Here is a 72,089-nt window from a genome sequence, read left to right as displayed (position 1 = left end):
ATTTTCACTTAAGTATACTGATATCCCATGTATCATAGCATGTAGTCAATAGTCACTTTATTGTCTCTAAGTAACCTAGAGTGTAGTCACTTTAAACGTTTATTTTGTACTGCATTTTACACAGTAGTTATTTTACTCACCAGAAGCAATCTATAGGAGAGTCTTTTTAGCTGACTATTTGAGGTACAAGTTAAAATAATTAGTAATGTAGATGATCAAGTAACCAGTTAGATAGCTAGTAAGGTGACTGACTCCATGTAACCGGAATGTGAATCCAATACGTTGACTACCTTGCACCAGTTATCACACAGTCTCATTGTAACCCAAAAGGGTCAATTGACCCCCTGCTTAGGACATGAAGATGTTAAAATAACTAGTCACGTAGCTAGTTATGTAACTAGTTGTCAGCCTAAATGATAGGTAAAATCACTAGTTCGGCACAGTCTGCTAGAACTGCTGGGATGTTTCTGATTTTGTCATATTTTGCCCAGTTTTATTTGTTGTTATTTGTTTGTTTTTTCGCACAACAACAAAAACATTGTTGGTGGGGCAACCGCAAAAATGTTTTCGCGGTAAACATTTATGAAGATTAATTGCCGCCTCGTGTAATTTTGAACGTGTGCACACGTTGTCACAACATTGTTTTGTGGGAATTTGTTTTTGGCTTTGGCCAAAAGCAATAAAAATACTTTTTTTTTAGCTTTGTTGTTCTTGTTTTTATTTTGGCAGATGTTCAGCATTGACAACATTAAATAATATATTTTGTTTTTTTTGCCATAACGCCAAATGCCTAGCTACTTGTATTACAAGAGGTAATGATAATGGGTGGAAAATACAAGAGGAGGTATGAGTTGGCAAAAAAAAAATATGCTGGTTTAAATTATTTAGAACAGAATTAAAATTTTTGCTAAAAACAAAACATATCCAAAAGACAACAATATAAAGTTTATGTACTTTTATAAATTAACATTTTCAGTGTTTGTCATGTGAAAACGCGTGTTAAATACCTCAACAAGATAAGACACGCTTTATATTAAATGTAAGTACATATTATAACACACTGTCGTCATCAAATATAAACAAACATTTATATACACATGCAAATAAATAAGTTATTGTGTAGTTGTAAGTATTTCTTAAACACTTCCGTTTCCTTCCTGCCTGTTTTGTGTTGGTTGTACAAAACCATTTTACAACACACCGATACACGGGCGAATATTAAACTACATACATTCATATACATATTTACATACATACTTATTGTTTACTTTAAGAGGTATATGTGATATGTATGATTCACATGATACCAACATTTTATGTTTCCTTTGCGAGAAAATAATAAAATCAAAGGACCTTTTCATCCTTTAATCCAACCTACTAGATATTGACGCCAGAACAAACATTTTGTATAACATATTCTTAGAATGAACTAAATTTTTATTTAACATTCACAACTTTTTTGGGAGACCCTAATATACATATATTGCACTTCCCAGCTGTTCTAGGAGACCGTCCCGAACTAGTGATTTTACCAATCATTTAGGGTGGGAACTATTTACTTCAACCGCTACATGACTAGGTTTTTTTAACACGTACATGTCCTAAGCAGAGCGTCAATTGACCCTTTTGGATTACAATGAGACTGTTTGATAACTGGTGCAAAGTAGTCAACTCATTGGATTCACATACCTACATAGAGTCAATTAACTTAGTAGCTACCAAACTGGTTACTTGATCAGACAGTTTGCTTATAAACAAACCTCGTCCGACAACCCTCCAATAGATTAAATCTGTTGACAATAATAACTACTTTCTGCTACTAGGTTACATAGAAATACTAAAGTGGCAATTGATTTTACACTAGGTTACATGAGATTCTTAAGCAAAAAGTAAATGAACTGTATGAGAATTATATCAACACAATTTATATAAAACCAATATGTATGTATTACTCACTAAACGTTTAAAATGACTAAACTCTAGATTACTTAGAGACACTTAAGTGTATATTGTCTTCACGCTAGATTACCTGGGATGTATAAAGTAACCAACTGACTTCCCTCTGCATTACAAATAGCACATACGTGACAAATGACTCCACGTGATCAGACATTAGTGACATTTAATGTCATACATTTACTACTTAACTGCTGGGTTACTAAATAAACTCATATATTTGCTCGATAAACATATTTGTGTGTTCCATACAACACTCCATCTACACTTAAAATAACGATAAGAAGATATTAGTACAGACAAGAGCGTTTTTAAGTACATCTTAAATATAAAACAAGTAAGAAAGTATGGTTGGTCAAGCCCGACACTAAGTAAAAGAGCAAACAAAATCTTTTTTCTTTTAAAATTTCAATAATTTATATTTTTGAGTGATTTTCGAAAGTGGGCCTATATGGGAGCTATGACCAATTATGGACCGATCACCATGAAATTAGGTCGTGTGATTTATGTCTCTGTGGAAGTTTACTATGTTGAATTTTGTGAGTATACCAACATTTTTAAGCGATTTATGCACGTTAAAGTGATTTTCGGAAGCGGGTCTATATGGGAGCTATGACTAATTATGGACCGATCGTAACAAAATTTGGTGACATGAATTTTGTATATATAAAACTTATATGGAGCAGAATTTGTGTAGATATCGATATAAATTAAACATTTATGACCGATAAAGTCCAATTTCGGGAGGACATTTGTATGGGGGCTAGGTGAAATAATGGACCGATTTCAGATATTTTATCGAAATATCTTCAAAATTGCGACCTGTGCTCTGTGCACAAGGTTTACATGGACAGCCAGCCAACCAGCCAGACGGACGGACATCATTTAATCGACTCAGAAAGTGATTCTAAGTCGATCGGAACATTAAGGTGGATGTTAGGCCAATATTTTTGGGCGGTCCACAAATGGCTGAGATATGAGGAAAAAACCAGGACAACCTCGATTTTTGACCTATTTTTCATAGATATTTCAAAGACCTTTGCAATGACGTATATAAAACCATAGTAAGTTGGACCTATAATGGATCAAAATCGGAAAAATATTTTTTAAAAAAAAATTGAAAAAACGAAAAAAAAAATTTAAATTAAAAAAAAAAATTTAAAAAACAATTCGAAAAATTAATTTTTCCAAAAAATTAAAAAACTGCAAAAAAAAATTTTTTGTTTACCTAAAAATATTTAAAATTTTTATTTTGAAGTATAATTTGGTGAAGGGTATACAAGATTCGGCGCAGCCGAATATAGCTCTCTTACTTGATTAGAAGTAGAGATTGATTAGCCGAGAAAAAAATGTAAAATATTTTGCTCTTTGCCTTTATGTTTTTTTCTATGTCGGAAAATTATCGGAAAATGCGTTGCCAAATAAAGAACTATGCGATAAGCCAAAAATATCGCCTGTTTTAGATAGCTTTAGACATCCCCTCTATAATATAAACAAATTAAAAGTGGTTAGTAAACACACTTGTATGACACAGGATCTTTTATGAGTTTCAAATTTAACTATTTTTTTCTATATCAAAGAAAATTATTTTGGCGTAAATTAAAGCGAATTTATAGTTTTTAATTTATTTAATTAAAATTATAAATTCTTTAGTGCTTGCAATTTTTGATTTATCTGAAACTGCTCCATTGTGGTAGTCCTGGAAGCATTACACATCGGTTATGCCACCGCACTGTGGACAACGAGGACGAGTTGATAGTTTTCCGATTAAATGATGATTCGATCATACGTAAGCCACATCTAGGTGGACAAAATTATGAAAATCGGTATCTTCAGAATTTGGAAAAACTAAGTTTTTTCGGAAGCTGACAATCTGCTCTCCTCCAATACAAATGGGTTTTTCAATTGGACATTTCATTTTCTCGACAGAAGCGCCAGAAGTTCAACAAATTTTGAATCATATTTTCGTTAATTTTTTTTTAATATTTTACTGCTTTACTAAATTACATATATCTCAATTTAAAAGGAAACATAACAAATCAAAAGTTTTAAAAATATTTTATTTTACTTTCCATAAAATAGATTTTTCGTAGAACCATTTTCAAACACTTTTTTCATAGGGTTGTCAATTATCTATCATATGCCTTTTAAATTTTTTGATTATCTCATTTGGTTCAAAATTTATGATTTTTGCACCGAAAAAAAACTCAAATGGCGCCACTGTGCGTCGTGCAAAAATTGCACATTGTCATACAATTCCTCATTGTCACTAATTGCATCGATTTAATCAGGTGATATTTTATTGACATCAATTCATCTGGTTCTCCATTTTATAATTAAACTAATAAGCTATTCAGTTCGAAACAATTTTCGTCGTTTTAACACCTGATTAAACTATGAGCCGCTTTTTAAGCTTTATATTTGAAGAATCGAATGGAATACTTCGATAAAAATATATATGAAATATTAATAAACTACATAAGTACTTAGATTTACCAAATGAGAAAGAATTTTCTCGAGAGAAAATACATATATTTTTGAATAGAAAACACGTTTGTATGTACTTAAGCTCATACAAAGTCTATTAGAAAAATACAATTGAATTTATTATCGTTGTATTGTATTTACAAATACACACACAAACCCAAATGTCTTCATGTATTAATATTTCTGTTGACGTTACCAACCTTTGCAATTATTTTCGAAAAGTAACACATGCCAGTTGCACACTTATTTCAACTTATTTTTGCCATAAAACAAACATAGATATTCAAAATTTTTAATAATTTATATGTACATGAGAGTGTATGTATGGATGTTGAGGTTATATTGTATAAATTCTATGTAATCAACAATGAAACAAACATTTTTGTTCGATTTATGCAATTGACAGCTGACGATAAGTAGAAAAAAGTCAAAAAACAAATGCAAACGAATATAAATTGTTTACAGTAGGGTTACGATTCGAATGAATTATTTCTTTGAAGGAAAGTTTTTAAAATCAGTTAGCATTTCAGATTCTTCTATAGTTATCATATTTTGGTTCTCATTCTGACAACTAGTTCTAGAATGGTTCTGTTCGAACAAATATCATTAATGGAAGAACTAGTTCTAAATCGGTTCTAAGGAAGTTGTATTTGCTCTGTAATGCTTGTACTAAAACTGATGTCGAAGATGATAATTTGGAATAAAAATCAGACATTTAAATTTAATTCCACAACCTAACTCTGCTAACTCTGATACCACACAATTGATATTCCACTGTCTTCTCCTACAGACCAACAAAAAAAAAAACAATTTCCATACAAATACAAAAGATTTTCATTTCAATACAGCCTGTTTTGGTTGTTTTAATTTTTTTCTTCCATTCCATTATTCCGTTTTCGTTTTTTTTTTTCCATTTTTGAATTTTGGAAAAACAGCAGAAACTGATTCAGAAGCAGAGTAGTGGCAGAGCAACAAAACACACATGTGGTGTATTGAACTTTAGCAGATTGTTTTGGCATGTTAATTTACTGATGAGGTCAAAAGGAATGAAATTGTTGTTATTGCTGTTGCTTGTGCTATTATTGTTGTTATTTCTATTATTATTATTAAATATTGTACATATGGCACCCAGTGGTGTTTTATGCGGTTAACAAATTTTTGCTAAAAGCTTTGAGGAGAGCAAGAGAGTGATAAGATAGAATATTATTTTCGGGAAAATGATTTGAAGTTTAGTTACTAAGGTATTTTGTTAAGAAAATAAATTATTTCTATTATGTAACCATGACCCACAACAAATGTTTTCTAAGTACTGGTGACATAGGGAAAATATTAGGCTTTGATTTCTAACATTAGGTTTTAAACTCTACTGCACAAAAAGACTTAATGAAAAACTAAAATATAGTCAGTTAAATACGAGGGCCAGTCACTAAGTGACTTTTAGAATTCCTACACTTAACTGATATGGCAACACTGCTCCTGTCAACAGGCATCTGTCAGTTGAATCCTGTCAAAACTTTAACAATAAAAAAGTGAATTTCGTGTTCTCATCAACATAATTCTCAATCCAAGGCTAAGCTTGATAAAAACTATGGGAACTCTGCACCATCAATTAGTTCTGGATGCACAGTTGAGGTCTCTACAACCAAAATAAATCGAAAAATTCGATATGGTGTTGGCCGATTTGAAATTGAAAGTACGAGAGTTTATGGAAGCCATAGACTTCTCACATGGGTTAGTGGTTTCAATTCTAAATGATCACTGGGGTATGAGAAAGCTTTCCGCAAGATGGGCGCCGCGTTAGTTTACAATCGACCACAAACGCATGAATTAGGCTACGAATTGCTGCCTCATCCGCCCTATTCTCCGTTTCCAAACCTGAAGAAATGGCTCGGAAGAAAGAGATTTGACCTATTTTGATGACCTTGGCAAATCTTATTGTTTGGATTGTATACAAAAAATTGAAGAAACTTTGGACAAAGTTTATAGAGCTCCAAAAACCTGTGTTTCATTCAAAAAGTCGCGAACTTATTGACACGCCCTCGTAAATTTAGTTAAATTGAGACTATTATTTTGTTTATTCACTAGAGAATTTTCTAAACCTAATGAGAAAATGTTTACTATTAATGGAAGCCTCAAGATGAGCTGTATAGAATAAACAAAATAATAAGAAGTCATGTTTCAAGTTTGAGGAGCTAAAAGTGGAACAAATCAAGACAGAATGGAGTAAGTTGGAGCTACCGACAGCAGGTAACAGCGCAGAATTGCAAAAGACGCTGATAGATGAATTCAAGCGACGTGATATTAAATTTTAGTACAAAGAAGAAATGGAGATCCGGGTATAGACCAGCAACAACAAGCAGCATAAATTTAAGCCCAATGTTTGCGGCTATGATGGAAAAACTTAAAATAAAATTCATTGAAGCCCACGAATCTTCTAGAACCAACAACAAGAAACGAATAACGAGAAACTTTTTGCTGAAGTTGAAGCTGTAGTTCAAGAAACTTCTAAATCCAACACCGATAAACTTCTTGGTTAAGTTCAAGAAACTTATAGAGTCAACAACATGAAACTATTAGTTGAAATGGACGAGAAATTGCAGACATCTACTAAAGCTACATACGAGAAACTTCAAGAAATTTTTGTGCAGAGTGGATTCCATTGACAAAAAGGCAAAAAAGGGCTACCTAGATATACAAGCCAAAGTTGTTAATGAAAAGTTGCCCGATTTAGAGAATGAAATAGCCAAAGTTGTCGATAATAAACTACATAATCTAGAAATAATGGTAAATAATCTGCAATGCCAAGACGGACCGATACGAATTATTCCAGAATCCTCTAGAAGAGCAAAAGCAGTACAACTCGGGGGCCCTATTTGATCGGAGAGCGATGAGTGATGAATCTGAGACGATGCAGATTAAAATAACCAACAACAAAATGAAAGCAAAATACGATCAAGCTGTGAATTCTGTATCCCAAGCTTCAAACCCATTGGGATGGATACATGGCAATTAAAAGAATAAACGACGTGGTATACAGAATACAGAAATATAAGAGCCCGAGATCTAAAATGAAGGTTGTACATCTAGAAGTATTATCTGCCTATAGTAAAGGTGAATCTATGCATATTCGGGGCGAACATGCTTAAGTAAAGGACAGTGTTACGAAATTGGACAGTTTTGTCCTTTAGACAATTCATGAAACTTCCTGAAGATGACACTGTGTATATAAATAGTAAGAGCAAGTTGCATCATAGGCGCTGTTAGAGTTAACATCAACTAGGTATTCTTGTAAATTATAAAGTGTCAGAGTGACTATTTAATTTGTTTTGTAAATTTAAATAGATTAAGAGTTGTTACAATAAACCACCGTTTTAAAATTGTAAAAACGTAACAATATACTTGGTATAGGAGATAACACTCCACTGTTTTGATCTCAACTATTTTTATATCATTTTTGTACAACTCTAAGAAAATCATGAAAATATAAGAAATTGATTTATCTTAAAGACTCTCGAAATTTCAATTTTCTTTTATTGTTCTCAAAATATTCAAAAATATTTAATCCAATCCGGCATATTTTTAACCAACTACATACGTACCATAGGTTAGGTTAGGTTATAAAGGCAGCTAGTTATCAACCAGCTCACTTGGGTCCATTAAATTGGTCCCTTTGTGTTACCCTAAGGATCATGCTCAGGGCTTCAAGAGGTCCTTCACATGTCAGAAATGGGTTCAATGCCGAACCAACCTGACGTACGAATGAACGAATCCAACCTCCTGACATCCAGAGTAGATAGATCCGCTAGGCCATGCAAAATGGACCACCTATTGTCGCAGTCCGCACCCCTGCTAGGGCAGGGCAAAGACAGAGGAGATGTTCAATCGTCTCATCCTCGTCTTCATCATGGCAACTCCTACAGAAGTCATTGTATGGAGTATTCAATCTCCTAGCATGCGCACCTATCAAGCAATGCCCGGTGAGTACTGAGCTGAGCAGACTCAAATAATTTACGCTGTATAGTTGACTTACAGCAAGATATCGGTAAACCGACCAAGTAATCGATCTCGTCAATATGTAGACGTGAGCCTCTTTTGGCCAGTTCATCCGCAATAGCACAGAGTGACCAGGCACCCAGAATAACTCCAGGTTAGAATGTCTCGCCATCTCATTAAGAGATACCCGGCATTCATGTACCAATCTGGATGTCGAGTAGACGCCAGAAAGGGATTTGATAGCAGGCTTACTGTCGGTACATATTCGGATATTCACACCAAATAGCCTATAGTACTTCATCCAGTGTACCGCCCTTTTGATCGCTGAAATCTCAGCTTGAATTACACTACATTGATCATGTAGCCTGAAACACACCCTCTTCTGAAGATGGGGAATATAAAAGCCTCCACCCACCCCATCCGCAGACTTAGAGCCATCTGTTTATATGACAAGCGTGTCCATAGAGAAAGGAGACTCGCCCGCCAATAACACAATAAAGGGTAAGGGAGTGCAGTAATCAATATTAACAGGGAGATAAGATATACTACCCAAAATAGACGCATGGCCAGTACATCTGGACTTCCATGCTCCAACATTACTTAACCTAACCGCCGAATTTATGGCCAATTGTTTGGCCATTAGATCAGCCGGTAGCCAGTGCATCATTACAAACAGAGCACGAGACGGAGTACTGCGCAGTGCATCCGTAATCATTAGTGCAGATATTCGCAGGATTCTCTCAATTATCCCACAGTAGGTGGATTTATTCCGAGCCTCGTACCAAACTAGTGCTCCATGTCGAAAAGCCATTTCGCATTCCTAAGGCTTATTCCCCAGGTACTCCCAATGGCCCTTCAGCAGGCATATATGGCGATAGTCGCCTTGGACGCTCTCGCATGAATATTCTGGCTCCAGGATAGCGTAGAGTCTAGAATAATTCCCAGATACTTAGCACTATCCGAGAGCTTAAGTTCCACTTCGTTAAGGTGCGGTAGTGGGAACGAGGGGATTTTGTACTTTCTGGAGAAAACCATAAGCTCCGTTTTCCCAGGATTCACACCCAGTTCACTAGCAGTGCTCCACTGGCTGAGAGTACTAAGTGAAGTTTGTAGGCATTGTGATAATGTGTCCAGGTGTTTCCCACAAACAGCTACGGCAACATCATCAGCATATGCAACAGTTTTACACTTCATGGAATCTAATTTCATGAGTAATGTATTAATGGCAAGATTCCACAAGAGTGGAGATAAAACCCCTCATGGTTTTCAAGAGGAAGGACGATATACTAATAGGCCTAAAGTCCTTTGGTCTAGTATGAGATGCCTTCCCTCCCTTGGGAATGAAGGCTATAGTACATCTGATCCACGACTCCGGAATATATGACAAAGTTAAGCAGGCCGAGTATATACGAGTCAACCAGGGAATGATTAAATCCTCATTCCGTTGCAAATCCGCCGGAATGATTCCATCAGGACCCGGAGATTTATATGGGTCAAAGCTACTCAGGGCCCATTTCAGTCTCACCTCATTTATGAGAATTATGACTTCAAAAGGCCCAGCAGAAGATACCGCAGTGTTACCCTCAGATAGGGGAACACTGCCAGGGAAATGAGCGTCCATCAAAACCTCTAGAGTTTCCTTTCCGCTAGTAGTCCAGCTGTCGCTCGATGTCTGTATGTAACTAGGGACAGCCACCATAGTAACAAAATAAATCCTTCAGAGCTCTACGGATTTCTCCAATACAGTTCAACAGATATTTGATAATATCCATTTTTTGAATGTAAGGTTAAATGTTCTTTAATAACAACCAGCCCATTTTCAGCCAAATTACATAAAATTACAAAATTAAAAATATTTCAGACTACTACTCGAATCTCGAACATTTTTATTCAAACTATGTAAATTGGTAAAAGAGGTTTTCGGACAAAGTTTAAAGAATCTTGCAATTATAATTCTCAAGATATTCTAGATTCTAGAGATATATTTGGTATCTCCTCATATCACATGAACTCCTTCAGTTGCTCTCTGGGAAGTGCCGAGTATACTCATCCACCACAGCTTGAAATTTAACCTGATCTTCCGCTTCGCGTTGATGGATTCTTCGCTGGATTCTTATCTATCTCGCCAATAATGAATAGCGATTTGTTTTCCTTTTCTTTCTTATACCCATCGATTGGTCAGACTTGACGGCCAGGTGTACTAGCATGTGAAAATTCACCTTTCTTAAATATAAATTACTTTTGTATGAGCAATCTTGTGTGAATATAGTGGGATATCCCTTTAACAATACATTTCCTGAGTTTAATGTAAAAGAAAGAATGAGTTTGACGAATTAAAATTTTCCATTGGCTCTGTTCAACGATAATTACGAACGAGAAAAGAGAGATCTCGACAACCTCTCGCCAGGTTTATAGTTTCGATTTACAGACAGATTTTTGAGCTCGTGAAAAATAATCCATAATAATTTCACCATCTTATGTACATTTAAAATACAAACTGCATTATTAAACAATTATTATTTTAATAATTTGTATATCCCTTCCTCCCTTCCACCCAAAAGAAATCTCTTCTTCCAACCACATACAGTTTTCTTAGAAAACAAGTTTGACAAATTAATTATCAGAAATGTTTTCAGCCACAGAACAAACAAATAAAAATGCAATAACAACAACTTTTGCATAGTCATACACCCTACAGGTAATTAAATGTTTTTATTGTATTGGAAATATTTTACACAATTTACATGTCATTTACAGGATTCAATACAATTAACAACTGTTTCGGCTGCTCTTCAAAAGGGAAATATGTACACACAAATACATGGGCTTTTATTTTGTCACATAATGTGTTTAGGAAGAAGAATAAACAAAAAATTAAATATTAACACAAACTTAAATATAAACACACACACACAGATACATATTCCCACACACATTCATACATATGTTTGTATGTTTGTATGTAAGTAAATAATGAAGGCTTTTTAAGTTTGATTGACAGAACTAATTTAGCATCACAGTCAAAAATGGCAGATCTGCTTTTGAATTTATGAATTTTATTGAAAATGTTCATGTATGTTTTGCATGTGTGTATGGATATGTATGTAAATTAATACACATTCGAGTACAAACACTCATTCATTTATATTTCACATATCATGGTGATTATAACACACAATACACATCAGTTTCTCTTAAGTGTCACAGAAATGTGTGTGGTTATTAACAAAAATTTCCCTAAATAGCTTTTTTCCACTTCTATTACATAAATATTTGTAAAATTAAATGCCTTTGTTTAATAACCTGTCACTGTGTGTGGCTTTTTAATATCCTCTTTTCGTTGAAAGGTTGTTGGACTTGCTAAGCTTGTTAGCTGGTGCACAAACCTAGATGATCATGTACTGAACACAGCCAGCTAATGAGAATTGGTGTTACCAGATTTATGAGAGGTAAAAAAGTGAATTTTTTACATTTTACCCGATTTTATTTTGAAATTAATAGAATATATAATATATCATACTACATTCTAAATATAAGCGCACATATAAATGTAGACATGATTTGACATGTGTCTCTACTTGCAAATCTATACTAATCTGTTTATGAGCGTCCAGGAAATAATCATTATACGACTGTTATTTCATATTAATATTAGAGAGAGTAATTATCAATAATCACTGAACACATTTTGTACCAACGAAGCCTCATAAGCGGAAATTTTTGCGTTTCAGTAGTGGTGATTTTGGCACGGAAGACAAATATCGCCCAGGTCAGCCAAAAAAGTTTGAAAACCAAGAATTGGTGGCATTAATCCATGAAGATAGTTGTCAAACACAACAAGAGCTTGCAAAATCATTAGGAGCTGTTCTATCAGCAATTTCAAAACGTTTGCGAGCAGCAGGATTAATTAAAAAGCAGAGAAATTGGGTATCACACGAGACCTCAAAAAACGATTTGTATATCTGAAATGCTTCTTGAATGCTATAAAATAATATCAGTTTTGCACCGAATCAGAACTTGAGATGAAAAATGGATCCATTACGATAACCCGAAGCGTAAGAGATTGTATGTAGAGCCTTGCTAACCAGACGAATCGACACCAAAGCCAAATATCCATGGCACTAAGGTAATGCTTTGTATTTGGTGGGACCAAAAGGGTCTTATCTATTATCAGCTGCTGAAATCTGAGCAGGCCATATGCCCAACGTCCAACATGTTGTAATAACTGTTAAAAACTATTTACAAAGTTGTCACTCCAAAAAAATTTTCGGTTTTTTTGACAGCGTTTCAGTCTTCATTGCACATGAACAAGATTAAATTTTTCTATGTTATAAAAATTTAGAAAATTTGCTTTTAAAATTAAAAATGATGCCAAATTTTTCTTTTTAGTAAAATTTTAATGCTAAATGCAATTTAATTGATAAATTCACTGAAATTTATTGGTGGGGATAAGCTAGTTCCCATGCGCATTTCACTGGTTGCTTAGGACAGATCATCGGGAAACCTTTTCCCAAAAGTCTTTAGAAAAACTAAAGATATTATACAAATAAAAACATAGAGTGATTGAGAATTACAGACACTCGAGCTTTCTTCTCTATTCGGTTTGAAAGACTTTTATGTGTTTTTTATTTTTTTTTTAGTTTACGAGTTATTCGCATTTGAAAATTTAAATTTTAGTTTATTTACTTAACTTAGTATAATGTCTTTTTTTAGACAACAACGTGTAAGAAATTGTGTTTTCTTTTCAAAAATGTATAAAACTTTTAAGAATTGAAAAATTGATAGAAGACTTTTTTCAAAAATATGGGAATAAAAAACGGTACCTGATTTTTTTGGCAGACTAAAGCAGACTGTGGTGGGTAAAAAACTAATATTTTAATTTTCAAATGCGAATAACTCGTAAACTATAAGAGATAAGAGCTACAGTAATGTTTTTTAGATCTCTAGATTCCATATATGGGCATTTCCTGGGGTCTCGAACGTACATTCGTAAAGGTACTGCTGTCAAAGTCCAACTCTTTGACAGCAGTACCTAACTATAAGCATGTATTAGTGAAAAAGTACCTAACTCTATGTGTTAGTAACAAAATTACACATGTGTTGGTACCTTTTAAATTTTCTCAAGGCAACAGAGTTCTATAAAAATGTTTTAAATTTTAATTTGTATGAATTTTCAATACCAAATATTGGAACTCTGTCCTATAATTTAAATTCTACAATAACAAAAAATTACATGTCAGAAATTCCAAAAATATTTTTTCTTGATTTGTGCAAAATAGAAACGTTTTAACAATGAAAATATGCAAAAAGTGTTTTAAAAAAATAAAGAATAACATGTGTTAGTGTAATAATGTGTAAAAAACGTTATTTTTATCAAAATTTAAAAGTTAAAATTTCAAGACATTTCATTGGTTAACATTTCTCTGAACTTACACGGTACCCGTGTATGTGAGAGAGTAATTTTAAAAAATTGAGAGTCCGACTACTTGGTATACTTTGGTTATAAACATGTGGTCACGATCGTACGCAAAAAAGAAGTCAACTTTGAATCGAAAAAAATAATGCATAATTTTTGATATACTCTAGGTCCCCCACTTTAAGATACTCACCCTTATTGTTGTTGGCGTAAAAGTCATACGCCAACGACAGTTTCGAACTAGATTAAAGAAACAGTTTGCATTTTATCTTTAATCTAGTACGAAACTGTCGTAGGCGTAAGACGTTTACGCCAACCACGATAAGGGTGACTGTGTTGGTGTTTTAAGCTCAAATTCAAAACTTATCAACACCTCCTCTATAGCCATGGGCAATTTTATTCGGGCTATCCGTTTAGAAGTTACAGATTTATTTCCAATTTCAGTCCCCCCACAGTTACATCATGTTTCTCAACTTTTCTATTTCTGGAAACTTCTGATTGTGTAACTGTTTACAGGCAAATTAACAGCAGTTAAGCAGCAAATGGAAGATAGCTTTTTTAGATATCCTTTGTTCAAGGACAATTGTTTGGTTCATTATTGTGTTTAAAAGAAAATAACTTTAACGAGAATTAATGACAGTAGTGATAATTTGTCACAGTTCCCATATTAAGTCCATTCCGAAAAATATTTTAACGAGTTTGGTATCTTAATAAAATTTCATACAAGTAAATTGCATATATAGACAAATTATGCCACCTTATTTGATTATGATGGGTCCATAATTTTTTATATAGAAAAAATGTTATTTTAAATTTTCTTTGTTCATATATTCATTGCTCATATGCTCGGTCTTGACCTTCTTATTTGTTAATAATTTTTTTTTTTTAATTTTTTATCATTAATAAGTTGAACACACACTGTAAGAAACCAGTTCAATGTGTTTACTAAATACTCACCCAACTAACTAGTGGACTCCACATAATATGGCAACATTTTTTATTTTACTACACAATTCTCTGAGTAAATCAATTTTTTTTGGAGAAGATTGTTGTTTTTATTGTTATTGCTGTCTCTTTATATGTACTAAGATGCCAGATACTTTTACTTAGCTGTGTTTTAAAAAAAAAACATAAAAATATCGCCATAATTTCTAATAAATTTCGAAATAACACGTAAAAAGTTCTTTGGCAATATCTCAATCCGACAAAGCGTGAAAAATAATAAAAATCAATATTAAAAAAAAATATGAATTTTGACAAAAAAAAATTGTATTTGTTGGCCATAGCACCACGCGATGGTGCTAGGAATAAAAACCTCACCCACAAAAAAAAATTTTAAAGTCAAAATTTTCTCAAATTTTTATTACGTTTTTAATTTTTTATAGTAAAACAGCGGATTTTTTCCCATTTTAAATATAGATTCAAGCCAGGTTGATGTATTTATAAAAAAAAACCTATTTTGTTTTTCTGGGTAAAAAAAAAATTATTTACAAACTTTACCGCGTTTTATGGGTGAACTTTTTTGACAATAGCGAAAAAGTAATACCATTTTCTTTTAAATAACTTTCAATGGTCTATTCGACTATGCTAGGGCCATAATCGCGAGGTGTCAAACCACACAACCTTGGAGGCCAATTTACAGGACCATTTCTCGAAATGAAGTTATTGCCAAATTTTTATTTCAATAAATCGATGGTGCGGTCGCCCTATGGCACATAGCTCCATCCTGTTGGAACAAGATCTCGCACGGATCAATGCCATCCATATTTTAAAACAAAAAATCATTGATCATGGTGCGGCAACGATCAAAAGAAAGCTTAGTTCTTTTCCTTAAAGACGTTTTTGGCCGCTTAGTGGGATGCGAGTGGGATAACTATCAAAATATTTTTGACTTTTTTTCAAAATGGTCCCTTTTTTAATTTTTTTGCTCAAAATAAAGCTTTGGTCCATTCCTCAAGATATAAAATTTTTGATTTTTAAAGAAATTCAAAAACTTTTTTGACTTTTTTTTCAAAATGGGCCGTTTTTTAATTTTTTTTGCACAAAAGAAAGCTTAGGTTTATTCCTTTAAGAGATTTTTTGTATCTTAGTGAGATGCAAGTGGTATATATATAAAATAAATGTTTTAACTCAAAAATTGTATGAGTTACAAAACTTTTGTTTGGATATACATATATTCCATTCGGATCAAAAAAGTTTTTGACTTCGGAAAAAAAATTTAAAAAAATTTTATTTTTTTTTTTGGATAGATTGAAGAAATAGCTATCTAAACTATTTGGGACACATTTTGCAAAGAACAATATGTAATAAGTTACATGGATGAGAAAAAACACCTGTTTGGCCAAAATGTTAAGTTTTGACTCCCTCTAACTCAGAGAGTTCTCGACCGATCTTGTTAAAAATTGCGTCTTTGTCTTACTATCTAAAATAGAACTAACTTTGGTGCAAATTTCATCCCGATCGGAAGACATCGATATCAAAAGTAGGTTCACATCATCCCCCATATATAAAAAATCGAGGAATTTGTGGTTTTTTGTTTATATCGCAGCCATGTGTGGGCCGATTTTATCGATTTTAAAAAGCAACCAAACTGGGACAATTTCGAATACATTGATGTATGAAACATGCATGGAATTGATTTGTGAACTACGGAAAGTTGATTTCAATGCCCATCTCTAGTGTGAAAAATATGTCGAGACTTGTAATAAATTAAATCAAGATAAATAATGCGAAAATATAATTAAAATATCATATTTAACCCTTTCGCTACATTGTATCCATATGGATACATTTTAGATTTTTGCACATAACTTCGACAATTATGAATATTTTTAAAAAATAGTCTTTGAGTCTATTTTTGGAATATATTTAAAGATGTTTACAATTTATTTTATTGAATTATCGCTATTCGTGTTCGATTTATAGCAATTTGAAAATGTGTGAAAATTGATTTTTGAATCCAACATTTTTTTTTTTAAAAAGTGGCTTCGATTTTTTGCATATAAAATTTGTAAAAACTATAATTTTGTAATAAAAATTATTTAGAATGCTTAGAAACATATTAGGGAAATATAAAAATAAAAAATATTTAAAAAAAAATCATTGGGGGCTTCAGGATAAGCTTCCAGGACTAAAAATTTAATTTGGTATAACGGATAAACCAGGACACGTAGGACCTTAATATTAATATCAGTCAATATTGATATCAATACCAACCAAATGATAAACTTAAAACATCTATTAACACCTCCAGTTAAAACTTGTAGCGAAAGGGTTAATATTGATTTTCACCTTCGTAAGAAGGGTATATTTTGTCATTCCGTTTGTAATTTCCACAATATAATTTTCCGACCCTATAAAGTATATATATTCTGGATCCTTATAGATAGCGGAGTCGATTAAGCCATGTCTGTCTGTTGAAATCAACTTTCCTAAGCCGACAAATAACTTACATACACTATTCATACATCAATATCACCGGAATTCTTCCGGCTCGAGAAAATCGGTCCACAAATCGCTGAGATATAAGAGAAAAAACCAGGACAACCTCGATTTTTGACCTATATCTGGATTACTAAGTCATTAATATTGTTACGTTTTAACCTTTTCAAAACTTTTGATTGCAAATAAAAGCCGTTTAGTAGTTTAAAAATTGTAACAACTCTTTATTTATTTAAAATGTACAACAACAGAATTAAATAGTCACTCAGTGTTTTTTTATACACGTTTATAAATTTGCAGAAATACAGACACAATTTATAATGTACACGAATTCACTTGAAAAACACAGCACACTTTAAGGCACTCAGTTGATGTTTATTCGAATAGCGTCTCTGATAAACTCACTAACGACTGCAACCTCTGCCACTATTTATAACGCTGCCATCTGCATTCTAGATTTCTCTTTAACTGTCTAGAGGTTTCTAATACATACGCCATCTGTGGTGTACTTTCTACAATGTTCTTTAACTGAATATTCGAATTCGAATATACGGTCGCAGCAAACAGCGTTGCCAACTTACGATCAATGGTCAACTGAAAGCTTTTATTCAATGTTAATAAGTCCCCTTTTACAATGCAGAAATTGAAAGGCAGACATTTTTCTCATTCTCTTTTGAACTAACCTAAACCTTTGTAAAACACACTCTACCTCTTCAACCACTCGCCAACAAACTTCGTCTGTCTGCCTTTCAATTTCTGCATTGTAAAAGGGGTCAAATACCCACAGATATGTTACAGTTTGCTATTAAATCAGTTTGCTACTTTTAAATCAGCCGTTAAAATCGTTACATTTGAATTCAAGTACATTTTCGTAACAATATATACAACATGGATATCTAATGATAGATACTTCAAAGACCTTTTTGCGACGTAATAAGACCATAGTAAGTTGTACCTACAATGGGTCTAAATCGGAAAAAATATTTTTAACCCGAATTTTTTTTTTTCACCAAAAATTTTTTTTCGCAAAATATTAAAAAAAAAAATAAAAACATTTTAAAATTTAAAAAAAAAACAATTCGAAAAAATGTTTTTTTTTTTCCAAAAAATTAAAAAAATTTATTTTGTTTACCTAAAAATATTTATTTTTATTTTGAAGTATAATTTGGTGACGGGTATATAAGATCCGGCACAGCCGAATATAACTCTCTTACTTGTTTTCAATCAATGTCAATTCCCGAATAAAAATTCAGTCAATAGTACCCAACATTGGGGACAAATCCCCAAGTCTGGCAAGCTTGTCAACGTATTATCTCTTGCCCCCAAAATATTATATACGTTTCACTCATTTAAATTTTCTCTCCATGCGGGTACAACAACAACAACACAACAAGTACTAGAACAACTAGTTGTTACTAAATAGTATTATCAACAACAAAAAGCTTACAAAGTAAATGTATCGTTAAGCAACGGCTAGAAGAACATCATAATCATCAAGTCAGTCTATACGGGAGAGTCGTTAGAAACGGCTGGTTCAGCTGTTTGTTTATGGAAGAAACCTGTGGAAGTGAATAATCAAAAAAAAAATAATAAAAAAAATTACACAAATCTGAAAAAATAAAAATTAAATTGAATGAATACAATTTTTAAATAAATTTATTACAATTGATTAATATAAATAACAATACAATACAGAAAATAAAAGGTATTTTTTTTGCATTGTGTTAAAGTAATAAAATAAATTTAAGTAATACATAAATATGATTAAATAATGAAAGAAATAATATTGTGAAAATAAAGTGTATTAAAGAAAATTATGGTGGAATAAACCATAAACCAAGTGCAACAATAACAACAAAAAAAAACAACTGATAAACGACAGCATTTTCATATCTAGTTGAATGAAGCGACGTAACGTCGTCTATGGGGAGCAGAGAGTTTTTCCCCACTTTTTTTTCTTTCATCAATGAATTTGTTGTATAAAAAATAAATTTGCAACTGCAACACTAAAGCAAAACAGTGAAAATCATAATATAAATAAGTGAATTCATTAATAAGAAACTAATAGAACAATTGGAAATATTAATTTTATATTTTATACTAATAAGTGCTTAAAATCAGTTTTTTAAAAAAAGATTTCTAAAAAAAACAACATTTAAAGTGTTTAATCTATTTGCTAATTCGGTCATAAAACGTAAGGCAACACGTAAGCAAATTGTTTTGCAGTATTTTTAGCTTATTAACAAATTAAGTAGGTACAAACATATCTTAATTATGATATTGATAAAAAAAATATGGAAAATTATTTTTGAAATATTATCAATAAATGGGTGTATTAATTAAATACATTTCCTTCCCTGTTTCTGAATCCGGTTGTAAACATAAATGTCTATCTATTTCTTAAAAAATCTATGAAACCAACCTTAATTGTTCATTAGTTCTTAAGTGTTTATTGTTTTCACAAAACATCAAATAATTTTGTGTCAACTAGCAACGAAATTGCAAAATTTCAGGTCTATCTATTAGTGCATGACTTACAAATGCGGGATTTTTTCCAATTTTTTTGGTATTATTTTGAAACATTTGTACAATAAAACTTATTCAAAGTATTAGCCATTGTTAGCTAAGAACTTTTTTTGGCAACATATAGATTCCGAGCCAAAAGAACTGCTCATGTTTTGAGGCCAAGATCGAATCAAGTCAATATCGAATACTCTATTCCAAAACGAAGGGTATCCCAGAGAGAGCGTTCTGCATTGATCGAAACAAATGGTAGTCGGACGAGGCAAGGTCTGGACTAAAAGGGTCTCCGACCAATATTTCGATATGTTACGAACAAAATAAATTTAATACATTTTGAAATCGATGTCTTTCGATCGGAATGAAATTTGCACCAAGATTAGCACTATTGAATATTAATTCAGACAGAAGTTTTTAACAAGATCGGTCAAGCACTCTCTGAGTTAGAATTTGACATTTTGGTCAAACAGGTGTTTTTTCTCATCCAAGTAACTTATTACCTATTGTTCTTAGCAAAATTTGTCCGAAATAGTTTAGAGAGCTATTTCTTCAATCTTTCGAAAAAAAAAACAAAAAATGTTTAACATTTTTTTCCAAAATCAAAAACATTTTTAACTTTCTAAAAAATTGGCCCTTTTTTCTCAAAAGAAAGCTTACGTCTTTTACTTGAAGAGCTTTTTGGGGGCTTAGTAGGATGCGATTTGGATATATATGAAAATACATACATGTTTTGTAACTCAAAACATGTATGTTGACTTTGTATGAAAAACTTTGTTGACTTTTTATACCCTACACCACCATAGTGGGGAGGGTATTATGCGTTTCTGCAGATGTTTGTAACGACCAAAAATATTAGTCTAACATCCACCTTAAAGTATACCGATCGACTTAGAATCACTTTCTGAGTCGATTAAGCGATGTCCGTCCCGCAGAGTACAGGTCGCAATTTTGAAAATATTTCGATGAAATTTGATACATATTATTTATTCGGCTCCAGGACCAAGCCTATCGAAACTGGCTGAAATCGGTCCATTATTTCACCTAGCCCCCATACAAATGTCCTCCCGAAATTGGACTTTATCGGTCATAAATGTTTAATTTATATATGTATCTCCACAAATTCCGCTCCAAATAAGTTTTATATACACAAAATTCATGTCACCAAATTTTGTAACGATCGGTGTATAATTAGTCATAGCTCCCATATAGACCCGCTTCCGAAAATCACTTTAACGTGCATAAATCGCTTAAAAATGTTGGTATACTCACAAAATTCAACATAGTAAACTTTCATATAGACATAAATCACACGACCTAATTTCATGGTGATCGGTCCATAATTGGTCATAGCCCCCATATAAGGCCCACTTCCGAAAATTACTCAAAAATATAAATTATTGAAATTTTAAAAGAAAAATGTTTATGCTCTTTTACTTAGTGTAGGGAATTTTAAATTTTTTTTTATGGTCGAGGTTTGCCCTTAATAAACGAATGTTGGATTTTGGCCATTCTCACCCCCCAGTTTGGTGAATATTAGTAAAAAAATCATACTGAAAATTTTAGGTAAATCGGTTGGGGTTAAGACGTGCCGCAAGCCGTCTGAAGTTTTGAGATGCATTTACAAGGGGAAAAAATGCATTTTTTTCAGTTTTTGTAAAAATTTTGCCATTAAAAAAATACTTTTGCAATTTTGTTTAAAAGAATTGAAATGTGTACATAATTGTCGTTCTAATGAGACATAAAAAACAGAAATTGGTCAAAAAATGTTAAAGTTATTAAAAATTCGCCAGGCCATTAACGTGTCTCAGGCAAATAGAACAAGAAATGTAGGAACAAAATTAATATATTTTGATAAATATTAAAATAAAAGCTCATTTTTACTTAAAATATATCCATATTTACTTGTATATGAGTTTTTGTCTTCATAGGATATCGCTAACCTATTCCCAGGTAAGACCAAAAAAAAAAATTTTAACGGCAGTTTCAAAACTCAATTTTCAAATTTTTAAAAATTTTGTTAAACAAATTTTGGAATTTTTTGATCATCACATGGGGATGTATTGTATAATAGGGAATAAAAATGTGAAAAAATTATGAAAATATCTCTTATAGTTTTTCCGTACCTGCGATTTAAATTTGGAAATTTTCGAGAAAAACCAATTACTTGGTAATTTTTTGGCGAATGAGGTCTATACTGTTATGAATTTTAAGTAAAACCTTAAATCTTGAAGGTCAAAGGTCAAATTTTTCAATATTTGGAATTTCTAATTCAAAGATATAGAAATGTTATTTATTTTTGGGCCGATTTTGATGAAGCTAAAGAAAAATATAACATAAAAATATAACTCTAGGGTTTATAATAACAGCATAAGAATAGAAATTAACCCATTATGGCACTTGGGGTTAAAATGACCCCAAACTTTTAAAATCATAATTTTTTTATGGTTTAGAAGTTTTGATGTGCCTTCACTAACAACAGAGAGTGATCGCTTTAAATAATGAAAGATTTATCATGCATTTTTTTAAAAACACAGTTTTTCAGGAGGCACATACACAGCACTATAAGAATAGACTGGTTTTTTGAGTGAATTGAGTTTAATTGTCTATTAAATAGTATTGACGGAGGGGTTGTATATAGTTCGTTACTTGGAAGCATCAATAGGAAATATCTCTTTTCAAAACATGGACCAGAAAGAGATAAAAAGCGATAAAATTTGTTTTAAAGATAAGAATTTTTTATTTGTATGACCACAAAAATTCTAATATAAAATATAAACATAATTTGTTCTTAATTATAATTTGATACAATCTGACTCAAGGACTAACGCTATTGAAAATGTACTTAATTGGTCCATGTTTTCATCTATGTCCTACAAATATCCTTCCGGAATAAACTTTAATGCTTATGGATGTAAAATACATTGCTATAAATGTAAAATTCAGCACAATTTCCGAATTTGGACTATTTCTGAAAATAAATTTTAATCTCTGCGAGTAGTTTTGATTCCATTTATAATTTCTATTGTATATACATATGTAGGGTATTCGTTTGTAACTTGTTTTGTTTAGACATTAGATTTCCTACGGATCAACATGTGGAATATATATATCAGATATATATATGGGATATCAGCAAAATATTTTTGGCTGTATCTGAGATACCAGACTTTCCAATGATGTAAAACGCTGCTAAATGTATATATGGCTACCAAGTCTTGACTCGTATCTGGAATATTGACGATGACTATTGACTTCACATACGCCTAAATGATTTAGGCTAGCAGTTAACAGGTCCGGAACGCGACATTGATGCTCGAAGTACATAGAACGCTGATTTTCAAACAATACTGAATATAAATATAATTAACGTATAGTTATTTGAGATCTGTGCATCAAAAAATAAATAAAATAATACCCTCCCCACTATGGTAGTGTAAGGTAAAAAAACATTAAATGAATCATCCAGTATTAACTATGCTGATCAAAGGTCCCTTCGTTGACTTTAAATAGCTTGAAATTTGTTGATGCGATTAAATTAAGATTAATCATTGAATGTTAGTTTTCAGTTCTAGATTATTTTGTTTTTATTGCTAGTTTATGTGACCTAATAAATGTGTAAACCATAAATTAAATTATGTATTAAAACAAACATATAATGGATTATTCCAGTGCTAATCTATTTATTATTTGTCATTTAATCTTAAAGTCAAAATCCGGCTCCTTCTCTCTAAAACTGCGGTATTGTTTTTATTATTTTGAAACATTTGTACAATATGAATTTATTCAAAGTATTTGCCATTGTTAGCTATGACATTTTCCCATCTTTTTGGCAAAATATAGATTCCGAGCTAAAAGAACTACTCATCTTTTGAGGCCAAGAAAAATCAAGTCAATATCGGATACTATGTTCCAAAGTGAAGCGTATCCCAAAGAGAGAGTTCTACATCGATAGAAACAAATAGCACGGCACGGCGTGAGGCAAAACTACGCAACCACATCATTCTAAATACTTTTTAGCAGATATTGCAACATGTGGCCTAATGTTTTCATGATGATATTCCAATTCAAACGAATCGGTTGCGTTCGGTACAGTTTCCCTGTGTTGGTCTGGCCATATTTCAGCAGCTCATAATAGATAGGACCCTTTTGGTCCCACCAAATACAGAGGATTACCTTGGCGTCATGGATATTTGGCTTTGGTGTCGGCTAGTTGTCAGGGCTTCACTTACGATCTCTTAAGCTTCAGGTTATCGTAATTGATCCATTTTCATTGCATGTTATGATTCGGTGCAAAAATTATTTTCTTTTATAGTGTTCAAGTTGCATTTCAGACATGCCAAATCATTCCAGGTACTTCTCGGCTTCATTTCGTATGGTACCCAATTTCCTTGTTTTTGGATGAATACTGCTGATTGCAAGCGTTTTGAAATTGTTGCTTGAGTAGCTCTCAATGATTTTGCAAGCTCTTGTTGAGTTTTACAACAATCTTCATGTAGTAATGTCTCCAATTCTGTGTCTTCAAACTTCTTAGGCTGACCTGGGCGATCTTTAGCTTCCGTGTCAGAATCACCACTTCTGAATGGCACAAACGATCTCTCGCACGTTGAAAACGATGGAACACATTCACCAAAAGCTTTGGAGAGCAATCGTTGTGCTTCAGCAACACTTTTTTCAAATTAAAGTGAAGCTTTGTTGGTACAATATTCGACATTTTCGAAACAAAAAATTCTGTTGTTTACTAGGGTATTCAATCGGTTAGTAATTGTCGGATGAGAACATGATAATAGACGAAACTGGAGCCACTACTGAAACGAGTTTTTATTAGAATTTATTGAAATTATTAAAAGTATTTAAAATCTAAAAAGTCCAAAAAGGACTCCAATGGTATAATGAAGGATTTTATATGCTTAGAAAAAACTAAAAAAATAACTGACAAATTGGATATTCTTTATCATGTTTTACTATCGATTTCTCCAACATCTACAATCAGCGAGAGAGTTTATTCCAAGTCGAGTTTTATTAAAACTAAAGAAAATTATTTAGTTTTTCGTTGAATTGTTATGTTTTGTTTATTTTTTATGTTTTTTGTTCTTATTATTAATAAAATACTTCAATAAGTACACAAAATTCGGGATTTAGTTTCAGTTTAACATTTAAATAGAAATTATTCGGTTAATCGAATAATTTAAAATTAACCGATTAAATCTAAACCCCGATTAATTATTTGTTCGATTAACCGATTAAACCAGAAACCCGATTAATTGAATACCCTATTGTTTACACTATAATGTTCAGTAACTATGTGAGAATAAATTGCAGATATGTACCCTTCAAAATGACTTATAAGTTATTAAAAACAACGGCGTTCAAAAGATACCTAAATCCCCATTTTTTAATTATACACCCAATATTTTCAAAAACATTGTTAATTTTATTTTTATACTTAATCGTAGTCTATAAGGAATTTGTATTTCCATTGACTTAATAAATGAAATGAAATATGTAGTTTGATGTAAAAATCTTTTACAATGCCATTTGCATGCTTCTTTCAAATAAAAAAAAAACACAATAGGTATCTTGGCAAATGTTTTGCAGCTAAATTGTGGTTGTCGACCTTGACAAACCACACTTAACACAATTTTAGTACCATTTGAATTACAGGTATATAATTTATAAATGCATTTATGTTAAACAATTGTACTTTGCTTCCGATTATTTCTAATTTTAATTTGTTTTTATTCTGCATGATCCATAGATCAATGAGTTAATTTAGCACTGTCTTACGCATTGAAATCATTGTTTGTACTTTGAATAATAGTGCTGGCAAAAGTATTGAATAATGGGTAGATACTTGATTCGAACAAGTAACAATTCCTTGAAAAAAATTCGACAATTCTATCTAAAACACAAAGCTGTCTAATATAATCGTTTTTTTTATAAAATAAACAAATTTAATGATTTTGACAATAACTAATTATTTTAACACTCTGGCTTTTAATGACGTATGTATACCACTACGTAACATTGAGCCAACTAAACCAATAATCAAGAGAATGCCAGAGATACAAAACTCGTAGAACAGAATCATTTTTTATTTGTTTGTTTTTATAATTGTTTGTATCTATGAATGTATAATCCAAAGGCCAACAACAAGTGGTTGTAATTTAAATAACATTGCATGCAAGTTGTTCTCTGGCTACTCACTCTTCATACAAGTGCAATTAGTTGTCGCGTGTGGTGTGATACTTTGGGACAGAGACAGATAAATAACAATGAATAAATACCGGTAAATTGGGTGTAATTATAATTTAAATTTATGAATACAGGTTGATTTGAATGAAATCGTTTTAAAACTTTAGGAATTTCTTAAATAGTATTCCAAAACTTTCGGAATTTGTTCAATTAAATACTACATATGGACTTTGTTTCTTTACATCGTCATATTTTGGTTGTGAAAGTGTTAAAATAGAGATAATATTTATATAAATTGTTATCAGTAGATAAACTTCGAGTACGAGTACAATCATTTGCTTGACTTTCATTCTTACACCTGGCTAAGTTAATTTATTCTATAAATGTTTGCAGTTTTCTGGATAATTTGACAAATTTATTTCACACCTGTCGCGCGTTGTGTTAAGTGTGATTGCCACAGGTCATATCGGAAAGTGTTGGTTATGTTAATTGTATTCATATTATTTGTTGTGTAATAATCCTAAGGAGAAGGAACTAATACAGAACAATTTCATTGGGAATTGTGAGAATACTCTGAATACTGATATCCAAAAATGTACGGATTTCTGGTGTTGCCTTTCTTCAGTACAGGATCGGGTGATTACTAACATATTATTCCGAACAGCTGCGATAATACGTTCAATGTACAATGTATGGCCATGACTCACTAACTGGGCAGTTTGTCACAAGCAATAGCTACGGATTTCTGGTGATGCCTTTCGTCGGTACAGGATCGGGTGATTACTAACACTATATTCCGAACAGCAACGTCAATACGTTCGGATGCAGAAGGATTTTTCGGAATCTCTATATTGAACAGTTGCCGAAGCTCCTGTACTGAACAGATAACCGAAGTCTCTATATTGAACAGTTGGACGAAGCCTCTGTCTTGAACATTCGACCGAAGTCGCTGGTACAATGTATTCATCGTCAACCGAAAAAAATGGGTTGACCGATTTGTATCAGTATCAGATACTTATCCACGTTACAATTTTCCATAGGGAAAATTGAAGGACTTAGTAATCTGCTTGTTCTTTGCCTTATAAGTCTTGGTTTTTAATATTCTCAATATACCTGGAACTTGGATGTCAGATCATCTCTGACCCACAAGAGTATACTCTAGTGCCAAATTAATTAATAAGTTCATCTATTTAGATTCTTGTTATACACTTCACCTTCGTGAGAACGGTTATATAAGTTTGTCATTCCGTTTATAATTTCCACAATATAATTTTCCGTCCGTATAGTCTTAAACAATCCATTTAATAACTCTTCTTGCCAACATCTCCAATACTAAGTTTCTTATAGGAATCCACTTGTCTCTATCTAAACTAAACATTTACCTTCATTTTTGGGATGCATTGGACGCTCTTGGATCTCATGTGGATTGGTATCGTTCCAAATTTGACAAATTTGTTTGCAACGTTCCCATGAATTATTGTTGATTTGTCGAATAAATAACGTTCTTGGATCTCATGTGGATTGGTATCGTTCCAAATTTGTTTGCTGACATACCCCTAAATTATTGTCGATTTATCGAATAGTCGAATAAATAAGGGCCTATCATCGACCTATAGCGCTCGCCGTTGACGGTGATGGCCTGACCAAAGTCGTTCTCAAAGAAATATAGATCGATGATGCCGCACGCCCAAAATCCACATCAAACAGTAACATTTTCGGGAAGCATCGGACGCTCTTGGATCTCATGTGGATTGGTATCGTCCCAATTTGACAATTTTGTTTGCTGACGTACTCATTCATCCAGAAATTGGCCTCATCGTGTAAAATGAGCGAAGCGCGCGGAACATTGCCCGAACAGAACACCCATTTTGATAAGAAAATTTGATCATTTGCACATTTGACCCAACTGCACATCGTTGAAGATCAGCACTCACTTATGACTATGGGTACAAAGAGTCTATTTTGAGCTAGAGCATGTGAAATGATCCTGTGATCTTTACTTATTAATGCCATTCATTCTTCTTCATATAGTTGTTCCATGTCTTATTATGATTTCTTTAATTAATTTGAATTTTTCCCATTTATTACAATTACAAAAGAAGTATTGCTTCTAAACATTCGCGTTAACATATTTCACGTCTTTGATCTTTTCAACGTGATATTCATTTGAAGTAAAGAAGCGCTATAAATTTGAATCATCTCTTATTACTAAGTGACGGAACCAAATAGAACGAGAATAGAAATAAATTCAACTGAAACCACTTAAAATAATAAAAGAATAAACACAACAATTTCACATAATAATCCCCCATATTTTAATACTTAATACAAAATAAAATAAATAAATAATACAGAAAAACTTTTATCTTCTATTAAGCTTAAAAGCAAAATTGCCAATCAACAACCTTAACATTGAACCGAACACCAATTTAGACATTTTCACTTAAATTTATGTACAAATGAACAAGTATTTCAATTAATGGAAAGAAAGACCTCTACGGAAAACACACTCAACTCAATTCAAATCTATATTCATGTGTTCACTCATGTGTACATATCAATTTTGTATCTTGTAAGTAATATTTTCATTATTATTTTGTTTTTTTCGTATTTGCTTTTCGCTCTATTGTATATTATTTCTTTTTTTTTCTATTGTATTATTCTATGCATGTTTTGTTTTCTGTAGAACCCCAAAAGTCAAGTCTTTATGGTTTCTAATTGTTAGTTGTTATTACTTATCATCATCATCATAATTATTATGCCACACAGCGCATGTATAATTTACTTTGGCGCGCAAAACAACCAACACCCACAGTATGCGTTACGTTGTTTAGAATGGATTCAAGGTGTTTTTGGATTTGAAATTCTTTTGATTCGATTTAAAAACAATGTGGCAACTTTAAATACGCGCATTGTATGTAAATCACGCATGCGATAGTGATCGATTTGTTGTTTGTATTTTCTTATGCGTTAGAACTTGGCAATGGTGTTTGATATTGATTTTAGGAAATTTTTATAAATTGTCAACAAATTGTTAGTTTTTGGCTTTCGATTTCATGCTAATGTAAAATTCTACGGTCAGGGTTACATTAACTTATCGGTTAATTAAAAGTAATTGCGTTTATCCAGTAAGCGTTTTTAGTTTTCCATAAAACTTCTGTCAGTAGTGACTAATTTTTGCATGATCATGTAATATTTAGTTTTTAGATTAGACAATATCTAGTACTATTGTCCACATTTACTTAATATAATTCTAGTTTTAAATATTATAATTTAAAAAAAATCGATTCACTTAATGTTACAATTGTTCTAATTCCACAAGTGTGCATTCAAATTTTACTATATTTAATATGACATAATTTTGTATGAACTATTCATTCGTAGTATTCGATTTTATGTTTATTCATTAAATGTACAGTGGGGCAGAATAAATATATGTATTTTGAAATAAATCTATCCACCCATTCATGTTTTGACTACGGACTCCAGAAACAATTTTAATAAAATTGTAGACAAGGTATGATGAAATTTGAATTTTAAAATGCTTATAACTCAATAACTATAAGAGACAAATTGCACACGGCAGTATGTTTTTTATAGGCATAATCAAGCACTATCAGAATATATAATAAAAGAATATAAAAGTTTTGCTTTTCGACAAACCAAAAATTCGCAAACGTTTATAAATTTTGCATATCCTAATTTGAGACCCCACAGCGACGCTTCAGAAGTGACATAAGCTCGAATACTAATCTGCTAACAATTAGAAAACAAACTGAAAAGTATTCATTATTATGGTATTGACAAGACAATGAAAACTTACCCCCTGTCTATACCTGATAAATTTGTATCATGATCAAAACGTCAAAATGGTTGTCATTAGTATTATTGTTTCGTTATGACAAAATTGTTAGTGATTTTGCTCAGACAACTTTGTCTTGACAACAAACGTCATTAATTGTTGTGATAAATATTTGTGAAGTATAGACAGGGGGTTATGTTTAATTAAAACAATTTTCTGGGACCTTTACTGATTCAAATCCTGGAGGGCCTTTTGTAGCGAAAAAGGATCTTGTCATCTTCGGCCGCTGTCCCGAGTTATATCCAGACATCGAGCGACAGCTGGACTACTAGCGGGAAAGGAACCTGAGCCTAGACTGAAATGGGCCCTGCGTAGCTTTGACCCATATAAATCTCCGAGCATTATTCCGGTTGATCTGCAATGATATGAGGATTTAATCATACCCTGGTTGACCTGCGTAGATTGGTCATATATTCCGGAGTCCTGGACCAGATGTACTGTAGCCTTCATCCCTAAGGGAGAGAAGGCTTCTTATAATAGACCTAAGGACTTAAGGCCCATTAGTCTATCGTCCTTCCTCTTGAAGATCATGGAAAGGTTAATTGATCTGCACCTTGGTTTTTTCTTTGTCTCAGCATGCCTACATGAAGGGCAGATCTGTTGAGACGGGTTTACATTCGCTTGTGGGATTTGTAGATAAATCACTCGAGCACAAATAATATGCATTGGTGGCCTTGTTGAAAGGGCCTTTAACAATGTGACGCCAGAGACAATTCTTTCGGCTTTAGGCGGTATAGATATAGATCAGTCTATTATCTGCTTCATAGGTAGACTTCTGACCAATAGCGTCATTATTTCTTCTATGGGGACTGCTACTATCTTTAGATTAACGAACCGAGGCACAACACAGGGAGGAGCCCGAATATGCGAGAGCATCCAAGGCGGCTATCGCTATGTATGCCTGCAGAAGGGCCATTGGGAAGACCTGAGGAATAAGCGCTAGGAATGCGAAATGCCTTTTTGATATGGTGGTAAAGCCCATACTAATGTATAAAGCACTAGTATGGTGGAAGGTTCTAAGTATATCCACCTACTGTTGGATGATTGAAGGAATCCTGCGAATCTCTGCACTAATGAATACGTGCTCTGTTCGTTATGATGCACTGGATACCGGCACTGGATATTGGCCATAAATTCGGTGGTTGGGCTAAGTACTGTAGGACTATGGAGGTCTGGTACCTGTTAAAATTAACTACTGCACTTCCTTAGTCTTTATCGACAGGCGCTTCTCTGTATCATTGGTGGGCGAGTCACTTTCTTCTATGGACACGCTTGTCATCTATACAGATGGCTCCAAGTCTGCGGTAGGGGTGGGTGGTGGCTTCTATATTCCCCATTTTCAAAAGGTGGTGTGTTTCAGGCTACAGGATTAATGTAGTGTAATTCAAGCTGAGACTGCGACAATAGGTAGTCCTTTTTTGCATGTCCTAGCGGATCTATCTACTGGGGATGTCAGGATGATGGATTCGTTCATTCATGCGTCAGGTTGGCTAGGCACTAAACCCATTTCTGACATGTGAAGGACCTCTTGAGGACCTTAGCATGATCCTTAGGGTATCACAAAGTGAAAAATTCATGGACCCAAGTGAGCTGGTTAATACTGTGTTCATTTATAACCTAACTTAGTGACACAGTATTTTATTTTTTGTAACTGCTACATACGACGATGCATTGCACCAATTATAGGTTCAATCGTTCCCTTTGAAATATTCGGGACTTTAGTTTCACCTTGAAAAACATCCAATTTAACAATGAAAACAATTTATTTCATAAGTGTACATATCGCTCATTTGCTGCAACAACGTCATATTTAAAAAAAAAAAACATTTTACTATTTCTTAAATAAATTTTCAACAAATCATGCGATTTCAGAAATAAAACCTGATTTAAATAATAGATATTAATATCTTTCTAATCTGTATTTAACCCAAATTTTTACTTGTCAAATATACGAGAAATTTAATTCAAAAAACAAGTAAGAGAGCTATATTCGGCTGTGCCGAATCTTATACACCCTTCACCAAATTATACTTCAAAATATAAATTTTAAATATTTTTAGGTAAACAAAAATGTTTTTTTTCCAAAGTTGTTTTTTTAATTTTTTGGAAAAAAAATTTTTCCAATTGTAATTTTAAAATTTTTTTCTTTTTAAATTTGGAAATTTTAAACATTTTTTTTTGGTTTTTAAAATTTTTTTTTTTGTGAAAAAAAAATTTGGGTTAAAAAATATTTTTTCCGATTTTGACCCATTGTAGGTCCAACTTAATATGTTCTTATATACGTCGTTGCAAAGGTCTTTGAAATATCTATCGTTAGATATCCATATTGTCTATATTAATGACTTAGTAATCCAGATATAGGTAAAAAATCGAGATTGTTCTGGATTTTTCCTCATATCTCAGCCATTTGTGGACCGATTTAGCTGATTTCACATTCTCGAAAGCATGTCTAACAGATTTATTGAAGATTTGGATCCCGAAGATATCTGGGGTCTTCAGAAAATTAATTTCAACAGACAGACGGACATTGCTTAATCGACTCCGCTATCTATAATAATCCAGAATATACATATATACTTTATAGAGTCGGAAAATTATATTGTGAAAATTACAAACGGAATGACAAACTTTTATATACCCTTCTCACGAAGGTGAAGGGTATAATAATTGTCTTTTTTAAAACTGATAAAACTATATGAAATACTAAAGAACGGCACATATTTTGTATTACTCAGTTCAAAACACCCGGATTTTGAGTTATGACGTTGTTGCAGCAAATAAGCGATATGTATATTTAAATAAAACAAAACTGAAACTAATTCATTGAATTAAAATAAATTGGAAACAAAAATTACACAGTGATGTAAAAGTGAAGAAATAAATATGCAGAGGTTCTCATGTATGAATTAAATTTTATTGGAAAAGTACGGAAATACTTCCAATAGAGACTTCCGAAATTTGACAAAATTTAATCTTTCGAATTGGCTGTCATTTATTTTGTTTTGCCCAATCACCAAGGACAGATATAGCGTTCAACAACTAGTGATAAAATTGTTTTATCATCACAAACCCATTTCTGATGAAAACAAAATTGTCGAATTTGGCACCATTTCAATCCACATGAGATCCAAGAGCGTGAAATGCTTCTCGAAAAAGTCACTGTTTGGTATAGATTTTGAGCTGATGGCGTCATCGGTCCATATTTCTATGAGAATGAGGCACAGTGGTATAGAAAACAAGTAAGAGAGCTATATTCGGCTGTGCCGAATCTTAAATACCCTTCACCAAATTATACTTTAAAATAAAAATTTTAAATATTTTTAGGTAAACACAAATTCAATTTTATTTTTCCAATTTTTTGGAATTTTTTCTCGAAATTGTTTTTTAATTTTTTTTAAAATTTAGTGAAAAAAAAATGTGGGTTAAAAAATATTTTTTCGATTGTAGGTCCAACTTACTATGGTCTTATATACGTCATTGCAAAGGTCTTTGAAATATCTATCATTAGATATCCATAATACAGATATAGGTCAAAATCTTGTGTAGAACAACATTTTCTGTAGAAAATCTTGTCTATAACAATATTTTCTGTAGAAAATCTTGTCTATAACAATATTTTCTGTAGAAAATCTTGTCTATAACAATATTTTCTGTAGAAAATCTTGTCTATAACAATATTTTCTGTAGAAAATCTTGTCTATAACAATATTTTCTGTAGAAAATCTTGTGTAGAACAACATTTTCTATAGAAAATCTTGTGTAGAACAACATTTTCTATAGAAAATCTTGTGTAGAACAACATTTTCTATAGAAAATCTTGTGTAGAACAACATTTTCTATAGAAAATCTTGTGTAGAACAACATTTTCTATAGAAAATCTTGTGTAGAACAACATTTTCTATAGAAAATCTTGTGAAGAACAACATTTTCTATAGAAAATCTTGTGTAGAACAACATTTTCTATAGAAAATCTTGTGTAGAACAACATTTTCTATAGAAAATCTTGTGTAGAACAACATTTTCTATAGAAAATCTTGTGTAGAACAACATTTTCTATAGAAAATCTTGTGTAGAACAACATTTTCTATAGAAAATCTTGTGTAGAACAACATTTTCTATAGAAAATCTTGTGTAGAACAACATTTTCTATAGAAAATCTTGTGTAGAACAACATTTTCTATAGAAAATCTTGTGTAGAACAACATTTTCTATAGAAAATCTTGTGTAGAACAACATTTTCTATAGAAAATCTTGTGTAGAACAACATTTTATACAGAAAATCTTGTGTAGAACAACATTTTCTATAGAAAATCTTGTGTAGAACAACATTTTCTATAGAAAATCTTGTGTAGACAACATTTTCTATAGAAAATCTTGTGTAGAACAACATTTTCTATAGAAAATCTTGTGTAGAACAACATTTTCTATAGAAAATCTTGTGTAGAACAACATTTTCTATAGAAAATCTTGTGTAGAACAACATTTTCTATAGAAAATCTTGTGTAGAACAATATTTTCTATAGAAAATCTTGTGTAGAACAACATTTTCTATAGAAAATCTTATGTAGAACAACATTTTCTATAGAAAATCTTGTGTAGAACAATATTTTCTATAGAAAATCTTGTGTAGTACAATATTTTCTATAGAAAATCTTGTGTAGAACAATATTTTCTTGTGTAGAACAATATTTTCTATAGAAAATCTTGTGTAGAACAATATTTTCTGTAGAAAATCTTGAGTATAACAATATTTGCTATAGAAAATCTTGAGTATAACAATATTTTCTATAGAAAATCTTGTGTATGACGATTTTTTCTATAGAAAATCTTGTGTAGGACAACATTTTCTGTAGAAAATCTTGAGTATAACAATATTTTCTATAGAAAATCTTGTGTATGACGATATTTTCTATAGAAAATCTGGTATAGAACAATATTTTCTATAGAAAATCTTGCGTAGAACAATATTTTCTATAGAAAATCTTGTGTAGAACAATATTTTCTATAGAAAATCTTGCGTAGAACAATATTTTCTATAGAAAATCTTGCGTAGAACAATATTTTCTATAGACAATCTTGTGTATAACAATATTTGCTGTAGAAAATCTTAAGTATAACTATATTTTCTGTTGAAAATCTTGAGTGTAACATTTTTCTATAGAAAATAAAATAATTTTCTATAGAAAATCTTGTCTATAACTATATTTTTTGGACATGTTGTGTATAACAGTATTTTTTCTATAGAAAATCGTATGAAAAACAGCATTTTCATAAAAAATCTTGTCTATTATAACAGCATTTTCTATAGAAAATCTCGTATTCAACAGCACTTTCTATAGACAATTTTGTGATAACAGATGACTGTTTACAATATAAAGCTACAGTAATATTAAAATTTTAAGTACTCTGGTGATGAAGAAAGTAATTTTCTAATACTATTTTAATACGGAACAAAAATATAATTTTCCATCCCTGTATATAAGATTAAAATTAAATCTTAAAATAGGAGAACACATATGGAACCGTAACAGCAAATCCAATATAGAATCGTTTACATAATCTGTTGAAATTTCATAAAATTTTATAGAAATTGCAAACGGAATGAAAAACTTACATATACATATGTATATAGCCTTGCTTATGATGAAGGGTATTAAAAGAATTAAACACAACAATCGAACAAAAAGCTTTTTCTGAAATGTTTGTTATTTACTTTCATGTTTAAAAACGGCTAAAAAAATAGAATAACAATATGGTAGTCAAGGCGAATTGTTTAGACAAGTGAACTGTCAATTCACTTGTGATTGTTGTGGCGAAACATACAACAAACCCAAAAGCAAAAACAACAACAGGCAACTTTGACAGTTCGACTATCTTTTAACAAAAACAAAGTACCTGTTGTTTTTGTACATGTTGTAGTCACCTTCTATAGATTCGCCTTGCTGGGAGTGGTTGCGTTGCTCAATTATTTGTTGACAATAGCAACAAACAACAACAAAAATGAAATAAGCGCAAAAGCAACGTGCTCAAACAACGTGGTTGTTGTTTTTGTACAATATGTGTTCTGTGCAGTGTTACCATATGTCAAGTTTTCCCTTTTTAGCAAGGTTTTTGAGACGCAAAAAGTTTTATTTTTAAAAAAATATTTTTTTTGGAATATTGATATCAATAAGTTGAACCGATGATTTCAAAATGATAGTCCCCAAATTCATTCACTAAATGGGGAGATTGATTTGAATATATTGAAAGTGTCTCCAGCACTAAATTCACATAAATTATCTCAGTTTGATTACATATATGTACGAATTGGGTTTTGTAATTTTAGTATGTACTTAGAAATAAAAAGTTTTCTTCAAAAAACATATAGCAACACTGGTTCTGTGTACGCGTGAGAGAGTTGCTCTTTTGAGAACACATTATAAAAAGCTCTCTCTCAAGGCGAATTTATATACTAGGTGGTGTTGATAGCACAGCTGATTAATGCTGTTTGAGCTGTCAATTATCCTGTGATTGTTGCGGCGAATGCTACAACAAACGTAAAAGTAACACAAACAACAGGCAAACTTTGACAGCTTAAACCACATAAACAAAAACAAATTGCAAGTGGTTTTTGTAAATGTTGTACTTGTTGTAGAATCGACACCACCTGGTATATAAATTCGCATTGCTGAAGATTGACAAAAAAACACATACATACATACATACATACATACATACATACAAATAAAGATTTGTTTGTTATTATACATATATTTGCATGACGTCATGGGAAACAATAACAAATTACATTGTGTTTTGGTTTTTTTGGTTATATCTCAGCCCAGGTCCAACTTACTATGGTCTTATATACGTCGATGCAAAGGTCTCTGAAATATCTATCATTAGATATCCATATTGTCTATATTAATGACTTAGTAATCCAGATATAGGTCAAAAATAGGTAAAAAAACCAAGTTGTCCTGGTTTTTTCCTTATATCTCAGCCATTTGTGGACCGATTTTCTCGATTTTAAATAGCAACCGAGCCGGAAGAATTCCGGAGATATTGATATATGAATCATGTATGTATGTTATTTGGGGGCTTCGGAAAGTTGATTTCAACACACAGACGGACAGACGGACAGACGGACATGGCTATATCGATTCCGCTATCTATAACGATCCAGAATATATATACTTTATGGGGTCGCAAATGAAAAATGTGGAAATTACAAACGGAATGACAAACTTATATATACCCTTGCCACTCATGGTGAAGGGTATAAAAAATTATTATTAAATTTATCAAAGGAAACAGGAGCATTGTATGGAGAAATTGTTTAATGAACCATTATTAACTTTAATAATCGGTTTTTACAAATACATTCTCACCACTTATGTTATCTGAGTTAGGTCTATGACAGCAGAGTTTCCGATCTATGTGTATTTATCTATGAATATGGTGGCATAGAATTAATACATAGAACGGAAGGAGGAAGAAATGTCAATTAACAAATATAAACAAATATGTGTGATACAATAACAAAATACATGGCAATATATTCTCATGAATAAGGTTTTTGACAATAGACTTACCCCCATATTCATAACAATTTTTAAATTTATCAAAAGTTTATGAAACGAAATCTCCATAAACAATTTCTTCCATAAATCATTGATTAATTTAAAAATTATTTATGAATATGGGGGTTAGGTTTTTGCCTCTCAATTAACTATCTAGGTGTCATCAGAATACAGTTTTCAAAAAGGGTTTACATTGCATTGTCACTCACTGTATATTCAAGTCTTTTCATTGAAATTTGTTTTAAATAATTTTACCGATTTGAATTCGAATTAACATTTAATTTTGAACCGTTAAGTCATTTGCATTTTACTTAATCAATCATATATGTTCTATCATCTAATGCAGTGGCAGGCATAAAGATAACATTGATTATAAAAACATGTAATGCACTTTGATTTGTTATTGTAAATTTAAACATTTAATGATCATTGTTGGCATTCCTATTGTTTACAGGCCACTGGGGGCTGTGAATGTGAATCGCTGATCTAATGTACATATATCGCAAAATTACATGCTAAACTAAGACCTAATAAAGAAAATATAATACATAAATCGATTATTCTAACCAGTGATTAGAATTTTATAAAGACATTTTGTTCCAATACAATAATCAAACGAAAACAAATAAAATGCTTTATTACGTCAAACTTAAATATTTATTTATATTTAATGTAATCAAAGCATTGATTTACAAACTGCCCCCTAGTGACCGATTACTGATTTTTTACATATTCGTGTATATAAACTATTGTTATTGTCGTAGCGAAAACAATTTTTACCTTAAGTGAGGTAAACAAATAATTTAATTGGGTTAATGACCAGAATTTTCTGTATTTTGTCTATTTGTAAGATACTTATGTCGAAAGCTTTTTGATTCTTTTATTTCATCAGAATTTCTACCATCTTCATATCAGACAGCTTTGAATCCTTCTTTGTATGTAGCAGACAGGTTAATTGTTGAGAGTCCATTGCAAGGAGACAATCATTATTACCATAAGTAGTGGAGATATATCAACCTGTAGTTGCCGCAGAATACGATGTCCCTTAGTTGTATGTTAGGTTTCAAATATGGGCAATTCTACGAGAAAGACAACCACGACTGAAAAAACAAAAACACTTAAAACTTTTTTTCAAGATGATTTGAATAGGAGAAAACAGTAAAATGTTACTATGTATGTGAAAGTATTTAGAACTTATTACAACATTTTACCCCCTGTCTACACTTGACAAATATTTATCATAACAATAAATGACGTTTTTTCTCAAGATAAAGATGTATAATCAAAAGCACTAACAATTTTGTCATAACGGAGCAATATAACTAATAAATGGAGACTATAACTGATAATTTTTTAACTTGACAACCATTTTGATGTTTATCATGATAAAATTTATCAGGTATAGACAGGTGGTTAAGGGCAAACATAATAGTTTAAACTGAGTATATTAAATTTTTTAATTTAATTGGTATGTTTTAGGCATATAGGTATTTGACTCTGATTGTTTTTTTGCTATTACAAAAATTGTTTATTGAAACTGAATATATATTTTCTATTAATTTTTTGTAGTTTTTTGTATACATACATACATATATTTACAGATTATATATTGTTTTACTATAAGTGAAAAATCTGTCACGTGCGGTATGTCACGTACGATATTAAATTGTATTTATTATAAAATTATGCAAAGATTGATTTTATTGAAATATAAATTAAAAGAAAACATAACACCTCACGATTCGCAAATTTTCGCTTATTTTTACATGTAAATCAAAATTACTTTCGTTTTATTTCGCTCGATATTTTGGACAACAATGTTTCGAAAGAACTTATTATTTTTTTAAAATGTAGTGCCCTCTGAATGGAACATAAAGACCAAATTATTTTTTAGATACTCTTACTTTTGCAAAATCTATTCCACTCTATAGGCGTACAAATGTCACGTACGATGACATGGAATTGCCCATATATGAAAAACTTTTTTCGGACTGATATTTTCTTGTAACCCCTTGGTTATACCTGATAAATTTTTATCATGATAAACTTCAAAATGGTTGTCTAGATAAAAAATTATTAGGTACTGTCTCCATTTATTACCCAGCGGCGAAAAGAAGTAGTAAGCAGGCCTTCTGGAAGGCCTTATTTAGCAGACACAAGGACTTATTGACCCATTCCATACTCATACATTTTTTACACATGCCAAGGCCTTCTTTAACAGGCCTGATAGAAGGCCTTCTTCAACAGGCCTGGTAGCAGGCCTTCTTCACAGGCTTGTTTTCAGGCCTTTTGTAAATAAATTTTGTTAAATAAATTGTATCTTTGATTAAGCCTAAACTATGTTTAAAATTTAATAACTTGCCCGGCCTACGCGATATCTTATTTATTTTATTTTTTTTATAATAAAATCCAATAATGCCCAAGTAAAAAATTCTCACAACCGCTTTGTCCAAGAATTAAAGCACAACAATTTTAAGTTTACCTCTTTTTTTCTCTTCACTTTTTGCATTTTTTTGTATTTGTAGTTTTGTCTTTGGAATGTGAGTTTTTAACGGTATTTTCTGCTTGTACTACGTTTGTAGCAACAAAAAGAAGGGAGCAGGTAGGCCTTCCATAAGGTCTTCCTGAGAAGGCAAGCGAGCATGAGTACTGGATCTAAAAAAAGGTCCAAGATGGTCTTACTGAAGGCCTTATAGCTGAATGCTTCGTTATGATAAAATTATTAGTGCTTTTGCTTAGACAACTTTGACAAATAATGTCTTTTATTGTTATGATGAATATTTGTCAAGTATAGACAGGGGGTAAGAAACAAGTAAGAGAGCTAATTTAGCGAAAAAAAACTTTTGGTGAAAAATAAAATTCGGGTTAAAAAATATTTTTTGCGATTTTTAGCCATTGTAGGTATATCTCAGCCATTTGTGGACCGATTTTCTCGATTTTAAATAGCAACCGAGCCGGAAGAATTCCGGAGATATTGATGTATGAATCGTGTATGTAAGTTATTTGGGGGCTTCGGAAAGTTAATTTCAACAGACAGACAGACGGACATGGCTTAATCGACTCAGCTATCTATAAGAATAAAGAATATATATACTTTATAGGGTCGGAAAATTATATTGTGGAAATTACAAAGGGAATTCACGAAGGTGAAGGGTATAAAAATATAAAACTAACTAAATTGGGTGAACCAGATAAATGTTTTTATACAAAATCAACAACAATTAGTGCCCATATTATATTGGTGGTAGCTATATAAGATTCGGTGCAGCCGAATATAACGCTTTAAGTTATTATTAAAGAATTTTACAGGTTAGTGACTGAAAAAATAAAAATATTATACACGTGTGAGAAAATTGTATAAGAAATACTTTTACGCTCAACCTCTACCTCACACACGCAGAGAAAAAATATAGTTGGGCATGGTTACTGTAACCATTTCAATATTGTTACAAGTTTTTTAACTATATTATAGTCACAGTAACCATTTACATGATTGTGGTAACCATAATATGGTTAACTTACGATTCACATGATTGTCTCAACCATATATATGGTTACAGTAAACATATATATGTTTGTGACAACCATTTATATGATGAAGGACTTATCATATTATGGTGCTCTCGGCTTAAGGCTTATCATAATCTGAGAACAACATATTATGATAAAATTATTCATCATAAATATGGTTGTCACAAACATATATATGTTTACTGTAACCATATATATGGTTGAGACAATCATGTGAATCGTAAGTTAACCATATTATGGTTACCACAATCATGTAAATGGTTACTGTGACTATAATATAGTTAAAAAACTTGTAACACTATATAAATGGTTACAGTAACCATGCCCAATTATATTTTTTCTCTGCGTGCACATTTCTTTAGGTGTAAATTATGGCCATTAGAATTGATGTTAGTTTTCTTATCAGAAACTATTAATCTATTCATAATTATTTTATCGAACATGAATATTTTTTTGGTCACAACATGTTATAAAACTAACAAAATTATAAGTATTTCAGCGTTTTATTTCTGTGTAAATATTCTAACGTTTCCTAACATAAATATGGACTTTTAACTAATGAATTAAATGCTAAAAGACAGTGTTGTAGGGCATTAGATAAAAAATTAATATAAAAACCCAGTTGGCCATGTCTTCTTTTCCTCGAGTAAACCTTGAGGTCACGCTGGCGACAGCTCAAGCAAATCACATACGACATTTTCATACAAAGGGCACTTAAGTCTATATTACAATTGTCATCGAAGACTATACAAATGTCTTTTTTCTAATGACATCGTTGATGATCATTTAGCGACAATATCAACCACATTGTTGTCGATTACAGTATAGATACATGAATTTGGACCAGTGATTATTAAACTATAGGTCCGATATTACCCTTAAAATTCTTTAAAATTTAGAACTAAAAATTCAGAATCACAAAAGAGTTCACGTTCTTAAAGACTCGAGTTGCTACAGAAAAACTGATTTTCACTTTCAATTCATTGTCCTAATATGGAATATAATTATGTCTATAATTATAGACATCAAGATATTCTATTGTATCATGTAATATATAATAATTTCAGAAGTTATTCTACAGATATATAAGAATATCTTAAAAAAAAGCGATTATGCAAGATTCCAATAGAATGCGCAGTGTGTCATAAAATGTATGACATTATTCTTAATGTATAGTCAACGCGTGACTTTATAAAATCTTGTTTTAAATAGATATGATGATTCCTTGATCAAAAGAACAATACAAAAAGATTGTACAGCATCCGCTAGTCAAGTAAGAACAAGTTTAAGATTATGCGTTAGCGAAAGAACAATCCGTAGAAGAGTAGTAGAAGCCCGTTTATTCAGCTGACGACCAGCAAAAAAACCATTTCCATCGGCTAAGAACAAGAAAGCTAGACTGAAGTTTACCAAAGCCCACATCGACTGGAGTGTCCTAAAAGGGAAGACAGTACTGTTCCCTGACGAATCCAAATACAACTTAAAAAGTTCCGCTGGAATAAGGCGTGTACGCAGACCAAAAAGAGAAAGACTGAATCCTAAGTATTGCAAAGGAACAATTCAACATGGAGGAGGCAATGTAATGGTCTGAGGTTGCTTTTCTGGTCAAGGATTTTGGCCAAATCATAAAATTTATGGGATTATGGATCGGTTCATGTGATGTAAAAGCTGTAATGTTGCCTTATGCCAGTGAAGAGATGCCACTTATAGGGAACTTCCAACAGGATAAAGATCCTAAGCACACCTCCAAAGTTTGTAAGACTTGGCCTGGTCAATCTCCCGATCTTAATCATATTGAGAACTTGTGGCACATTATTAATATGAAAAAAAATCGTGAAAATTGCTGAAATAAGGATCGGCAATTTTCACGATTTATTTCATGCCGTTAAAATAGCCTGGGAAGGAATATCGAAAAACGCCATAAAAACATAAACGCCATCCAAAACATAGGATTTGCAACAAAAAATTAATTAAATTTTTTTTTATAGTATATCCTTGAAGGGGTGCTTTAGTTTTGTCTGTTTCACTTTCTACCAAAGTATACCAAGTAGTCCAACTCTCTATTTTATAAATTTACTTTCTCACATATACGGGTACTGTGTAAATTCAACACCCTTGTGAGAGAATTATACACATCAAAAGTCTCGAAATTTTAACTATAAATTGTCCAATAAATATAGTTTGATACGCGTAAATTCACTAACACACATTATTTTATAATTTTTTTCAACACATTTAGCACTTTTTTCTTTTCCGAAGCACGTCCATTTCGTACAAACTAAAAAATATTTTTTTTATTAATTTTAACGTTTCATTTTGTTTGTGGTAGGTTTTAAAATACAGAGTTTCAATTTTTGGTATTGAAAATAGAACAAAATTTAAATAAATTAAAATTTCTGTGTGTCTGGTGAAAATTCAAAAGGCACCAACACATATACATTTTTGTTACTAACACATATTTAGACTTAGGTACTTTTTCACTAACACATATATAGAGTTAGGTACTGCTGTCAAAGAGTTGGACTACTTGTTATACTTTGGTAGAAAGCAAAAAAATATGTTTTAGTTTGTACGAAATGGACGTGCTTCGGAAAAGAAAAAAGTGCTAAATGTGTTGAAAAAAATTATAAAATAATGTGTGTTAGTGAATTTACGCGTATCAAACTATATTTATTGGACAATTTATAGTTAAAATTTCGAGACTTTTGATGTGTATAATTCTCTCACAAGGGTGTTGAATTTACACAGTACCCGTATATGTGAGAAAGTAAATTTATAAAATAGAGAGTTGGACTACTTGGTATACTTTGCTTTCTACCTTAAAATATTTTTTGATTTTAAGTTACCTCTTATAGAAAGGTTAACTTTGAAAGTATTTGTTTATCAATAATAAACATATTAACAAATGAAAATAATACATAATAGATATTTAAAACTTTGTTTTTATACAAAAAAATACCATATGAAAAAAATGCACCGAGGGGGTGATTTAGTTATGGCCAATACTGTATATTCTGGATAGTTATAGATAGCGAAGTCGATATAGCCATATCCGTCTGTATGTTGAAATCAACTTTCCGTAGCCCCTAAATAACTTACATACATGATTCATACATCAATATGTCGGGAATTCTTCCGGCTCGGTTGCTATTTAAAATCGAGATATGAGAAATCCGGGAAAACCTCGATTTTTGGAATATTTTTGATCTGTATCTGGATTACTAAGTCATTAATATAGACAAAATGGATATCTAATGATAGATATTTTAATGTCCATTGCAACGATGTTAGTTGGACCTACAATGGGTCAAAATCGGGAAAAATATTTTTTAACCCGAATTTTAAAATATTTTTAGGTAAACAAAATTTAATTTTTTTTTCGATATGTTTTTATAAACAAGTTTTTTTAATTTTTTTTAAAAAGAAGTTTTTTCAAATTTTTTTTTTCAAATTTTAAAATTTTTTTTTTTTTAAATAAAAAATTGGAAAAAACATTTTAAAAAAAAATTAAAAAAACTTTTTTATAAAAAAATTTCGAAAAAATAAATAAATTTTGTTTACCTAAAAATATTTGAAAATTCGGGTTAAAAAATATTTTTCCCGATTTTAACCCATTGTAGGTCCAACTAACATCGTTGCAATGGACATTAAAATATCTATCATTAGATATCCATTTTGTCTATATTAATGACACAAAAGCCTTTTTTCAATTTTGTTGCCCTGTGTTATTAATAACACAGTTTAAAAAGTTTTGATTCATTAAAATTTGCTCCTACATATGACGAGTATTGTTTACTCATTCAAAAGTTATTAATTTAAAAATTCATATTTATTAAAATACATATTCTATATATAACACGTTCTATACATCCATTACTTCTAATCGGTGAGATTAAGAACATTTTAAAATACTATTTATAAGTACATTGTTATTAAAAAGTATTTATATTTAGTTATTTCTCATATTATTGTAGATATGTAAAAAACATTTAATTTTATTTCCTAATATTTTTATAATGAGTTCCAAATAAATTTTCTTGATGAGCTTTTACGATATTAAAATTTTTTTATTGTTTGTTTTATATTCATTCAAGATTGATATCAAAATCTTATTAATTGGTAATTGAACAATTCGTTAATTTAATCACAAAATTTGCAATTTTATTTGGTTGAACTAATTTAACCTGTTAATTAACAGCGAATTAATATTAATGTTTACAAATAGACACGAATTTTTATTGCTAAAATACCGCTAAAAATATTTCAATTTATAATTTGTTTTATTTGTATTTCAAATTTTATTATTTATTTCCTGTCGTAGTAGCCATAGATAAATACACAAAGATCGGAAACTCTCCTGTCAAACACCAAATGTGTGATTATTTTGAATAATTTGTTTGTTTGAGTAGTTTTCTAGTTTCCGCTCTATGAGTATTTCTCTATCAGTGGAACTAAAATCGAATTGTACATGCATATACGCTTCAATGATTTCTATACCCACCACTATAAAGATGGGGATATATTGATTTTGTCATTCCATTTGTAACTCATCCATCCACAAAAGTACACTATATATATTCTGGATTCTTATAGAATTATATGACCATGTACTTATGTCCGTCTGTCTGTTAAAGGCACGATATGGCCTAGACAGAAGGACCTAGGGTTATGAAAATTTCTCCAAATATTCTCTGTTCATCAGAAATGTTTGGTATTAAAAATGGGAAAAATCGATCCAACCACAACAAAATATACAACAACAAGTAAGAGAGCTATATTCGGCTGTGCCGAATCTTATATACCCTTCACCAAATTATACTTAAAAATTTTTTTTTAAATTGTTTTTTAAAAAAAGTTTTTTCCAATTTTTTTGTTAATTTTTTTAATTTAAAAAAAAAAATTTTTCATAAAAGAATTTATGACAAAAAAAATTTGTTGATGAAAAAAAAATTTGGGTTAAAAATATTTTTCCCGATCATTGTAATGGACTTTGAAATATCTATCATAAGATATCCATATCGTCTATATCAATGACTTAGTTATCCAGATATAGATCAAAAATAGGCCAAAAATCGAGGTTTTTCCGGGTTTTACCTAATATCTCAGCCATTTATGGGCTGAGATGAATTCCCAATATATTGATGTATGAATCATGTATGTAAGTTATTTGGGGGCTTCGGAAAGTTGATTTCAACATACAGACGGACATGGATATACCGACTTCGCTATCTATAACGATACAGAATATATATTTGTGGGGTCGCAAAAGAAAAATGTAGAAATTACAAATGGAATGACAAACTTATATACGGACCTACTAATATACCTAACATTTAAATGCATGAATCTAACAAGATTAAATTTACCACTGATATTTTCTACATACATAGTAATAGAAAATATAAAACTTACCAAATCGGGAGAACCACATAAATATTTTTATACAAAATGCGTCACAATAGGTGCCCGTATTATATTGGTGGGTTTATAAGATTCGCCACAGCCGAATATAACACTATTATATTCGAGCCCTTAGCGCCAAATTATCGTAAACGACAAAACACAAATTTTACAGGAGAAGTTTTTTTCGATTATTTTGAAATTTATATGTAGATAGAATTAAAAATGTTTTGATGCGATATAATATAATTTCGTTCAAGCTATTTGTCTATTTTTCAAAAATATTTATAACTTTTGACAATTAAAAATTCATGGAACACTTTATTGAAAAATATGACAAAAAATGTTTTTTTATTGAATTTTTGCATAGATAAAATTTTTTCGAATTGAAATAAAATTGTTATTTACCCTAGGTCTCCACGTAGCAATATTTATTGCTGCAATTGCCAAATTTGATTGCGTCAATGAAATTTGCGAGTGTAGACCGCAAATTGCCATATGTAGCAATCCATTGCGCAATGATTGCTCTGCTGATTGTCTGAGCAATTATTGCTAAGCAATAAGCTGTCAGTTCAGTTGTCATTAATGTAAAATTTCTTCTTTCTATGATTCGATGCGATTAATTCATCCATATTTAATTTATTTAAGAACCAAAACAAACAAAAAAACAAAGAAATTAGTGAAAAAAATCATTTAACGTAAAATAAGCCACAGTTTTTCATAGAACTTCTCGCTTTGAAAATTTTGTATTTGTGACGAACGTTTTCTCCACCTAAAGCAATCAGCAATCACTCTGCTGTTGCTCTGCCGACGTTATTGCTTGAGCTTAGCAATAAAAATTGCTACGTGGAGACCTAGGGTTATGAATAGTTTTTAATGAAATTTCACAGTTATGTTAAATTTTCTATTTAAAATGAAAACGAATTTTGAATCCCGCTGAAATTTATTATCAGCAATCCCGCAATTCCCAAAAAAGTGTTGAAAAATCCCAAAAATGGAAATATTTATTTTTTTTTGCTATAATATCCATACCAGGGTCGTAGTTATCGAAATCCTTTACAAAATAATTGAAAGCATATTGGGCCATCTAAAATCGGTTACTATATTTTGATACCGAATATGCGATTTGAGAATTTTTGCCCTAAATTTTAATTTTACATAAAAAATAAGTATTTTTTGAATAGACCTGGTCCCCTCGGTCACAAACATTTTTAATTTTTTTTTTCATTTAAAATATGTGATGAAAAGTTAGCTTCTCAAAAAGTATAAATTCCTTATACATCGTCTTAGAAATTGTTTGCGATAATATAAAAAGAAAAAAAGTACTTTTTTCCCAAAATATTAGCGAAAATCGCATTTTTTTTAAATTTTTTTAATTCAAATTCATATACATTTGGACTTAGTCATTATTTTTGAACAATTATTTTTCTATTTGACACATACATCTGTTGTTAGTCCAATAAAGGAAAATTGAAGAAAATCGGGAAATACTTGGATCCGCTGTTATCGAAAAACTCGAGTAGGGTGGGTAAAAATTTTGAACATTTAATTTTGAAATGCGAATATCTCCTAAGCTGTAAGAGATAATTTATAGCTACGACGAGGTTTTTTGTAGTGTTCGATGAGGAGATTCTATATATATAATTTGCTTGAAATTGGAACACAAAGGAAGAAATAGGATCGTTTTAAAAATGTAACATACCCGAGGTGTCCTACTTTGAGGAGCCTTGGTCGCTCTAAGGTCGCTCCTCATGGTAGGTCCATGAGGTCCACGTTCGGAGCATAAACTCGACAACACTTCTTCTTTGCGCATGTGAAATTTCATTCAAACCAATTTAACCATTTAGAAGTTACAGATTTATTTACCTCTTTTTTTCTATACCACTATGGTTCGCTTACTATAAAATTCGTTTACTGTAAAATGTAAACATTGACTTACGATAAAATCTTACCCCCTATAATTTTGAAGTTATTAACAATTTTGATATTCTAAGAACGCTAAAACATCAGTCGGTCTATAAAATTTTAATTTTTGCAATAAAAAAAAAATTAGAAAATGTCGCTTACGATAATTTGGCGCAAGGGGTCGATATGATTTTTATACCCTTCACCTTCGTGAGAAGGGTATATATAAGTTTGTCATTCCGTTTGTAATTTCCACAATATAATTTTCCGACCCTATAAAGTATATATATATTCTGGATCCTTATAAATAGCGGAGTCGAAGGCATGTCTGACAGAATTATTGAAGATTTGGATCCCGAAGATATCTGCGGTCTTCAGAAAATTGATTTCAACAGACAGACAGACGGACATGGCTTAATCGACTCCGCTATCTATAAGGATCCAGAATATATATACTTTATAGGGTCGGAAAATTATATTGTGGAAATTACAAACGGAATGACAAACTTATATACACCCTTCTCACGAAGGTGAAGGGCATAGAATAAACACATAGAACGGAAGGAGAGAGTAATATATATGGAAAAATTACTCTCTGTTCACACATACGGGTGATACAATAACAAAATACATGCAATACATTCTCATGAATTAGGTTTTTGACAACAGACTTAGGTTTTTGGCTCTCAGTTACCTATCTAGTTGTTGTCTATGGTGAAGGGTATAAAAATTGTTGTAGAACGTCAAAATAACCATACGCTCCGATATTACTTTTTTGGGAACTATCATTTGTTTCGTATCTGTGTAATCTGTGATCATTCTGCAGGTTCAGCTTAAAAATTGAGTAGCCTTTCTACAGTATTTCAGTTTTGAAAATTTATAAAATATAACTTTTAAAATGGATACTACATATGTACATATGTTTTCTTTATTTGCAGATAACTAATCCAAAATGGACGTCCTTGTGGAATTGAATTTCAAACAGCGAAATGCCACCAGACTTTTTACGGCTTTGGGTGGCTTCCTTACATATCTATTGGTTAAAGACAACACCAATTTGAGTATGGCTTTGGGAGCTATTTTAGCGTTAATGTTTAGAAATATCACATTTGTATATGCGTTCTACAATACTGTGGGACGGGATATAGTGTAAGTTAATATAAACCCATAAAATTGTATATAAAAATTTAATTAAAATTAAATTTCCTATATTTACAGAGCCGGCACCCGTTTTCTCATCTTGAATATTTACATTTTATATTTGGAAAATAAAAAATGGTCTATAGCTCGAATATTCCAGCAGAGATGCCGAGAACATCCTGACAAGCCTTGCCTACTTATAGATGATCGTAAATTAAGCTTTCAGGATGTGGAGGATTACTCGAATAAAGTGGGAGCCTTTTTCAAAGATAAGGGCTATGGTAAAGGTGATTGTGTGGCTTTGCTAATGGCCACACGTCCAGAATATGTGGCCATGTGGTTGGGTCTCTCAAAAATTGGCGTAATAACGGCCTTGATTAATACCAATTTAAGAAAGGAGACCTTACTGCACTCAGTTAAGGTGGCCAAAGCAAAAGCCATTATAGTGGGCACTGAATTGGTGGAAGTTTTTAAAGACATTTCACAGCAGGAAGAAATTAATGATTTACCGGTTTATCAGTTTAGCGATGAAGAACAAAGAATCAATGCCAATTTGGAAGTAATGAAGGGTAATTTTCGAAAATGAATTTATTTGAATCTTGTATTTATTTTTTAATTAAATATCTTTATTATTTAAAGGGGCCTGTGATTTAACCGATCTTTTGGAAAAGCAACAGTTGGAAGATTTATCTTTATATATAAAAGAGTGTAAACCTAGAGATAAACTTTTATATGTCTATACCTCGGGTACAACAGGCATGCCTAAGGCGGCTGTTATAAATAATTTAAGGTTAGTGTTGGTATTAAATAATTCCTTAAACGTTTGTAACTCATTTTGTGATTTTATTTTCCAGATATCTTTTCATGGCCGCTGGTACTCATCATATGACCGGCATTCATAAAGATGACATTATCTATAATGCTTTACCTCTCTATCATACTGCTGGCGGTATTGTGGGCATAGGTAATGCTCTAATCCATGGCTGTACTGTGGCTTTGCGTAAGAAATTCTCGGCTACAAATTTCTGGAAAGATTGTATTAAATATAATGCCACTTGTGCTCAATATATCGGAGAGTTGTGTCGTTATTTATTGAATTCACCCTCGCGACCCGAAGACACTCAACATAATTTACGTTTAATGTATGGCAATGGTTTGAGACCCCAAATTTGGTCACAATTTACCACACGTTTCAATATACCCTCCATAGGAGAGTTGTATGGTTCGACGGAGGGTAATTCTAATTTGGGTAAGTGGGATAAGGAAAGAAACATAATAAACTTTTTAATAACACTTCTATTTATAATATTTCTAGCCAATATTGCCAATCAAGTCGGTGCCATCGGATTCATACCCATTATTGCGCGTACCCTTTACCCTGTACAAGTCATACGCGTGGACGAGGAGTCCGGTGAACCACTGCGCAATGCCAAAGGTTTCTGTATGCGCTGTAATGCCGGTGAAACGGGCCTACTAATAGGTAAGGTGGATCCTCGTAGAGCAGTGACAGCATTCCATGGCTATGCCGATGAGGGAGCATCGGAAAAGAAACTTTTAAGAAATGTTTTCAAAAAGGGAGATGTTTTCTTCAATTCTGGCGATATGGTTGTGGGAGACATATTGGGATTTTTCTATTTCAAAGATAGAACCGGAGATACATTTCGTTGGCGTGGTGAAAATGTGTCCACACAGGAAGTGGAGGCCATAATAACAAATGTGATAGGACTGCAGGATTGTGTGGTGTATGGAGTGGAGGTAAATACTTCCAAAAAGGTTTTTTAATTCATATTCATTATAAATTACATCATTATTCCATTGCAGATACCTCATGTAGAGGGCAAAGCTGGTATGGCCGCCATTGAAGATCCCGATCATAAAATCGACTTACAACACCTTTCCGTTGGCATTCGCGCTAGTCTTCCTCCCTATGCCCAGCCTTTGTTTGTTCGAGTCATGGATCAAATACCCCGCACGGCCACTTTTAAAATGAAAAAACGTGATCTTATGTTGGATGGTTTCGATATGGATAAAATCCACGATATTTTGTATTACCTAAACAAAGATGGTCTCTATAGACCTTTGACGCGTTCCCAGTACGAGTCTCTGCTAAATGGCACAGCGGGCCTATAATGTTATTTAATAATTTATTCCATTTTTTTACCGCTATGTATATTATTGTATGTATAGGGCCTGGGCCCTAGGAGCAGCGTTAAATCCTAATTATGTTTTTTTTTATGGAAAACATGTTTTTTTGTAAAACAAATTTATTTTCCTATAAACTGTAATTAAATTTATTAAGTAGAGAGAATTTGTTAAAAAGTTATTGAACAAATTTGCAAATTTATTCACATTTTGTAAATTTCATTTTTAGCCTTACTGTTCAAAAAGCGAACATTTGTAATAAAATCCTAGAATGCCATTAATTTTTTTATTGATTTGTTATTGTCATTATTTTGTTCTTAATTAAGTGCAAAAACTAAATAGTTTTATTATATAAATGTTGTTATTTAAGGAAAGAAAAGACAATAAATCGTAAATAAAAAGTTACCAGAATTAAATCGTATTATGTTTTTATATTAAAGGTAAAATTTAAGCTGAACTGAAAAGCAAATATTCTTAATTAATCCTACCCATGGCCATTGAGTGACAATACAATGGAAAATATATTCCGTAATTTCAGTTTTCAAATACCCGACCTCTTAATAAATTACTAGGATTTCCATTAAAATATAGTAAATTTCAGCGTTTAGCATTAGCAAAACAATGGAAACTTTTAAACTTCTGCAAGAAAGAAGACTAAAACAAAAATATGTAAGAAAGAAACTGGTTTAAAAAACATCATGTTTAGCTTATTTCAACAATTATTTATTTAAAAAGCATACGTTTCGCTGGTATATAATTTACCAAAGAACATTTAAACTGATCAAAACAGAAATGGAAGACTGTTCTCTTTTCAGATGAATTCAAATACAATTTAAACTTGATCGACACAAGATAATGTACCATTTTGTACATGCTTCGAATTAATTCAATTTAAGCCTAATTCACTAAAATCGTAATTCAGAATTAAAAAATGTCAACCATTCATTCCAGAAAAACATTCTTTAGCTCCATTCAAAGGTTTTTATTTCAATAGAATTCTTTCATTATTGAATTAATTTATTATGGAATTAATCACGGTTGGCTACCATTGCATCTAAGCTACCGTTTCCCCTAAAATATATTTTCAGGTCAACTACCGTTACCGCCAAAGTAACATTACCGACATAATAGTAAATAGGTACCGTTACTGATATAAGAGAAGAAAAAACAAAAGTTAATTTTCTTACTACTTTGCTCGAGCTAAATTACAGCTCAGAGTTGGTAATGCAATGTGTGTCCATTTATTAAAATTTTATTGATTATATACTAAATTAATGCTTATGCATTAAACACATTCAAGACAGCAGGCTACACGACTACACGAACACAAATTCTGCTGGTTACAGTTGTAGTCGTGTGGCAGCTACTGAATTATTTTAAAGACGACAGCTACAAAGTAAACAGCTGATTTATAATTCAGTGGTGCCACTTTAATAAAAAATAATCGTACAAAATTCCAAAGTAATTAAGATTGAAACAATTATTTTGAGTAAAAATATATATATGGTTATAATTAATTATGTACCTGTTATTAATTTATTTCAATATGGTTATCAGAAACTTCTCTTAATTAAGTAAAAAAATATATTTTTTTTAAGCACTAATTTGATTTACATTTGTTTATTATATTAGCAACACTATTTCTGTTTTGTAGCTGACAAAAATAGAAATTAGCCTAATTCGGCTACATCGGCATGAGTAGTCGTGTGGCCGTGTAGCTGTGCTGTCGTTAAAATAATCGTCTCCATATAAACGTGTGCATTTTATTTTTGACAGATTGAAGTTGGTAGCCTGCTGTCTTGAATGTGTTTAATGCTTTACATTGCATTTTAACCTAAAGTGGAGAATGTAGCACTTGGACAGAACATTGAACGCAAGAATCACATAAAAATGAAGTAACGATTAGTACAACACACAAAATGTTTACTGTTTTATCGTTTCGGTAATATGATATTATTTCTTTTGCATTTCAATATTCTGTCGGTATAATTGACATATGGTTTATGCTACACTGATATTCTAAAAATAACGCTGTGATACGCTCAAAACTAATTTAGCGAATGACCTAGTGCAGGTTGTAGGTCTGGCTGAGTGCATTACAAAAATATATTTTTTTGAACCCTCAAATTTAAACATTCATAACTCAGTAATTATTTAACCGGTTTTAAATTTTTAAAAGGCATTAAAAAGGTTCGAACGAGGTATTTCCAACTATCTTTCAATCAATTTTTAACCAACTTAAACAAATTATAGTTCGTTTAACTCAGAACGATCAGACGATCTTGAAAAAAACACTCGTAAAAGTTGAAAAAGTAAAAAAAAACGAATTAAAAATTGTGATATTATTCGAAAAATCTCTACATATTTATATTAATAGAATAGTGAACGTATATATACTTGGAAATACCTCATTCATTCCTTTTTAAAGTCGTTTAAAAAAAATTTAAAATCGGTTATATAATGACTGAGTTAAGAATGTTTAAATTTGCGGGTAAAAAAAACATGCTTTTGCGGGTGTATTGGAACTTTTGAAACCGGTTTTGTAATACACTCAGCCAGACCTACAACATGCACTAGGCCATTCGTCAAGTTATTGCAAAAAAAAATTATTTGTACCACAATGTAATTTATATTATAAAACATGTTAGAAAATGAGCAAAAACTTTTTTCCTTTAAAAATTCAATAATTTGTTTTCATATTTGGACCGATCGCCATTTTAGGTCGTGTAATTTATGTCTATATGAATTTTATTTGTGTTGAATTCTATGTGGATACCAAATTTTTTAATAGATTTATGCTCGTAAAAGTAATTTTCAGAAGTGGACCTTATATGGGAGCTTTGACTAACCGAAATAATCCAAATTATCGTTACCGTTATTTTTATAACCATTTCAAATCGGTAGACAGGCTTGTTTCTTAATTCAAATCTAGACCAATTATTCAATTTGTTTATGCTTTGATTTTAATCCAATTCAGTATGTTTGAAGTGCAAAAGGAATGTATACAAGATAAAATTAAATTTGATTTTCAACATTGAGTTAATACCTTCAAACAATTGATGCAGAAACCTAAAAGAAGCAACTTGTTGGATAACCCTTTATTATTATTACTTCACAGTCAATCTCGTCTCCTTTGAAATATTTTGCCATTCCCTTATAACCGCATTTGCTTCACAGTCAATCTCGTCTCCTAACCGCATCAGATAAAGCTGATGATGATTTTGTGATCTAAAATTTGCATAGGTTTGCTATGGGATTGGCCACTTCAAAACACCTACCTCATTGGAGGTGTGTTTGGTGTCATTGTCGCACTACAATCTAAAATGGATCTATATCCGAATCCACTAATAGTAGCTTTTATGATATGAATTGGACACATACCTTGCCCATCGGCCGTCTTATAAATGTTCTTCCATTACAGCCTCTTAAGGCATATGGGGTGTATTCTTCAAAAAGCTATACATATTACGAATGTATGGATTTGTTGACAATATTGTTAATTTTCAAAAACAGTAATGGGTTTAAGCCGTCTATATTCTGGAAAAAAATTTAAAAAAATCCACTTTTGAGTTATGTATTTATTAAAAAAGAAAATAGGTACTAAAAAAATTATTAAATTTCTAATAAAACTAAGATAAGTCTACTGCCTCTGGTTTTCAAAGTTTTGTAGAGTTTGTAACTTTTACGAACGGTATTAAATGATTTATAAAATACCTTTTATTTTTCTGAATTATATCTTACATGTACTTTAAAAAATATTTAAGTTTAAATTTTATTTTTTTACCTTGACTTGATTTGCTTTTTGCTTCTAAAAATATTCTCTTATTTCTTCCTTCTATTAGCCTAAAAAGTTTGTACTTATTATAATATTAAGCCTAAAAGTATGCAATACATTATAATTATTTCAGTAAATCAAGGAATATTATTAAATATCAAAATGTCAACGTATCACAGAAATAATTATTTTGCAATGTTTCAAATCTAGACAAACTAAATTTTGCATTGAATTCTTTATATGAAATATTTTATTAATTAAAAAAAATTTAACAATTTCAGAACCCTGTCTTTCATATCATTGACATATTGTCATCAATTCACAGTGAATAGTTATTATGACAAAGAAGCAGCATTAAATTCTGTGTCATTTGGTTTTGTAAATAAACATTTACTAATTGCTTTTATTATTAAAATACGACAAATAAAATCAATTTAAAAACAATATGGAAAAGCTGGAAGCCTTAAAAATTTCCTCCATGAGACCACGCACCAATATATTAGATAGACCTTTGTCCAAGGGTAAATCTGAGGTGTCTCAAAGCATAGTGGCTCTGCTGTTTAGTGAAATAGTGCAATACAGTCAAAGCAAAGTGCATACCGTGCCAGAATTGCAAAATAGGTAAGGAATTAAAAATTCAGATATTAATATATTGAATTATCCTTTAAAATACTTTTTTCTAGACTCCATGAAATGGGCCAAGATGTGGGAGCACGTATTATTGATTTGTACTTCATGCGAGAACGTAGCTCAAAAAGAGAAACAAAATTGACACAAATGTTGCTGTTTGTTAAAACCACCGTCTGGAAGAATTTGTTTGGCAAAGAAGCGGAAAAATTGGAAAAAGTAGATGATGAACGTACCTATTATATTATAGAAAAGCAGCCTTTGGTCAATACCTTCATAAGTGTGCCCAAAGATAAGGGCACCTTAAATTGTGCCAACTTCACTGCGGGCATAGTAGAGGCAGTTTTGACACATTGTGGTTTTGTATGTATATAATAATACTCCCCTAAAAGTATTTCTTTTAATTTTAAAATAATTTACTTTTCAGCCTTGCAAAGTAACTGCTCATTGGCACAACGGCACCACTTATATGGTAAAATTTGAAGACTTTGTTATTGCCCGCGACAAGCAATTGGAAGACAAATAAAACTCTAGTACTGTTATTTACTATAGATATTAAAACATAATTAAACTATATTTCAATGCACTTATTTTTTTCTCAAATTTACAATCGTTTCACTGTTTATTTTTCATGACACCACAGTGGGCAGTTAATTATTAAGAAAAGGCTTTAGATGAATTTAAATCGGCGGTCTTTGTAGGCAACTTCACCATTACGGTATTGACGTTCACGTCCCTCACGTTCTTTGTTTAAAGCCCAGGCGTAGACAACAATGGGCAGCATAACCAAACCCATGCCAATACGGAAAGCATGACCAGTAGGCTTGAAGTGTTCAAAATTCGACACTCTCATGGACTGGAAGCGGGCTAAACCGGCATCGAACTGCAAGTCAAAATAAAAAAATATCCATTAATTGGGCATAAATAAAATGTATACAATTTTAATAAACAGATGACATAACACTCTGTCGCTCACATAAACTTACCACAGTGCCACCTTCACCAGTAGCATGACGGAAAGGGTTGGTTGAATTTTTTATGAATTCAGCACGCAATTTCATGGTTTGCTCATGCTTGCGGAGCAAAAATTCCTTTTCAGCTTTGGATAAATCAGGCATTTTGTAAGTTTTTTGCTAACAAAATTCTATCCAATTTAACTGCACTGTTCGTGTGTTCGATTTTTTGCTAGTGCTGTGAGAGTTGTCAAATATTTGGGGGTAAATGTCAAAACAATGTAGTAGACAAGGCAGTGTTTACTGTATGATAGTGATAAGGCAGTTTCAGTGTGGCCAGATGACAAGTTTACGTTTTTTTTTGTGTTTTATTCAGTGGGATAGTAAAATACACCTATGTGATAAGTAAAAATTGTTTTGTTTATAATCAGAAATATTGAAATAAATAAAATTTTAAACTAATTAAATTAAATAACACACCAGCATTAAAAATCTAAAAGAAAAAGTTTAGAGATGGATTGGACTAATATAAAACAATGTTTTAGTGACTGTGCTATAAATCTATAAAAATTTTCAAAATGTTAGTGAAAAAAAATAAACTTCAATTTTTAATTATAACTTTGTTAAAGCCAAGTGAATTTTAAGGTAAGAATTAGTAAATATCTTTAAGATTGTTCTCCAGATTATAATAATTGTTACAATGAGCATAAAAATGGTATTATTACATTATTTTAAATTATAATAAATAATATGTATGTGTTTACAAAACTGCCATCAATTTACGAGGGAGTTTGTATATAATTTGTATAATGCCGGAAAATTAAAAAAGTTATTTGCAGTTATTTTGGCGAATATGTTGTAGGAATCCTACTAAAACGTTGGATTAGGGCATTGGGGTCTCTGAACATGTATGAGCAGTAGGGATTAGAAACGGGACATTTTTATACCAGGATACGTGATTTTGAAAATGTTAATCCCTGGATCCTGAAGAATGGAGATTGATATATGAAGGTTATTGAATATAATCACTCGCTATGAATGTTATTAGCTTATAATGTCTTGAAGGAGATGAATTAAGCAGACATTTGCAAAGGAAAGAAGTTTCCGATTTATGATTAATTATATGACTATAGTGCAGAAGTTCTTGAACTATTGCAACAAAAATTAGTCTCAAATGTTTGCTGTAAAAGGTTCTTATTGTTAAAATTTTCTGCGAATACCTACATTCGATTTTTTTAGGCAAATTGTGAAAAATTGTGTTCTGTTTCTTGGATTTGAAGACTTAATTCGTTATTTTTGGAACACAAATTTAGAATTTTGTTGGTCAAAAATTTTGAAAAAAAAATTGGTTTTTTAATTAATTTAAACTTAATTAGAAACATTTTTTCAGGTTATTTTGAGATTGGGAAGTATAACAAAGTATTGAACATTCTAGGAAATACAAATTTACAGCTTTTAGGTCAAACTTGTTTTCAGGTCCATGGTAGGGAGCTGAAGAATTTATTAATTATTTTGTATAGAAAAATTTGAGCTCCAACGCTTATTTGCTTTTTATAGGAAAGCTGAATGACAAAAGTTTTTTTTGGAAAGAATCTCGAGTGATATATTTAGTTTGTACATTAGTGAGATCTCGAACTCGAACACATATAGGACTAACCTTGGTGCAAATTTCATCCCGATCAGAAGACATCGGTTTCAAAAGTTGTGTCACTTGAGATGAAAACCCCCATATGAATATGCTATAGTAACCTTACTGAGTCACTGATCGATCCATCATACCACTGCATTTTCTTTAATATACTGGAAAAATATAAGGCACGAGTTTAGAACTTTTTGGAAATTTTATATTTGTTTGATAAGTTTATTGAACATATCTTTATAATGAGCTGCTGCTACGTCAGCAGCTACGGGGACAACAATTTTTTTGTTTTGTCCATTTTGAGAATGGGGAAGAACTGGAGTCATACAGAATTATCTACAAAGACACGAGTTGGAACACTAGCATTATGAAATCAATACAGATGTGCAATGTTCAACCAAATTAAGTATTGTAGAAATTCAAACTTTAGTGGCGTTTAAGGTAAAATGAAAATGTTTACCTTTTCAAAACATACATATTAATTTAACCAGTTAGAAGTTAGCAAGTATGCTTCTGAATCAAGTATCAGAGGAATGTTTTGTCCTTCTGGGAAAAAGTTTTATGGCAATTTTGTATGTTTTCTAACCTAGAAACGCATATAATAATCAGGGTTATTCCTGTTCTCACTTTCACCATTCACCTTATTTTTGAAAGCACAATTACAACAAAAGTAGCTAATTTTTTTAGAATTTCTTATTAGAAATGTTTACACGTAATTTGTTTAACCTTAATTATATAATTTTCGAAATTTTATTTTATATTATATTGTTGTAATTATGCTTTCAAAAATAGGGTGAATGGTGAAAGTGAGAACAGGAATAGCCATGAATATGTAATCAACAATTGAGTGATTAAGTTGTTGTTATTTCAAATTTGTATCTAGATTGAATGAAATTATTATTTCAGCATTCATTCACTTAGTTTTATTTGATTTTAATACTTTAATTTTTAATTTATTTCAACAGCTTAGCCATAGCATAGCTTAGGCATTGGCCATAACGGTTTATATATTTCTACTTAATAATAGTTTACATAAAAAATATAAAATAAATTATTTATTTAGTAATGAAATCACTGTCAAAAAGTATTTTTGGAACAGAATAGCGATTCTATAATTCTGAAAGGTCATGTTGAGTAGATCATTTTTGTAGAATAAACTTTTAGTCCAGCTGGTCTGAATTTTTTTTTACATTGGGTCAAAGTTTTAATTTTTTGATTATTAGGGAGCATTATACTAAATGAAAAAAAAATTTAAGTTAATGTCTGAGAGAATTCTTATTGTCAGAGTTATATTGTAGAATTTTATGGGGATAATTTTTGTGGAAGATCTTAACCCTCTAGCTTCTCTCTTTAGGGGTCAATTTGGCCCCCATTTTCGAGAAAATCAAAAAAGTCCTTTCAAAAAGGTCATTTAAGGATTAAAATATTCCACGAACATTTTTGGCGGAAAATTTCAGTGAGGGCCACCAAAGATAGCAAAATTACACTCAACTTTGGGTTTCACATTTTTTTTAAAAATTGCCAAAAATCCATTTATTATCCGAGTGAGCTCAAATCTATATTCTATATTCTATTCTATCTATACATAATAAAATATAAAATACAAAAAATGTCCGTTATAGACTCTGAGACCATCCAACCGATTAGCTCCAAACTGGTATCATTGGAAAGGAAATTTTCTGAATATGGTTTTGGACACCTAAAATACTACATTAGGTCCATTCGGTGATTTCGTAAAGAAGATTTTCAAATTTTCTCATACAAACATTTTTCATCTATATATATAAAAATGGATGTATGTTCCGAATGAACTCAAAAACAGCTGGACCGGATATTCGGTCTGTGGGCGGAGGGGTGTGGCAAAATCAAATTTTTACATTATACCGCTAATGCCATCTATATATGTATATATAAAAAACAGCTGGACCGATTTTGATGAAATTTTCAGGGAATCTTCAGAATAGCCCAGCGGGTAACACTGTATAGACAGATTTTTAATATTCGGTCTGTGAGGGAGGGGCGTGTAAAAATCCATTTTTTACATTATACCGCTAATATATTTCATAAAAATGGATGTGTGTATGTATTTTCCGTATGGACTCAAAAATGGCTGGACCGATTTTTATAAAATTTTCACAGAATCTTCAGAAAAGCCTTTTGGGTAACAGTGTATAGTCAGATTTTTGATTTTCGGTCTATGATAAACAATTTTGTTTACTCTTGCATATAAGGTGCATGAATAAGAAATTTCCATATGAAATCTACTTTTAATAAAAAAATTATGTTAACAAGCTCGATGACCAAATACAATTGAAAGTGTCTGGCGAAACAATAAAATACAAATGGATTGACACAGTAGTGAACGAAGAACAAGTCAATTGTCCTACTTAATTTTTGAATTCATTGGAATCAGCCGAAATGCCACCACATGAATTAAAATTGAAAGTTGGATTACCGACTTTTTCCGACACTGTATGTTAAAATCGAGATCGAGATGCAATATAAAACAGATGTTTTCTAAAGGCCAGCAACGCGGATCGGGTTCAGCTAGTTTAAAATATAAATAGACCTTGAAAAGATCTACAAAAAATACGCCTATATATATAAGTAATCTCTTTTAGTTGAAGAGATATTTAGGTTTTTTTATGGTTATTTAGCTATGGCGGGCATATGGAAGGTCGAAATTTATTTTTAAAATATCAGCTATCGAAAACACGCAAACTATGTGAAATTTCGTAACAATATCTAAAAAAACAGTTCCAGAGTGGAGTACCATTATTACTCTTGATTTTAATAACAAGGTTTTATTAAGCATTCCACCTTCCTATATGAAGATATAGGCCGACAAGGGACTTACTGTAATCGACGTAGGATAACCTAACAATTTGTGAGTCGTTATACTCTGCTAACAAACTTTAAATACTAAAAAAATATATAATAATATTCGTTCGTGTTCTAGTGGCTGTTTGTATTTTATTTGTATGCATTTAACACATTTCTACTTTTGAATATTTATCATTTCTTTTTTAGTTTTTATTTTTTCATACTTGTTTGTTTATTCTTCTCCTGTTCATATATTTAAACACATGTAAAACAGGCAAAAAAAATGAAAACTTACAATAATTCGAAAGCTTTTTAAAAACTTTGAATTTCGGTCGTTTTTTGTTACAAGTAACTAGACATAGTGTAGACAATTATTCGAGAGTGATATTTAATCGATTATATGTTAAAACATATAAGTAATTATTAAAGTATTCACAGAAAAATTTGAAATTTGAAAATCTTAGTAGTTTTTTTTTTTAATATATTCTCAACCTTTAGGTTTTTGACAACTGAGTTAGGTCTTTGACAGGAGAGTTTCCGGGCCCTGCTATTATATTCAGTCTTAATCGTACCATAAATGAAAACCATTTATATTGTATTAGACTACGATTATTATTATGTATATGGATTTCCACTGAGTAACTGAATTATCAGTTACATGCGAGTACTATTACCCGAATCTAAATATGCATGTATCTATTTATGTCTGACTGTGTATGAGTTCACTTATACTTGTATGTAAGTGGCACAAAAGAGTGCTGGGCTACTGTGTGTGTGGAACACATCTGTTGAACGCCTTCCAATGAGATTAAATCGCTTTAAAGCATCCTCGAAACAATTGGGTGCACAAAATAAAGTGCACAAGGATTTTTGTGTGTCAATGAATGAATGAACGAGCAAACGAACGAACAAATGAATGCAAAAACATATTTTTACAAAAAATACCAATACATTTATACAAACAAAACTTATATTTTTTTTTGGGTAGATACATTTTGTATCTGTGTTTGTTTATATCGCTATATTTGTTTGCTAGTGTAACAATTTTTATTATTATTCATAGTTATTTTTTCTCCGTTTATGTACGGGTATGTACGTATTTGTTTGTATACTGGAATTTCTTTAATATTTGTTGTTTATATTTTTTGCTTGTTGCTGCAGCTGATGATGTTGCCGGGACGGACAAGAGCAAAAGTTTCAGTTTTTGTAACAGTGAGAATGTTGTTTTTCATGTACATATTCGATTTGAGTCTAGGAATTTGGTAATGTTAATTATTTTTCGTTACCATTTACAAAATTAGCAAAAGCGTTGTATCTCGAAACATCGTTTGATCATAATAGAAAATACAAAAAGTACCATTTAGTCTAAATTTGTGCGTTCACATTTCATGTTAGCTTAAGCTTAAAAAACTACCCTTAGACGGCAATGTTTGCCCAGCATCCAGTACCCCGCTAATATTGCCATCAACCTTGATATATCCATTCTATATCAGTTGCATAGTTCCTTTTTTGGTTAAAAGAAGGCCACATTAACTATTCTCAGTCTTTGTAAGAATGTGTCCGAAGATAATATTTTTAATAGTCCCCTGTGGAATTGATACTGAAACCGCATTCCAGATATCTAAAGCACATCACATTCGGGCTAACTCGTCAGCCTGTTCGTAGTCATAGAAGTCTTTATGCACAAGGAACCAAACTAAAGTAATGTCAGATTGACGACTAAGCCTTGACAGAGCATTCTTACATTGCCTGACTAATAAATATTAAATTGTATAGGCATTCAATAAGAGAAGTGCCGCCTGAATGTCGACAAAAATACAAATACTGCCGCGAGTATTATGGTCATGTAGTGTATTACTAGCTACCATAATAGCAAAAATCCAAAGTTCGTCACAGAAACAACACAACAACTCATTTTATCCTAGTGTCAAATTAGTACACGAGATTACCACTCACTCCTGGAGGGAACTAAGACTTTGAGCACCCTATCAAAATCTGAATATGGAGTAATATAGTCCGAAGGTGGCCATATGTTCTAGTGGATTACTAAGTCATTAATATAGACAATATGGATATCTATAGTAAATTGAACCTACAACGGGTCAAAATCGGAAAAAAATATTTTTTAACACGAATTTTTTTTCACCAAAAGTTTTTCTTTTCGCTAAATATTAAAAAAATTTTAAAAAACAAAAATTCTTTTTTTTAATTTAAATAATACGAAAAAAAATTTTTTCTAAAAAATTAAAAAATACAACATTGGAAAAAAAATTTGGTGAAATAAAAATATTTAAAATTTTTAATTATAATTTGGTGAATGGTATATAAGACGACAGGTGTAATAGGCCACCGCTGCCCTCTTAAGCCTGTATTGTGTGTGTTTTCATGACATTATGTATTCAGTTTCCAATCGCATTATTTGTATGTGGGATTTCGATGTTTTTCAATCGCGGAAGTCTGAAGCCCGGAATCTTGGCATTTGTCGTGTTTTATTGGATTTATCTCAAGACCACTTTCATACATACATATTTAAATTTGATTTTTTAGATTTTAACTGAAACATAAACGTGGCAATATGTCGGTAAATTGTCGACTTTTTATTATCGACCAAATATCGATTTTTTATATGAAAATGAACTGAAACATAAATGTGCCTTTAAGTCGGCAAATAGTGGTGCAAATGGAAAACGGACTACAATCTGTGATCAAATATATTTTCAACTCAAAATTGATTTTTCATATGAAAATGAACTGAAACATAAATGTGGCTATAAATCGGTTGAAAAACTGGTTTAAAAAGAAAAGTTTCAACCCCAAATCGATTTTTATACCCTTCACCATGAGTGGCAAGGGTATATATAAGTTTGTCATTCCGTTTGTAATTTTTACATTTTTCATTTGCGAACCAACAAGGTATATATATTCTGAATCGTTATAGATAGCGGAGTCGATATAGCCATGTCCATCTGTCAGTCTGTGTGTTCAACTTTCTGAAGCCCCCAAATAACTTACATACACGAGTGATACATCAATATCTCCGAAATTCTTCCGGCTCGGACCTGTGCAACGACGTATATAAGACCATAGTAAGTTGGACCTACAATGGGTCAAAATCGGAAAAATATTTTTAAACCGAATTTTTTTTTTCACCAAAATTTTTTTTCACTAAATATTAAAAAAAAATTTTAAAAACTAAAAAGAAAATTATTAAATTTAAAAAAAAAATTAAAAAACAATTTCGAAAAAACAACTGGAAAAAAAATTAAATTTTGTTTACCTAAAAATATTTAAAATTTTTATTTTAAAGCATATTTTGGTGAAGGGTATATAAAATTCGGCACAGCCGAATATAGCTTCGTACTTGTTCATATTAAAATGATTTTAATCATAAAATTGGCAATAAGTCAGAAAATAGTGCAGTTTTTGTATGACTGGAGAAACCATTATTTAAAACTGTATCGGAATTGGCTTAATAATAGATAATCAAATGTATATGCCCGTTTTTACACCTTTTCGATACTTTTTTCCACATTTATTAAAAAAAATTTCAGGATCATAGTGCGAGTTTATAATAAAATATTCAAAATACTTTACCCCTTAAGAGTTTGAATTTCCAAAAAGTACCAAATTTATTGGGTGCATGACTTAAAAAGCGGAATTTACAATAGATGGCGTATATTTTGAACGCGGTTATTGTTTTTAATAACTTATATGATATTTTGAAGGGTGCATATCATAACCCGGAACATGTACCGAACGCAACTGTTTCATTTGAAGCAAGCATTGGGCGAAAATCGCCCAGAATATGCGGAACCGTAATATTCCATCACGGCATATTGTGTATTTAGTATGAAGTGGTTGGGAAGTTTTGCCTCACCCGGTAGATAGTCCAGACCGTGCCCCGTTCGACTACTACTTGTTTCGGTCAATGCAGAACGCTCTCTCTCTGGGACACTTTGGAATAGAGTATCCGATATTGGCTTCATTCGTTCTTGGCCTCTTGCTCATTTTATAAAATCTACAAGATATAGTTGAATTATTATTAATTTTTAACAATTATAAAAAAGTATTGCCAAAAAGTAATAAAAATCCTGTTTATTTCCTGAAAAGAAATTTTGGTACTATTTGCCCCATTTTGTCATGTACTAGATGTCAATTTGGTACTAAATATAAATGCTAAAATCCCATCACTTGTATAGTTGTCAAAAATATTCGACCAACAATTTATCCTATTTCTTCACTCCCATTTAAATTCTTCAACATACTTCCTTTTCCTATATACTTAAGTGCAATCCAATATATATTTCCTCAAACTAACTTTTAAACTTTTATAGTTTTGCAACTTTTATTCACTGATACTTATCCAAACATTCACATAAATATTCTAAAAGAACTTGCTACAAAAAAAAAACGTGGGTAAAATTATTTTTGTTGCTGTTTTCGTTAACGAGTTTACAATATTCGCGCGTGCTCATCTGTTCATTTTGGCAAATATATCGTTAATGTTCTATTTTGTTTGTTCGTCCAAAAGCCATGGTATAAAAGTAACAAGAACTGGGAAATTTCGCCTTCCAAATGGGCGAATGGCAGCAGCAGCATCATGTATTGGCAATGAATAAAACTTAATCCTGACAGAATTTAATACATTCAATACATCTTGGCGCCAACTTTGTATGCAACACTTTCCTTTATGGTTTTTACTTCTTAGAAAATTCTTTCTTTCTACTTCCTTCCTTCAGTTTTGAGTAAATGTGTTTGCGTGTTATCTTAGGTGGCCCAAAATTCTTGCTTGTTTACACAGTTGAAACATTTTAGAGGTGGCATAAATAAGTTGGCAGCCATTATCGGGTTTTAAAACAAAATGTTGTTTCAATAGTTTATTGTTTATTGAATGTCGTTTTTGTAGCCTGGATTTATAAATAAAGTAACGTAATAATTTTATTGAACATATTATTATTCGCACAAACGTGGTTTACTTGCTATGTTTTGAGATTTGGCATAATCGGTATAGATATCTAAGTCTTATGTTATCTACGGTGTAACTTTACTTAACAGGCAACTTCACATTCATTTCAAATCAATATCTAAAGGTAAAAATTAACAAATATTTACTCCATAGGTAAGTATATTGAAATTAGGGATATTTTGATGTTGACATCTTGACGAGTGGTTTGCTTATTTAAGAAGGTTTTAAAAAATTCAATTCGATAGAGATTTTTATAACTTTCGACTAATTAAGCTCAACATTGCACAATTTCTGGCCACCGCACAGTGGACAATTTTGGTAATTTTCTGATCAAAAATCTGCAACTTTTGAATGGATGAGGATTTTTGGATGATTTTTTTTTGTTCAATAGGTTTTAATATGGATTTTCAATCATAAAAATCGAATTATTATAAAAATGTTATGAACGATTAAAAACACATTTTTTATTTTTTTTTTTTTGAGTTTTTCTATAAAAGTAATAGTAGTATAGGTATAATTTTAACTCCCCAAATCTTTAAAGTCGAAAATAATGTGTTCCGTAGCCATTTTCGAATACTTCTGTTGACATAATAATTTCTGCAAATAATTATTGCTTGACATCTTAACTTTACGATAGAACTTGTTTTATCGTTAATTTATGGTGGACTTGTTTTAGCTGTAGTTTTACTAGCATGAAATATTGGCCCTAGTGTTGGATAAATAGCTTTGAATTTATCAATTCAATTTCAATTATCAATTCAATTCCTAAAAACTTAATTATATATAGATTGATTACTATGGTCTCAAGTTGGAACAAAGGGCCATAACGAAATTTGTTCATCGGGATCTGTCCTGCGCCATTAGTCTTATCTCAGACCAAGTTCTTCCTGTTTCGCTAAATTCGGACTATAGTTGCTTTCTCCAGGTGTTCGCGGGTCTACTTCTTCTTCAGTCAATTGCCATCTTTGATATATCATTATGAGGCCTTCTCAAAATACGTCCATCCCAGCTTCGTTTCCTGTTTGTTATTTTTATGGGGATTGGTGTTTCGCCTGTTCTTTGCCAGATGTCTTTGTTGGAAACTACATTCGGCCAACATATTCGCAAGCAGCGGTTAATAAATACTTGCAGAGATTAATTGTATTGATATGTAGAACCTTAGTTTTATCGAAGTTAATATGAAGACCAACACCAGTTGCCAGCTGTTGTATCTGATCCAATTTGGCAGCTATGTCGGTAATTAGAATTAGAAATTAAAACCATTTCATTTTATGAGAATATTCCATTAACTATATAAAGTTGCGACCCAGTATCTATATCCATAAGATGTCTAAGAAGTGTTTCTACCAAGGACTAAGAGAGTATTGGTCCTATTGTTAGAGAGTGCCAGAGCATTGTTCATAATCTTCAAGTGGTAATCATAGACCACATATAAAACCCATTAATTAATTATATTTGATAACTGAACATCCAATGGATGTTCAGTTATCATCCATTGGATGTTCAGATTCTTCCAATGACCAGTTTGTTGTACAAGTCTTGATGCGCTACGTAGTTCTCCAAGATCTAATGACCAAACAGTTGGCCGTGTATTCAGCGATCTGGGTACCGGCCATGCGATTATTTTGGGATGTGTATATTATATATACTGCATACCCTTCCTTGACGGACGTATTTCTATATCAATCACAAGCGAGTCAGCTCCATTTAGAGACACATTTGTGGAGGCTTTTATATTCTCCGATTTCGATAAGGGTTTTGCTTCATGCCACATGATCGGCCATCAAAAGGGCAGTACTAAAGTAGACTCTCAATTGCTAGTTGGTGTACTCCTTTCATGGTGTAAGTCAGTTATACAGTGTATTGTCTATTTTAACTATTAGCTCGATATCGAAGGACGTTTTGAACGGGGATCTCAATAGGTGCGCTTGCTAGGATATAAAACATTCCTTCTAATGACGTTTGTAGAAGTTGCCCTGAGAAACACCTTATCTGTATTTATCCTGTCCAATCGGGTAATTCAACTGCGTTAATGCAGGACCTTGCGCATTTATCGAGGGTCGATTTAGGAGGTTAGATTCGTTTATTCTTGTATCAGGTTGGTTCGGCACTGAATTATTGCGGAGATGCGACTTTCGTCACCGTATCAACACTTTCACAAATGAAACCATAAGGGCAAAAATAAGAATCATGGCAACTGTTTTTCGGAGATTTCGAAAGTATTACGGAGGCATCACATCTTCGGAAGGTACTGTCTAAAGATCCCAATATGAATGTTTTCATAATGAAACACGGAAACTTTTTACATACATTCTGGGTTGAAGGTATGATCATACTAGATCGAAGGATGCCAAATTACTTGGCATAAATTTGGACTCTAAACCTAATGCGGAAAACCGAATGCATAGGAAAATATTGTTACGAAATTGTACTTGAATTCAAATATAACGATTTTAACGGCTGATTTGAAGTTGCATAATGCTTTCAAATAGCAGTGCCCATACTTTAACATATCTGTGGGCATTATTAACATTGAATAAAAGCTTTCAGTTGACCATTGATCGTAAGTATGGCAACGCTGTTTGTTGCGACCGTATATTAGAATTCGAATATTCAGTTAAAGAACATTGTAGAAATAGAGCTTTCTAGATGATAATGCAGTGTTTTAAATAGTGGCAGAGGTTGCAGTCGTGAGTGAGTTTATCAGAGACGCTATTCGAATAAACATCAACTGAGTGCCTTAAAGTGTGCTGTATTTTTCAAGTGAATTCGTGTACATTATAAAGTGTCTGTATTTCTGAGAATTTATAAACGTGTATAAAAAAAACATTGAGTGACTATCTAATTCTGTTGTGGTACATTTTTAAATAAATAAAGAGTTGTTACAATTTTCAAACTACTAAACGGCTTTTATTTGCAATCAAAAGTATCCGGTTTATTTAAAGGAAATAAAAGTTAAAACGTAACAATATCTTACACAGGATATACACAGCGGTCATATTTTGATTAAAAGCGATGGACATATAAACATTCCTCTCCATTGTGGAGGGGTTCATATACTAGCCTGTCTTGCTATTATTAAATCCCTCGATATATACATTCAGCCCAATTATGAATACAAATTACCCGGGAGTTTATTCCCTTTTCTTGTTTTAACATTGAACTTGAATATGAAAAATGGGAAAAGGAAAAAAAAACTCGCGGGAAATTTTTATTCTTAATTGGGCTGATTAGTTATATTTCTGTTATGTCTGATCTAATACCCATAGGGTTAGGCGGACTGAAGCATGTCCATATTAACGACGGCACCATCCTACAATAAGAAGGCATGCAAATCTTTGTACAGCGAACGGATTAAATAGTACTTGTACATTTTGATAGGACTTTTAGTTCTACAGGGCGATGGTATCTACACTTAAGAATCAAAGACAGACATGATCACTGTTTCCAGAATTTTCTCTGATGTACTTGGCTTATTGGTTTACTACTACTCGATTCCTGCACCCTAAATCAGTACGTCAACCATTCATTCATACTTGCATCAAGAAATATCTTCTTGATTTGCATTGGCCTATCTTAGACAACATCTATAAATGCAGCCAGTTCACCAGCTAACTCACTGCAATAACCCAAATCAGGACCTTCACAACTTTAGGTTAGGTTAGGAAGGGGTGTACACTATGTGCACTTCCACTCGGAGACCTTGAGGTCCATTGTGATTCCCTTCACAACTTGGTTCATATTGAAAAGTTTTATACATTGACTGTATAAATCTAGGAATTCATCATGGTTGTTGCAATTACCTATACGAAGTATAAAAAGCGCTCCTTATTCAGATTCCTTGTTACAGTAAACAATTATATGTTTGTGACAACCATTCATATGATGAAGGACTTACCATATTATGTTGCTCTAGGCTTATGGATATCATAATCTGAGAACAACATATTATGATAAAATTATTCATCATAAACATATAATTGTTTACTGTAACCATATATATGGTTGATACAATCATGTGAATCGTAAATTAACCATATTATGGTTACAACAAATTCTGAATTTCATTTAGAATTTTCTCAATTTAAAATTGAAATTCTCAATTTCAATTGGAATTTTCTCATATCATATGATTAAAAACAGCACCGATTAATCACAAATGTACTTATATTTTACAAAACACATATTGCAAATTTAATATCAATAGTATTTGCATTTACATATTTAAATTTCGCATAAGTTACACATTACTCAGTGGCTGTTTCCCAAAAATAAATAAATATGACCAGCAATTAAAGATTTTAAGGTAATTACGTTACATAAAGCACGTGCATTTGACTGATTTCCGCATCCGGTGGCATTTAAGTATTCATATTTTATCATCTTTACAACTCAAACTGTGTGAGTGAATGTAATCACACATACCTTTGCATATATGTATGTATGATAACAAATGTATTGGTGTAAATGTGTGTGCTGTAATTCTTTGTTTTGTAAATGTAAAAAAAATAATAAAAAAAATCCACACAGGAAAACGGAAAAACAAAATTAATTAAAAAATTCACGAAAATTATTAAAATGGGATTCTTTTTTTTTTTGTTTTGTTTTGGTTTGAAAATTACGAATGTGTGTTTTTTGAAATGCTGGTTGCAAACAAAAATGAATTGTGAATACAAAATATTTCAATATGAATTTACTTATGTACGTAAATGTATTTTTACATACATACCTACCTTACATACCCCTGCATGATTGTGCATGTCAATGTGTGTTGTATAAAAATGTTGTTTACAATCATGTTGTAATTTAAACACAATTCAATTTCGATTATATTATGTTGTTGCTGGTGTTGCATGTATGAGTGCAAATAATAGCACGTAGAACAACTTAAATTCGTGTTTTTATTCGTTTGCTCACATACATACACGCTTGTAGAGATATACAGTGTATCAAGTAGATCTTTTGACGGTATAAAAATGTTCCAAAATTGACTCATGCTTAAATTTTGCTAGCAGTGGATCTATGAATCTTCTCGCAGTTGCTGTAACAGATAAAACTATACAATTTTCTAATCCGGGAGTTCTGTATCAAGATCCAATCCAATCCGGGGTTAGTCCAACAACCGAATGGAAAAAGTAAATTACGATTTGCTGGGCAGTTGAGTAAATGGGGCTATCATGGGGACCCTGACCACATACTGGCATAAATTTGGGACTGTACGGTTTATGGGGACGAGTAGGCATTAAGTCTGTTGCTCCGTCATCGTAACTTCTATGGTGTCGTGAGTGCCCTTTCTATGAATATCGTTCAATGTCGCCGTTTACGAATTCCGATCCAATAGGTCTGCATATATCTCTGTATGTATTTCTCGTATACTCGAAGATCCTTCCTGATATGTCACGAGGGACTCCTCCGATGACATTCTAGGAGGAAATATTTTTATAAAATAACATTGTGATTCATTACTGTGAAGGTTTGCTCCAGTAGATAGTGCTCCGAAGTTATTTAACCGACCTATCGTATTTTATTTAGCCAACAAGGTGAAGCTCTTTGTGTATCTTGTTTCTAATTCACGAAAAGAATGCACTGGCATCAGTTGAGGAGATAAACATGCGTTAGAGGTGATTCACAAAATGTGCGGATGGTTAACAGTCGGTATTTGAACTCCCTCAACTGCTACGATCCTTCTTTCAGGTGGTGAATAGTCTTGCCAAAGACTTTGTTTGTGATAGTTGCAGGTTACGCACAGTGATTCACTG

General features: G+C 31.6%; 3 protein-coding genes across 4 annotated transcripts; 2 read left to right on the top strand and 1 right to left on the bottom strand.

Moving 5' to 3' along the window:
- Positions 1 to 18,843: 18,843 nt before the first annotated feature.
- On the top strand, positions 18,844 to 51,963 carry Fatp3 (Fatty acid transport protein 3). Of its 2 annotated transcripts, none has more exons than XM_065512245.1 (7): positions 18,844 to 18,998; positions 49,204 to 49,414; positions 49,484 to 49,974; positions 50,045 to 50,195; positions 50,260 to 50,654; positions 50,721 to 51,160; positions 51,227 to 51,963. In XM_065512245.1, the coding sequence occupies exons 2-7, from the start codon at positions 49,218 to 49,220 to the stop codon at positions 51,533 to 51,535; spliced, it is 1,983 nt and encodes a 660-aa protein (XP_065368317.1). In that variant the 5' UTR covers positions 18,844 to 18,998; positions 49,204 to 49,217; the 3' UTR covers positions 51,536 to 51,963. The 2 variants fall into 2 exon arrangements, with proteins under 2 accessions (XP_065368317.1, XP_065368316.1); XM_065512244.1 differs by lacking the exon at positions 18,844 to 18,998 and adding an exon at positions 19,385 to 19,499.
- Positions 51,964 to 55,711: 3,748 nt separating this feature from the next.
- Positions 55,712 to 56,525, top strand: Trs31 (trafficking protein particle complex subunit 31). The gene is made up of 3 exons (XM_065511316.1): positions 55,712 to 55,943; positions 56,006 to 56,312; positions 56,377 to 56,525. The coding sequence occupies exons 1-3, from the start codon at positions 55,768 to 55,770 to the stop codon at positions 56,473 to 56,475; spliced, it is 582 nt and encodes a 193-aa protein (XP_065367388.1). The 5' UTR covers positions 55,712 to 55,767; the 3' UTR covers positions 56,476 to 56,525.
- ND-B15 (NADH dehydrogenase (ubiquinone) B15 subunit) lies at positions 56,489 to 57,154 on the bottom strand. Its single transcript, XM_065511317.1, has 2 exons — positions 56,936 to 57,154; positions 56,489 to 56,832 (listed from the first exon to the last, which is right to left on the bottom strand). The coding sequence occupies exons 1-2, from the start codon at positions 57,065 to 57,067 to the stop codon at positions 56,620 to 56,622; spliced, it is 345 nt and encodes a 114-aa protein (XP_065367389.1). The 5' UTR covers positions 57,068 to 57,154; the 3' UTR covers positions 56,489 to 56,619.
- Positions 57,155 to 72,089: the final 14,935 nt, after the last annotated feature.

The sequence above is a fragment of the Calliphora vicina genome, chromosome 5 (assembly GCF_958450345.1).
Source record: "Calliphora vicina chromosome 5, idCalVici1.1, whole genome shotgun sequence".
Lineage (NCBI taxonomy): Eukaryota > Metazoa > Arthropoda > Insecta > Diptera > Calliphoridae > Calliphora > Calliphora vicina.
The sequence above is the reverse complement of the archived record's forward strand: the minus strand, read 5'-3'. Positions and strand labels throughout refer to the sequence as shown.

Coding starts and splice junctions, on each gene's coding strand:
- ND-B15 (XM_065511317.1), bottom strand. CDS start 57,067: ATGCCTGATTTATCCAAAGCTGAAAAGGAATTTTTGCTCCGCAAGCAT. Junction 56,833..56,935: donor CTGGTGAAGGTGGCACTGTG/GTAAGTTTATGT, acceptor TTTGACTTGCAG/TTCGATGCCGGTTTAGCCCG.
- Trs31 (XM_065511316.1), top strand. CDS start 55,768: ATGGAAAAGCTGGAAGCCTTAAAAATTTCCTCCATGAGACCACGCACC. Junction 55,944..56,005: donor GTGCCAGAATTGCAAAATAG/GTAAGGAATTAA, acceptor ACTTTTTTCTAG/ACTCCATGAAATGGGCCAAG. Junction 56,313..56,376: donor TTTTGACACATTGTGGTTTT/GTATGTATATAA, acceptor TTTACTTTTCAG/CCTTGCAAAGTAACTGCTCA.
- Fatp3 (XM_065512245.1), top strand. CDS start 49,218: ATGGACGTCCTTGTGGAATTGAATTTCAAACAGCGAAATGCCACCAGA. Junction 50,196..50,259: donor GCTGTTATAAATAATTTAAG/GTTAGTGTTGGT, acceptor TTTATTTTCCAG/ATATCTTTTCATGGCCGCTG. Junction 51,161..51,226: donor GTGTGGTGTATGGAGTGGAG/GTAAATACTTCC, acceptor ATTCCATTGCAG/ATACCTCATGTAGAGGGCAA.